The sequence below is a fragment of the Antechinus flavipes genome, chromosome 1 (assembly GCF_016432865.1).
Source record: "Antechinus flavipes isolate AdamAnt ecotype Samford, QLD, Australia chromosome 1, AdamAnt_v2, whole genome shotgun sequence".
Classification (NCBI taxonomy): Eukaryota; Metazoa; Chordata; class Mammalia; order Dasyuromorphia; family Dasyuridae; genus Antechinus; species Antechinus flavipes.
In genome coordinates this window covers 553,618,301-553,690,389 of record NC_067398.1, presented here as the reverse complement: position 1 = coordinate 553,690,389, position 72,089 = coordinate 553,618,301, and the positions used below count along the sequence as shown (strand labels likewise).

General features: G+C 34.2%; 1 protein-coding gene across 1 annotated transcript; it reads left to right on the top strand.

Moving 5' to 3' along the window:
• The first annotated feature begins 44,927 nt into the window (after positions 1 to 44,927).
• Positions 44,928 to 70,563, top strand: SMIM13 (small integral membrane protein 13). The gene is made up of 2 exons (XM_051970688.1): positions 44,928 to 45,615; positions 65,652 to 70,563. The coding sequence occupies exons 1-2, from the start codon at positions 45,540 to 45,542 to the stop codon at positions 65,846 to 65,848; spliced, it is 273 nt and encodes a 90-aa protein (XP_051826648.1). The 5' UTR covers positions 44,928 to 45,539; the 3' UTR covers positions 65,849 to 70,563.
• Positions 70,564 to 72,089: the final 1,526 nt, after the last annotated feature.

Sequence of the window (72,089 nt, the reverse complement as noted above, 5' to 3'; positions counted from 1 at the left end):
CAAAACAAAAACTACATGAGTATATCAATAGATTCAAAAGGAGCTTTTTGAAAAAATACAATAGTCATTTATGTTTAAAAATGAGTAAACATTGAAATAAATTCATCTTTCCTTTAAATGGTAAATTATAACTATTAAAAACCAACAAGTAGCAATATCTATAAAGTAAAAACACTAAAGCTTTTTTCTGCAAGATTAGGGGCAAGGCAAAGATTCTTATTGTTCAACAATATTATTTAATATAATTTTAGAAATGATAGATATACAATAACAAAATAAAAAAGTAAATTGAAAAATGGAGTCTAAGAAGAAACAAAATATCAATATTAAAGATATGATGACTTACTTAGAGATGTAAAATTAGTTGAAATAAATAAAAACTTCAGTAAAGTAGCAGGATATAAAATAACCGATATAATTCACAAACTTTTCTGTACATTACTAATAAAATCCACCAGAAAAGACATCCCATTCAAAATACAGATTTCACATAATATCTGAAAGTCTATAAACTCAGGACTTATAAGAATATAAATTTTTAGATAATAAAATTGATGATATCCAGTTAATATTCAGAATTAGCGCCATTCCTATCAAAATGACAGGGTGGGTTATTTATAGATCCAGATAAAATAATAATGAAGTTCATCTGGAGGAATACAGTGTTAGGAATCTTAAGAGAAATAATGAGAAAAATGGGAAGTAGGTCTAACCAAACCCACATTATACCTAAATAGAGCTAAAACAATTTGTATTGGCCAAAAAATAGAAAAGCTAAACAATGTCTAAAGTTATCTTGCATAGACAAAGAAATCTGGACATTGGTCAGTGCTAAGATAGTATTACAAGTACAACAGATAAGGTAAACGATTCAAAAGCTATTGAACATAGCTGGGTAGTTTTTGATAAATCTAAGGGGAAAATAACGCTAAAGTGAGAATTTCCCTTTCAATCAAAACTATTGGGAAAACCAGAGAGCAATCTGGAAGAAAAGTAATAGCTAACATTTATATTGTGCTTACAATATGCTAGACACTATGCTAAGTATTTATTGTCATTTGACCCTCACAACTCTGGGTAGATAGGTGCTACTATTCCCATTTTACAGATAAAGAAACTGAGACATGCAGTCTTGCCCAGGGACACACAGCTAGTAGTGTCTGAGTGCTTGGTTTGAATTGAGGTCTTCCTAAGTCCAGGTCCAGCACTTTATCCACAGTGCCTCTGAGCTAGGACCAACATCCTCAATCATAAACTCCAATTTATGCTTAGGAATATAATAATAAACTCCATATGTATATCAAAGAACATATAATTAAAAGAGAGGATATGGCTGAGGGAAGATATCTTTATAACTATGGCTAGAGAGAGAATTATTATCTAAAAAAGGATAAGAGATAATCACAAAAGGTAAAATGGATAATTTTGATTACATAAAAATGAAAAGTTTCTCCATAAAGAAAATAAACATATTAAAAATCAGAAGGAAACCAAAAAATTGGGGTAATTAGCACAATAGATTTCTGTAATAAAGATCTAACTTATAAATTAAATTTAAAATGGATACAAATATATCAACATAAGAGCTATTCCCCAGTACATGTAGTCAAAGAATACAAACAAGGAATTCTCAAATAAAGAAATCCATCCACCAAATCACTAATAATGTGTTTTTCACCTGCTATTTAATTTAATATTAGGATTCAGGCCAGTTCCAATAGACTTGTGATGAAGACAGCCATCTGAATCCAAGAGGACTATGGGGACTCAATGTGAGTCATGACATAATGTTTTCACTTTTTTTGTTGTTTGCTTTTTTTTTCTTTCTCACTTTTTTTCCTTTTTGATCTGATTTTTCTTATGCAGTATGATAAATGTGTTAGTTTGGTTATTGATATAGTTGATTATGCTAATAGTTTTCTTAAAATTGAAACAGCCCTGCATTCCTGTTATAAATCCTACTTGGTCATAGTGTATTATCCTGGGGATGACTTTCTTTTTTTTTTTATAATTTTATTTTTTATTATAGCTTTTTATATACAAAACATATGCATAGGTAATTTTTCAACATTGACACTTGCAAAAACTTTTTCCAACTTTTCCCCTCCTTCCCTCCACCCCTTCCCCTAGGAGGCAGGTAGTCCCATACCTGTTAAACATGTTAAAGTATATGTTAAATACAATATATGTATACATATTTATACAGCTATCTTGTTGCACAGGAAAGATCAGATTTAGAAAGAGGATAAAAATAACCTGAGAAGAAAAAAAAATGCAAGCAAATAGTAACAGAAAAAGTGGAAATGTTACATTGTGGTCCATACTTGTTTCCCAGTGTTCTTTCTCTGGGTGTAGCTGGTTCTGTTCATTACAAATCAGAACTGATTTGTATCCTCTGATACAAACTGATTTTGGATCCTCTCACTGTTGAAGAGAGCCACATCCATCAGAATTGATTATCATGTAGTATGTTGTTGAAGTGTATAATAATCTCCTGGTTCTGCTCATTTCATTTAGCATCAGTTCATGTATGTCTTTTCAAGCCTTTCTGTATTAATTCTGCTGGTAATTTCTTATAGAACAATAATATTCTGTAACATGCATATACCACAATTTATTCAGCCATTCTCCAATTGATGGGCATCTACTCAGTTTCCAGTTTCTAGCCACTACAAAAAAGGCTGCCACAAACATTTTTGCATATAGGGTCCCTTTCCCTTCTTTAAGATCTCTTTAGGATATAAGCCCAGTAATAACATTGCTGGATCAAAGGTATGCACAGTTTGATAACTTTTGGGGCATAATTTCAGATTGCTCTCCAGAATGGTTGGATTCGTTCACAACTCCACTAACAATAACAATGTATCAGTGTCCCAGTTTTCCTGCATCCCCCTCCAACATTCATCATTACTTTTTCCTGTCATCTTAGCCAATCTGACAGGTGTGTAGTGGTATCTCAGAGTTGTCTTAATTTGCATTTCTCTGATCAATAGTGATTTAGAACACCCTTTCATATGAGTAAAAATAGTTTCAATTTTATCATCTGAAAATTGTCTGTTCATGTCCTTTGACCATTTATCAATTGGAGAATGGCTTGATTTCTTATAAATTAAAGTCAATTCTCTATATATTTTGGAAATAAAGCCTTTATCAGAACCTTTAACTGTAAAAATGTTTTCCCAGTTTATTGCTTCCCTTCTAATCTTGTTTGCATTAGTTTTGTTTTTACAAAGGCTTTTTTAATCTGATATAATCAAAATTTTCTATTTTGTGATCAATAATGATCTCTAGTTATTTGATCACAAATCCCTTCCTCCTCCACAGGTCTGAGAGGTAAATGATCCTATGTTCTTCTAATTTATTTATAATCTCATTCTTTATGCCTAGATCATGAACCCATTTTGACCTTATCTTGGTGTACGGTATTAAATATGGGTCAATGCCTAGTTTCTGCCATATTAATTTCCAATTTTCTGGGGATGACTTTCTGTAATCTCATTGCTAATACTAACAAAAATCATATGATTATCTCAATATATGCAGAAAAAGCATTTGATAAAATCCAACACCCATTCCTATTAAAAACACTAGAGAGCATAGGAGTAAATGGACTTTTCCTTAAAATGATGAGTAGCATCTATTTAAAACCATTAGCAAGCATCATATGTAATGGAGACAAACTAGAACCATTCCTAATAAGATCAGGAGTGAAACGAGGCTGCCCACTATCACCATTACTATTCAATATTGTATTCGAGATGTTAGCTTTGGCAATAGTAAAAGAAAAAGAGATTAAAGGAATTAGAATAGGTCATGAGGAAACCAAATTATCACTCTTTGCAAATGATATGATGGTATACTTAGAGAACCCTAGAGAATCAACTAAAAAACTACTAGAAATAATTTCACAATTTTAGCAAAGTTGTAGGCTACAAAATAAATCCACATAAATCATCAGCATTTTTATATATTACCAACAAACTCCAGCAGCAAGAGATACAAAAAGAAGTTCCATTCAAAATAACAGTCAATAGTATAAAAGATTTGGGATCTATCTGCCAAGGGAAAGTCAGGAACTATATGAACACAACTATAAAAAATTTTCCACACATAGAGTCATATCTAATCAGCTGGAGAAATATCAAGTGCTCATGGGTAGACTGATCAAATATAATAAAAATGACAATACTACCTAAATTAATCTACTTATTTAGTGCCCTATCAATCAAACTCCCAAGAAATTATTTTACAGATCTAGAAAAAAAATAGTAACAAAACTAATGCAGACAAGATCAGAAGAGAAGCAATAAATTGGGAAATCATTTTTACATTTAAGGTTTCTGATAAAGGCCTCATTTCTAAAATATATAGAGAATTAACTCAAATTTATAAAAAAAGTCAAGCCATTCTTCATCTGATAAATGGTCAAAGGATATGAACAGACAATTTTTAGATGAAGAAATTAAAACTATTTCTAATCATATCACTATTGATCAGAGAAATGCAAATGAATACAACTCTGAGATACCACTATACACCTCTCAAGTTGGCTAAAATGACAGGAAAAGACAAGGATTAATGTTAGAGGGAATGTGGGAAAACTGGGATACTAATACATTGTTAGTGAAGTTATGAAGTGATTCAACTATTCTGGAGAGCAATTTGGAACTATGTTCAAAAAGGTATCAAACTGTGCATACTCTTTGACCCAGCAGTGTTTCTTTTGGGCCTATATCCCTAAGAGATCTTAAAGTAAGGAAAGGGACCCACATGTGCAAAAATGTTTATGGCAGCCATTTTGGTAGTGGCAAGAAACTGGAAACTGAGTGGATGCTCATCAGTTGGATAATGGCTGATTAAGTTATGGTATAAGAATGTTATGGAATATTATTGTTTTATAAGAAATGATCAGGAGGATGATTTTAGAAAGGCCTTGAGAGACTTAAATGAACTGATGGTAAGTGAAATGACCAGAACCAGCAGATCATTAACACAGCAACATTAATATTATATGACAATTAATTCTGATGAACATGACTCAAACAATAAACTGATAGATGCCAATTCCAATGATCTTATGATGAAGAGAGTTATCTATATACAGAAAGAGGAAGGATTGTAGGAACTGAATGTGGATCACAACATAACATTCTCACTCTTTTTGTTATTGTTCATTTGCATTTTGTTTTCTTACTCATTTACTTTCTTTTTTTGAGCTGACTTTTTTGTGCAACAAGAGAATTATATAAATATGTTTATACACATTGGATTTAACATATATTTAACATGTTTAATATATATTGAATTACTTGCCAACCAGGGAAGGAGCTGAGGAAAAAGAGGAAAAAAATCTGAAACACAAGGATCAATGTTGTCAAATTATCCATGCATATGTTTTGAAATAAAAAGCTTCATTTAAAAAAACATGATAAATGTGAAAATATGTTTAGAAGAATTACACATGTTTAATTTATACTGAATTACTTGGTGTCTATGTGGAGGGGAGGGAGGGAGAAAAATTTGAAACAAAAGGTTTTGCATGAGTGTATGTTGAAAACTATCTTTGTATTGTATTTTGAAAATAAAAATCTATTGTTAAAAATAAATTAATATTGGGCAATTCGTATTATTTCTAGGAACAAATTAAGATATGCATCTATTACATTGAAGCATGAAAGCTAATAACAGTGATTTATAAATCTTCCTTCAGAATAAAGAAGCTTTGTTCCACAGAGTTTTATGATCTGAGATTTAAGCATGCCTTTAGATTCTAAATCCAATGTTTCATATTCATAAGCATAAATGTATGCTTATTTTTTATTTACAAGTTTGGATTATCCATGACTCTGTTCTCTTCTATTAGTGAAGACAATTAAAAATGAAATTATTTTAAGTGTTTGCCTCATTTAGATGTCAAAATTCCAAAAGGTGACAAATTTACATTTTCTACTACTATGCAACCAAGAATTGCCTATTTCAACTAAACCTCTGATAAGATTCTTTCTTTATCCTAAATTTCTGGGGTTTTTTATTTGACATTTATATTTTATAATTTTAGATATAGGGAACTTTATTTTTTACATCAGCTTTAGAAAAATTAAGAGAGACCTGTTTATTTTTTTTCTGCTGATACAGAGCTAAGGCTTCTGAATAATTTAATAGAGATCATACCCAAAAGATATTAGCCTATTTTAAACAGTTCATTCATAAAATTCAAAAGGCAGCCATGCCACTAAGAAAAAATTAGTGAATCCACGAAAGATTTTGAACATTAACATGAAATAGTATTCTAGGATTTTAACTCTGATTCTTTTACTCCAGTGACTAGTCTGGCTACAGAATAGCATTGCTCTGAAACAGATAAAATTGTGTGCAATGAGCAGGTGTCTATGTTTGCAAGGTTTAAGATTGTGTCACCCTTGTCTAGACAATTAGCTCTTAGAGAGTTGGAAGTGGGGGTAGGGAGAAGGAGATTAAGGCTAAAGCAGCTGAAGAATGATTTATTTGAAACAAAGGTCAATGGCAGTGGTGACTTATTTTTGTTATGATTGGCTATAAACCCTTGCACCACTTACTCCAGCCATTAAGAGTTTTGTCTCTTAATAAAAATTGTTATCATTATAAAAGCAAAAGAGTGTTTGAGCTGAAGTTCAACTAGAGATTTTATGAGTTAAACACAGTTTGTAGATAGAGGAAGATAGGTGTGGTAATTCTAATGAGAAGCATTTATAAGATTGGAGAAGGAAGGTAATGGAATGGGACAGTTTAAAAAATAGTTATAACTATTTGTTAAGAATTTTATTTCACACACTAGAACCTAATAAAATTTTTTGTCATATTGATATTGTCACTGTCATATATATATATTCGAGGATACATTGAATGAATGAGTGAAAAAACACTTATGAAAAAAGCACTATAGTATTATCAGACACCATGCAAAGTGCTGAGAAAACTAGGAAAATCTATATGAACTGATGCAGAGTAAAGAAAGCAGAATTGGGAGAAAAATTTATTCAATAAAAACATTACAAAGAACAACAATTTTGAAAGATTTGATGTTTTATCAATGCAATGAACAACTATAATTCTAGATCAATATTGAAATATGCTATCAGCTTCTTCACAGAGAAATGATGGATACAAGAAGCAAAATAATATATACCTTTTTGGACATATTCAGTGTGAGACTAAGTTTTATTAGCTTATTTTAGCAAAAGGCTTTCCTTTCCCTCTTTCTTTTTTCATACTTCCTCTTCCCATCCCTCAATGCCTAGATTCAAGTCCTTAATTTTTCCAGCTCTTTTATTCCAACTACTATTTCTGATCTCTCATTGCTCTTAGTCAGAACTCCTCAGATATGTAGCATTTGGTGTTCTCTGTTTTAGCTCTACAAATGTTTATGGCAGAGTAGAAGGTAGTAGGATAGCCCACCTTCCCCTGCAATTGCTCCAACAAGGATCTAAGAAGAATGACAGAATATCTAGTGATTGGGAATTAGGAGAAATTACAATGGATTATCTTTCCACTTTCAGACAAGTGACTAGAGTAGTAATGTGAAATAGAGGTGAGCCAGGATCAAAGAATCAGCTTTCAGGGCTCCAGAACCAGGCCAGCAGCACAAGGATGTCCGAGGCTGATCTTGAAATCAGCTCCAAAACAAGGCCATTAGTCCAGGTTCTTCCAGAGGGGCTAGATGATTGGATTAGAAAGTGATCACTCAGAGCATATTGTGAACTCAGTACTTGTCCAAGAACAACAGCAGTGGGATCTCTTAGGAATTAAAGCTTCAGTTCCCAGAGTTCCAGCTGGGTCAACAATTCCAGGTTGCCCAGAATAGGTCACAGACTCAATCTAAGGCTCAGAACTAGTCTTGGCCATCAGTATCTCTTATAATACAATCTCTTACAATGCTATTAGGTTCTTAATACAGGTTCTGATCTGTAGTATTCTCCTAATAAATTCTTGTTTCCTTTCTTTCAACACAGAGCAAATTATAGACTTAGTCTCAAGCAGAGAACTAGTTTGGGCAAGCAGTAACCGAGGGTTAACTCATCTCCCTTTACCCAAAACAGGATAAGGCTAGTAGCTATGTTTCTCTGAATCTGTGAGTCTTCCAGATGATAGAAGCTAGGATCAACTACTGTCTACCGAAATACTATCCAAGTTCAAGTCTGCAGCTGTGGTGCCTAGATACAAAATCAGAATCTATCTAGAAAGCCCAGATAGGCAGTGATCTAACCATGCCTTGGAACAGACTGAAAAGAGACTACTGAAAATATATACCTCTCTCTGAGAGTCTAAAAGTATACAGACTCACATCACAAGCTGTGCCTATGATCCTATAAAAATCTAACAATAGATATTCAAAAATAGTGGCAGGACCTTAGGATAGGCCAGTAACATACAAGGCCAATCTCTGAAGCTCATAGAGTCTGCTCTAACACAAAGTACCAAAGAAAAGACTGGAAGAATGAATAAACAAACAAACAAACAAGAAGGATAAATTGCTATCATATTGCCAGAGATAACTGAGAAGCAAACCTAGGGGAAAAAAAGTAACTTCAAAAATATCTAAGATAAAAATCTAAGAATGAACTAGCTTGATCACAAGATCAATTAGAATTCCTAGAAGAAATAAATTAAGAATTAAAATCTAAAAGGGTTAAGATATCTTACTTTGAAAAATGCTACCTTAAATCACTGAAGATAAAAAGGAAAAAAAACTTGATAATTTTTACCTTCACAGAGCTTAAAGTCTACTAGGAAAGAGTTTCTTACTCTAGAGTCCTCAGATCCCTTATTTCAAGGACTCCAAGAACTTAGATGGGGAAAAATATCATTTTCATTAAACTCTAACTGAAATTTAGCATTTGATCCTTTCAGACCTGCTATCCTTCTCTATCTCTTCTGCCCTTTGTAGCTATACACCTTAAAAAGTCCAACTATAATGCCTCCATTTCCTTTCCTCTTATACTCTTCTTAACCCTGGATTGCAAATCTGACTTCTGACTTTGTCATTCCACCAAAACTGTTCTGTCCAAAGTTGTTAATGATTCCTTAGTGGCCAATTCCAATGATCTTTTCTCAGTTCCTCATGCTCCTTGACTTCTCTGCACTTTGACATTCGATCTTGATCCTCTCTTCTATGTTTTCATAATACACATCTCATTTTGGGTTCTCTTTCTAAATGTCTGATTATTCCTTCTCTATCTCCTTTGCTGGATCCTTCGCTAGAGCATACCCTCTAGCTATAGATATCTTTTAGGATTCTATTTTCTTCTCCATCTATACTGCATTGTTTGGTAATATTATCACCTCCCACGTATTTAATTATCATTTCTATGCTGATGATTTCTTATGAACTACTTTTCTTGCCCCATGCTTTGTGCTCTAATCTCATATCTCCAATAGCCTTTCTAACATCTTGAATTGGATGCTTATAGACATCTTTAAGTCATTATGTCTGAAACAGAATTGATAATGTTACCCACTAAGGCTTTCCCCAACCCTCTTTTACTTTCTCTATTACTGTAGAGGACTTCACCATCTCCTGGTCCCTCAACTCACAACCTAGGAGTCATCCTGGATTCCTCACTATTCCTTCCCCCTCACCATTTCCAAACAGTTGCCAAGGCTTGTTGATTTCACCTTTGTAATATCTCTTCAATATGCCCTTTTTTTTCTCTTTTGACACTGCTACTATTCTAGTACAGGCCCTCATCATTTAACACATTGATCATTGCAGCTACCTCCTAATAGTTCAGTCTGCCTCAAGTCTCTCCCCAGTCCAATTCATCCTCCGTAATGTCACTAACATGTTTTTCCTAAAAAATAGGTCTAATCATGTTATCCCCTACTCAATAAACTCCAGTGGCTTCCTAATGCCTCTAGGAGCAAATTCCAAATGCTTTGTTTAGCATTCAAAGCCTTTCATAACCTAGTCCCTCCAATCTTTCCAGTTTTGTTATACCTTACTCCCCAACATGTAGTCTTCCATCCAGTGACACTGGCCTACTGGCTATTCCACAAACAAGACACTCCATTTCTAAACTCCAGGCATTGTCTCTAATTATCCCCTATGCTGGGAATGCTTTCCCTTCTCTGCTCTGACTATTGACATCCTGGCTTCCTTTAAGTCCCAACTAAAACCCTGCCTTTTATAGGAAGAGGCAGAACTGGAACTAAAACCCAGACCCATTTTTTATAACCATTCCCAAGTATCAAAAAAACAAATAAAGGAAGAAAGGAAGGAAAGAAGGAAAGAAGAAAGGAAGGAAGGAAGGAAGGAAGGAAGGAAGGAAGGAAGGAAGGAAGGAAGGAAGGAAGGAAGGAAGGAAGGAAGGAAGGAAGGAAGGAAGGAAAGAAGGAAGGAAGGAAGGAAGGAAGGAAGGAAGGGAAGGAAAGAACAAAAGAAAAAGAATCCAGTTTCAAATTATAAAATTTCAGATATCAATCAGGAGATGCTTGGGGAATAGGATAGGAAGGAGGAAAGACCATCCCTGGGAATCATGACCGTTCAGAGCATATAGTGAACTCAGTCCCTGACAGAGGATAACAGCAATGGGATCTCCTAGGAATTAAAGCCTTATTTCCCAGAGTTTCCAGTTGGGTCAACAATGCCAGGTTGTCCAGAGTAGGTCACAGATGCAGTTTAAGACCCAGAACTGGTCTTGGCCAGCAGCATCTCTCACAGTACCTGGTACAGAGTAGGAACTCAAACCCTTAATTCTAATGTCTTCTTTCTGTTAATCATTTCTTGTTTATCTTATATGTAGCTTATTTTTGTATTTATTGTATTTATTTGTATTTATTTTGAATTTAGTCTCTCTCATTAGATTGTAAACTCTGTGAAGGAAATAACTGCCTTTTGTCTCTTTTTTATATTCCCAGAGCTTAACTTGGTGCCTGGCACATAGGAGATGGTTAATAAATATTTATTGATTAATATCTTTCAATTATTTAACAGCATGATTCAGAGAAGGGATTCATAGGCTTTATCAGATTGCCAAAGGAGTCCAAGACCCAAAAAATATTAAGAACTCCAGGAATGGGGAACCTAAGTAACAGGTGCTCTACCTTGCAGCTCAAAACACAAACCTGTTATCCATTAACTATTCAATTCTACTTATTCAATTCTTATTACTGAGTGATTTTAGCTCTTCCCTTGAAATATACTTGTTATGAAGCTAGCTTTTTAGAATTAGATTGAACACAGCTTCATTTCTCTAATAATCAAATTGCCATTATTTTTACTTACCTTTGTCTTGGGTTATGTAGTTAATTTCAGTTTAACTGTTCCTTTGTGTGTGGGAGGGGGAGGAGAAAAGGGAAGGGGAGTTAAAAGCGGGGGAGGGGTGACCCCAACTTCCTGACTAGATAATAAAAATATACTAATTTATAACTGGAACTACAATAAGACTTACAACCCTGTGTGTAGATGAACTTGCTAGTGGGTGGGTGTGAATGTGAGAGTGAAATTTTCTCAATCTGTGATTTCTCTCATTGTTGACTAAAAAGACAGATGATGATATTCAATCATCAAGTGAAGTTTTATGTTCTAAAATGTTCATTCAATTGCTTGGTTAAAGACAAAAAAGCCTGTTCTTTTTTCAGGCATTCTCCCCACTACATTTATTTGTTAAGTCAATAATAACTCTTTTTTAAAGTCAATCTTATAAACTTATACCAATCTACAAAAGAATAGAAGTAAAGGGAATAAAAAATGAAATGATAAACATCTTGATTTTTCTTATTCCTTTATTGTATTTCTGGTTTTTTCTTCTACCAGGTAAGAGAAAGCTTCACAAAATAGGCTGGCCCAGTTCTTAGGGGGCTAAGCTATTTAGTAGGTTTTCCAAAACAGGTCACTACATGTTTTATCCTAAAATCCAAAACTTCATGTAAGCCCATAAGATAAATTCTCAATGTCTCTCCTGCTATCCTTTCATTCCCCTACATGCCTAATCAAAGAATCTGGGTTCAATTGATCTTAAATAAGCTCCTAACTACATGCTGTGATTTTAGGGCCTAGTGAAATCTTAAACTCTCACCATTTTCCCCTTTGTTGCACATTCATTCTTCTTTCCTCCTTCCTGTCCTATTCCTCAAGCATCTCCCGACTGATGTCTGAGATTCCACAATTTGAAATTGATTTGTTCTTTTTTTTCTTTCTCCTTCTTTCCCTCTTCCTTCCTTCCATTCTTTCTTTTTCTTTCTTTCTTTCATTCTCTCTTTTTCTTTCTTTCTTCCTTGCTTCATTCCTTCCTTATTTTCTTTTGATACTTGAGAATGATAAAAGTATTGGATCTGAATTCTAACTCCAGTTCTACCTTTAAGAATTATGACCTGGGGAAAAATACTGTACTTAAAAATGGCTAATATTTAAATGTTGCATTAAAAATGCTTTATATTTATTTTCCTCATTTGATCATTACAGCAATCTTATAAGATAGATTCTATGGGTGTTTACTCCATTTTAAAATTAAGTGAGGAAATTGAGACTCAGAAAAAGTAAGTATTCAGTTAGCAAGAATTAAAGGAAGAAATCCAATAATTTTTCCTCTATATCATATTGCATAATACTTTTCAAGACCTGTTTTCTCTTTTTAGAGAAATAAGGAATTTCAAATTGATCTTTTCTTTTTTATCTCTTAAATTCCAGATTTATATGAAACCCCTTTATGTGAAGAATCACATTAAAACCTTATCAATCATTTACCCTTAAGTGTAAAAGAATGAATATATATGATATTTTAGAGAAGATAGGTTTTAGAGATAGAAGAAGATTTTTTGGGAGCAAAAAAGAACATAGAGTTGAGGCAGTCAGAAAACTCTTTGAAAACAGCACTTTGTCTAACGTTAGCAGTGCTGTCAGGGACAGGGAAAAAAACCAAGAACTGCTACAAACATTTTTGTACATGTAGTGTACCATACCTAAGCAGGTCATTTCTCCGAGATCCTCCACAAGCATTTGAAGGAGTTGCATAGCAGCTTTTACTTATGCAGATGTTCCTTGTGGATTGGAATGAAATAAATTGGAGGCAAGAGAGAAGAGAAGAGAGGTCAGGGAACACAACTGCCTCTCAGTCTCGTCGTACCATTATCATCATTATCATCCTTTCACAGGAAGAGATCCATTCTACAGGTCTGAGTTAGACCTCCAGCAGCCACTGGCAGGTGGCTCCCATATCACAACATCTCCTTTATGATTTCCATGGGATATAGACTCAGTAGTGGTTGCTGAATCAAAAAGTATGTACAGTTTTATAGTGCTTTGGACATAGTTACAAATTGCTCTCCAGAATGAGGGGATCATTTCACAATTTTACCAAGAATGCATTAATTAGTGTCCCAAGTTTCCCACATTTCCTCCAACATTTATCATTATATTTTCCTATCATCTTAGCCAATCTGAGAGGTGTGAGGTAGTATATCAGAGTTTTTTAAATTTGCATTTCTCTAATTAATAGTGATCAGTATTTCCGCTAATCTACCACTCTATTTCTTAGCTATTACCACATGGCTTTGATGACTGTGGCTTTATAATAGAATTTTAGGTCTGGTATTGCTAGACCACCATCCTTTGCACTTTTTTCTTTAATTCCCTTGATATTCTTAGCCTTTTGTTCTTCCAAATGAATTTTGTTATTGTTTTTTCCAGCTCTATAAAATAATTTTTTGGCAGTTTTATTGGTATGACACTGAACAAGTAGACCAATTTAGATAGAATTGTTATTTTTATTATATTAGATTGGTCTACCCATGAACAATTAATATTTTTCCAAATGTTTAGATCAGACTTTGTGTAAGAAGTCTTTGTAATTGTATTCATATAGTTTGTGGGTCAAATAATGAATCATTAAAAATGGTTGAATGTATTTGAAATCATATTGTTAGAAATCATAATTATGTAAAATAAGAAGATTGGCTATTGCCAATCATTTTTTCATATGACTATAGATGGTTTAATTTTCTTATCTGAAAATTGTCTATTCATATCCTTTGATCATTTATAAATTGGGGAATGACTTGTATTTTTATAAATTTGACACAGTTCTTTATATTTTTTAGAAATAAAGCCTTTATAAAAAACACTGATTTTAAAATTTTTTTCTCCAGCTTTGTACTTCTCTTTTAATCTTGTTTGTGTTGGTTTTATTTGTGTAAAATCTTTTTAATTTAATGTGATAAAATTTAATGTGAAATTCAAAATGTTCTATATTCTTCTTTGGTCATAAATTCCTTCCTTCTCCAAAGATCTGCTAGGTAAATTATCCCTTGCTCTCTACCTTTTATGCCCAAATCATGTACCCATTTTGACCTTATTTGGTATGGGGTGTGAGATATAGGTCTATTTATTTCCAGTGTTCTCTGCAATTTTTTTTTTTTTTGGTCAAGTAGTGAGCTCATATTCCAGAACCTGGAGTTTGGAGGTTTATCAAATATTAGATTACTATAGGTCTTTTTTATTGTGTCATGTATATCTAATCTATTCCACCACTCTATTTCTTAGTCAGTAACCAATAGGTTTTAATGACTGCTGTTTAATAATAGAGGTTTAGATCTGTGTATTGCTACCATCCTTTTATTTTTTTTTCATTAATTCCCTTGATATTCTTAGTTTTTTGTTCTTCCAGATGAATTTTGTTATTATTTTTTCTAGATGTATAAAATAATTTTGAGAGATTTAGTATGGCACTGAGCAAGTAAACCAATTTAGGTAGAGTTGTCATTTTTATTATATTAGCTTAGCCTACTCATGAACAATTAATATTTTTCCAGTTGTTTAGATAAACTTTGTATGAGTTCTTTGTAATTGTGTTCATATAGTTTCTGGATCAAATAATGGGTCATTAAAAGTGTTTGAATTATTTGAAATCATACTGTTTGGAGTTATAATTATGTAAAATAAGAAGATTGATTCCTGTCCAATGGAAATTTCAATGCAGATTCAAATAATATAGACATTTAATGGGATTCATCATTTCTACTAATCAGTACCTAATTGTACACAAAAATGAAATTGTACAAAAAAGAAATGAAATATCTTAAAGCAAAAATATGAAACATCCAGGCCATCAATGGCACTGGGGCCCTCCCTGGAATGAGAATGTATTTAGAAACTATTTAACAAAGTATAGAAAATATAATAAAACACATAATATTAATATATTGTTTTCTAAGTTAGCATGAGGGCAGCAGAGATCCTTATTTATAGATCATGACTTTTCTTCTATTTGAGTTTGGCATCACTGTCTTAAGGAATAGGTAGCAATTGGATATAGATAAGTGAAGCTTAGAAATAGCTGTGTGCCTAGTTCTATTGAGGAGACCACCATCCTTCCAGTCATTCAAATGTGAAATCTCAATCATCTTCAATACAACTCTTCTTCTTCCCTACAATGTCCAATTAGGTGCCAAGTTTTATTAATTCTATCTCCATAGCATCCACCCCCTGTTCTCCACTCATATGGGTCTACCAGTTAAGTTCAGGTTCAATTCTCTTCTTATTTGGACTACTGCAATAGACTCCTAATTAACAATAGCTAGGTGGAATGATATACTAGCCTGGGAGTCAGGAAGATCTGAATTCAAATCCAGCCTCAGATTCTTTCTAGCTGTGTGATACTTACCCTATAAATCATTTAATCTCTGTCTGCCTTAGTTTTTTTAATTTGTAAAATGAGGATGATAATAGTACTTAACCTCCCAGGGTTGTTGTGAGGATAAAATTAAATACTTGTAAAATGCTTTGAAAACTTTATCATACATAAATGTTAGCTATTATTAGTTTCCTTGCTTCAAGTTTCTCTGCTTTCTAACCTACCCTCCACACAATTATCATCAATATTTCTAGAGCACAAGTCTATATCTCTCCTTTACTCAAGAATCTTTAGGTTATTTAAGGGTACTAAATAAAGCATCTTAGATTATTTGAGTAATACTAAAAAAGTATTTTACTTTCATAATTAAGATTGTTAATTTGACCAATTCATTAAAAACATTTAAAAGGTAGCTTAATTTTTTCTCTTTGTATCCTCTGCTCAATGTAGTGCCTAGTACATAGTAGATACTTAATAAATGTCTTTGCCTAACTAATGGAAGACAGAAATTTAAATCTCTCTTTCCTAGGATGCAGCTTACCCCATTTATGATTGCCACTTTTCATCTCAAAGCATTGTGGCATTAAAAAAAAATTCTAGATAAAATATGAACTCTTCAGGTTGGTTTTTAATGCTATTTGTAGTCCAGTTCCTACACACACACACCCCTAATATTATTCTCCCTCAGACATTTTTTCTTCCAGCCAAACTGATTTCTGCTTATTCCTGAACTTGATTGTGACATCTCTCTCCTCTATTGCTTTGTGAAGGCTGTTCCATTCCCATCCTGCAATCCCTACCCTTTACCTCAAATGCACTTCGCTTTCCATATTCATTTGGTAGATACTCACTTTTGTTTCAAGGTTCAACTAAGGACCTTCCCATGGGAGGGAATTCATTCCCTTGTATCTTTTCCTTCCTTCCTCCAATTAGCCTGTATTTAATCATATGTGAATATGTTATCTCTCTCCTGTAGAAATGTAGAAACTGTTTTTCATTTTTGTTTTTATTCACAGGAATGATTTTTGTTCATCTTTCCTTTCATAGCTATTGTATTGTAGAATTGCAAGCTAGTTTTAATGTTAGCCTAAATGAAATATAATTGGGAAGACAAACAGCATTTGATAAATTTTTGTTGAATTGAAGAGACTCCAAGGTCTCTTTACTTATAGCATTGTTTCTCACCAGATAATCTGAGTCAGGCATCTCTGAAGTCTTCCATGGGGAAACACAGATAAAGATAATGAGGGAAAGAGATTAGGCTGAAGGTGTCTCAGCCATTTTGAAAATGCTTGTGCAAATTCCAACTGCATAGTCAAATGAAAAAGGCTTTTCCTAATCAGACCGAAATAAATTATAGCATGTTTATACATGTTGAACAGTCTTTCCAGGATGTTTGGAGAATGATGATATTCTATGTCATAATTCTCCCTAAATCAGCCTTCTCAGTTACTTCTCATAAGAATGTCAAATTACTCTGCTCATGTACTACATCTTCTCCCTAGTTATTTTATAACTAAGGTTTCAACTAAGATAGATATTGTTTGTAAGAATTCAAAGGTAAGTGGAATTTTCTTTTCATAGATGATAGGATTTCAGATTTGCTGGTTTTAGGATGTAGTTTACCTTCCTGTACATAGTACTTTTCATCTCAAAAAATCATAGCATTACAGATTTAATGAAACATTTAGTCCAAATTTCTTATTTCTCAGATAAGGAAAGTGAGGCCCAAGGAAGTTTTCTAGTCTGTTATAGATAATAAAGGGCAAAGTTGGGTCTAGAGTACAGCTTTCATAGACAAGTTGGGGTGACCTCTAATTTTGCATAGTTTCCATTTCCTTTGGTCTAATTCAATTCTGCTTTGCTCAATGAACACAGCAGCTTCTCTAATGAGGGCGCTCCATGCTGGGAGGTCCCGTACCAGTGTCTCCCATGTCATATAATCAATTCTAAAGTTCTTAAGAGAGACCTTGGGAGTGTTCTTGCATAGCTTTTTTTGACCACCTTGTGAGTGCTTGCCCTGTGTGAATTCTCCATAAAATAATTTTTTTTCAAGTGTACATTTGGCATTTGAACAATATGGTCAATTTCACAGAATTGTGCTCTGTGCATTAAAGTTTGAAATGTTTGGCAGTGTAGTTCAGGAGAGGACCTCAGAGTCTGGTACCTTATCCTGCCAGGTGATCTTCAGAATCTTCCTAAGACAATTCAAATGGAAGAGATTCTGTTTCCTGGCATGGCCTGGTATGCTGTCCAGGTTTCACAAACATATAACAATGAGATCAGCACAGCAGCTCTGTAAAACTTCAGTTTGGCAGTCAGTCTAATATCTCTCCCCTGAAGACTGGCATGTTCAAATATTCCCTCCCTTCTTCTACACAAACAGAGAGAAAGCAGTTAGCATTCCAATATCCACAGGAGCATTTACCTCAGACCTTTCATCCAGGGTGTTATGAAACCCCAGGATGTTTCATCCAGGGGCACTTAAACTAAATGGTAGAGGAGTAGGGAGGAAGTAAAAGGGCAGGGTAGGTAGGTGCCACTTGGAAAAATTGGGACATACAAGGGAGCCACCTAGTGGCAACAGTCTTTATGTAACCCTAGCTGAAATCAGCAACAAAATCCTATTATTTTCTTTGTATGTTGTGATAATTGTTTTCCAACAAAGTAATAAAAACAATTTATATGAAAATTATATGAAAAAATCATATGAAAATATGTTCTAAACAAATGTGAACTTTCACCCCATTTCCTCAAATCTTACTTATTTCATGCTTACCTCACTAGCTCTTTCTCTGATGTAACAATCTTTTCTTAATATATATGTATATATATATATGTGTATATATGTATATATTTGTGTGTATATATGTATATATATGTGTATGTATGTATATATATAATATATATTCTTAGATTTTATATATATAATCTGTTGCTAACTCTAACTTGGCCTCAGGACTGCAAATTCTGCTGTTCTTGGGGTCATCATTCTGAAAGCTCTCTGATTACATGTTGATCACAATCTTATCTTGTTCTTGGAAAGGTATAGTTCTCACTATAGGAGATAATTTATCACTTAAACTTTTAGCTGCATACTGAGATTTATTTGAAGCTGTTCTATTAGTAACTTGTGTGTGTACTCCTCTTTCTAGAATATAGACACTGAAATAGTTCCACATTTTCTTCTTAAATGTTTTCCTAAATTAGAAAAACATGCTATTGTGCTTTTTATAAGTGAAAGAAAAAAATATCCCCAGGTCATTAAATTTTTAAAAATATAATTTGCTTTGTAGATTCATACCAAAAAAAAAAATGTAAATCTCAGCCTGGATTCATCTTTTCCACAAATGCTTTTTGTTCATCTTTTCTTTTATATCTATTGTATTGTAGAACTGCAAGCTAGTTTTAATGTTAGCCTAAATGAAGCTTTTCTTCTGATTAAAGTGGGAATTTTTTTTTTTAATGAGGTATCTTCAAGAGAGACAGAAAACTGTTGCTGGAATAAAGAAAACTTGGGTTCAAATATGGCCTCTGAAACATTGACAATGTTACTCTTCAGTGCCTCTGGGAGCATTCAAAGATTATGAGAAAAGATTGATTTATATCCACAGAAGGAATTTCCCCATTGGGAATTCCTTGTATTATGGAAAACTGAAGTCTAGTTCCATATCAGGGAGTCCATAAGCAAGAGTAAATTCTTTGGGATTAACTTCTCTTTTTGACTTTGTATTCTCAGTCAGGTCAGAAAAGACTCAGTTGGAAGATGAACTGTTAGTTTCTTTTCTTTTCTTTTTTTTTGCTGAGGCAATTGGGGTTAAGTGATTTGCCCAGGGTCACCCAGCTAGGAAGTATAGAGGGCCAGAACTCTGAAAAGGTATACTTAAATCTAGGTCAGCAAGGTACATATAGTTAAGTATATACTTAATACTTAGTATGGTTGCCCATTTGTATTTAATATTTATATTATTTATTGTAAATCCATAAGGCTGCACTAACTGACTGAAAGAGACCCTCTATGTAGACAGAAAAAAGGGTTTGTAAAACCAAACACTAATACAATTTGTCTCATCACAAACCATAGGCTGATTATATCTTATCTCCTCTTTGACATATTCTGCAAAAGAAGATATCATGTTTAGGCTTATTTATTTTAAATTTCCCATGCTTCTGGCAACTTTTATTATTCCAATTTCTGTAGACTAGCTTTTCTGTGCAGGAGAGTTATATCTTTAGTTCAATCAACTTTGCCCAGTCTTCATGTTAGCCCCCTTTGCTGGAGTACATGTTGTACATGGACATATATCTCATAAGTCTTTTTTCCAGGCTGACTTTAAAAATATAGGCACTTAAGAGATCTTTGTTTAAAAGTTCAGCTTTAGGTCACTTTTTCAACTAGTAATGGGATGAAGAGAAGTTCTAAAGTGCTGCATTTGTAATCCAAGGACTTGAGTTTGAATTCCAATTCTGTTATTTACTACCCATATCACCTTAAATCCTCAGTTTGCTTATTTGTAAAATAATGGGGTTGAACTAGATGATTCCTAACATCCTTTCTAGCTCTAAAGCTATGAGCCTATGCTTCCTCTTAGAGAAATGTGATTTACTAAGAAAATAAGCCAAAATGATAAAACTTTTACTTCTATAATATCTTAGGATTTACAATGCATTCCTCTTCCAATAACTGGGGGAATCACGATACGATATTCAAATGGAACACCATTATTTGTTAGTAACTTTGTCAAAAGAAAAACTGAAAATGAATGAGAAATTTAATGTCTTTTTCATGTTAAACCCTCTCCAAGTTTCATTCACAGTCCAGCAATCTACCTCCCAGCATTTAGTATAATTAGGCAAAAAAACTAAAATAGAACCTGATTGTAAACTACAAAATTGCTTAGGCCTACTTGAGCATTTGCATGCTAAGCTCAAGCTTCAAACCAACCTTACCCAACAAGAGATGGCCATCTTAGAATATCTATAGACCTCTATGGCTCTATATGATATGATATGGCTCTGCCTATGCCATTCATAATAGCCAATCTGCTAATGGATGAAGCTCAATTCAGGAAATGAACAGCAACATTTCAAAGAAAAAGCTGATCTTTTTATTTTATTTTATTTTTTTTATTGTATTTTTTTATTATAGCTTTTTATTTACAAGTTATATGCATGGGTAATTTTACAGCATTGACAATTGCCAAACCTTTTGTTCCAATTTTTCCCCTCCTTCTCCTCCTCCCCTCCCCCAGATGGCAGGCTGACCAATACATGTTTAAAATATGTTAAAGTATAAAATACAATATGAGTGTACATGTCCTAACAGTTATTTTGCTGTACAAAAAGAATCGAACTTTGAAATAGTGTACTATTAGCCTGTGAAGGAAATCAAAAATGCAGGCGGGCAAAAATATAGGGATTGGGAATTCTATGTAGTGGTTCGTAATCATCTCCCAGAGTTCTTTCGCTGGGTGTAGCTGGTTCAATTCATTACTGCTCTATTGGAACTGATTTGATCCATCTCATTGTTGAAGAGGGTCACGTCCATCAGAATTGATCATCATATAGTATTGTTGTTGAAGTATATAATGATCTCCTAGTCCTGCTCAATTCACTCAGCATCAGTTCATGTAAGTCTCTCCAGGCCTTTCTGAAATCCTCCTGCTGGTCATTTCTTACCGAATAATAATAATATTCCATAATATTCATATGCCACAGTTTATTCAGCCATTCTCCAATTGATGGGCATCCACTCAGTTTCCAGTTTCTAGCCACTACAAAGAGACCTGCCACAAACATTCTTGCACATACAGGTCCCTTTCCCTTCTTTAAGATCTCTTTGGGGTATAAGCCCAGTAGAAACACTGCTGGATCAAAGGGTATGCACAGTTTGATAACTTTTTGAAATAATTCCAAATTGCTCTCCAGAATGGCTGAATGTATTCACAATTCCACCAACAATGTATTAGTGTCCCTGTTTTCCCACATCCCCTCCAACATTCCGCATTATCTTTTCCTGTCATTCTAACCCATCTAATAGGTGTGTAGTGGTATCTCAGGGTTGTCTTAATTTGCATTTCTCTGATTAATAATGACTTGGAGCATCTTTTCATATGTCTCTAAATAGTTTCAATTTCTTCGCCTGAGAATTGTCTGTTCATATCCTTTGACCATTTAAGCTGATCCTTTTATACAGGTACTCTTCAAATAGATGTGATATTCTAGTTGGATTTCTTAATTTATTTTTTTCCTTCCTCCTCAAAAAACTAAATACAAAAAAAACTTGGGAAAATGATGTAATTGTCAAACCTTAGTTTTCTCATTTATAAGATAGGCATGTTAGTATCTGTTTAGTAAAGATTAAAAGAGGGTCAGGTATGGTGCTTTGAGTCTATAATCCATAGTACTGGGAATCTGAGGCAATGAATTGCTTGATCTAGGGAATTCTGAGCTACAGTAGAATAAAGACAATTAGGTATCTGCATTAAATCCAGCATCATTATGGTATGTCCTGAGAATGATATGCTACCAGACTTTTGAAAAAGATACAAAACAGCCCAGATTGAAAACAAAGCAGATCAAAATTTCAGCAAAGAGCAAACAATATTATTTTTATTGTGTACAATTTTCTCTTGCTTATACTCCTTTCGCTTTGCATCAGTTTATGTAAATCTTTCTAGGTTTCTCTGAAAACATCCTGCTGGTCATTTCTTAAAGCACAATAGCATTCTGTCATAACTATACACCACAACTTTTTCATCTGTTCTCCAATTGATAGATATCCCATCAATTTTCATTCAGTTCTGTGATTGGTTACTGTACTTCCAGTTTAGGTCAGATAAATAGATTGACTCTCTCCCTGAGTAAATGAGAATACATGTGCAAGTGATTCAGAAAATGACAAAAATTACTGCACAAATTCCAAGTGATATCATTAATATTATTTTAATAAAAATATTTGAGGAAGCATGAAAATGAATTTGAAAGGTAATGTGAACTCTCTTAAAACCACAAAAATTGTTCCTTTTTAGAGTTCTCTTGGTTCTATCATTTGGCTTTTTTTATTGGGTCTTATTTCCACAGAAGCTGCATATAGAAGTATTGGATATATATGTTTATGCACACATATATGGATAGAAATATATAAGACATGGAGGTTCTTAGGAGACTGTCAAAATTAAAACAAATGTTCATTAAGACATTGGAAGAAAAAAAAAGGCATTGGAATCAGGGAATTTTAAAGCCAAAAGAATCCTTCAAGACAAAAGATTAATCTTCATTTATAGCTTGGAAAAATGAGTCATAGATTTGTCAAGGTCATCTAATAAATTAGTACCATAATGAGAACTCAAATCTTTGAATTTACTATTTGAATTATAATGCTTTAATATGTTATCATGCCAAAACATTTGTATTTTAAAAGGGAACTCCTTTTTTAAATGTTAAATTTGTGTTTTATTTTTTCCCAGTTACAAGCAAAGATTTTTTTTAAACATTTGTCTTTTTTTTTTTTTTTTGAGTTAGATAGAATTTCCTTCCTCTCTCACTTCACTATTCTTTGAGAAGGCAAGCAATTTGATATAGATGATACATATGTAATCATGCAGAACATTATCCATGTTGCAAAAGAAAATGCAGACCAAACAACCCCCCCAAAAAAAACCAAACTCTCCCCCCTCCAACAACCCAAGAATAAGCAAAGTTAAAAAAAAAAAAAAGTAACCTTCAATCTGTACACCATCAGTTTTTTCTTTGGATGTGAATAGCATTTTTTTCATCATAAATTCTTTCAAATTTCTAACATTGAATTTCTGAAAATAACTAAGTCATTCACATTTGATCATTGTATAGCATTGTTTTTACTGTGTGCAATCTTCTCCTGATTCTGCTCACTTCACATTTTATTAGTTCATTTAAGGCTTCCCAGGTTTTCTGAAAGCATCCTGCTAATCATTTTTTATAACACCATAATAATTCATTACAATCATATACTACAACTTGTTCAGTCATTTCCCAAATGATAGTATACTCTCAATTTCTAATTCTTTGCCACCATGAAAGAGCTGCTAAAAATATTCTTGTGCAGATAAATTCTGTTCCTTTTTCTCTGATCTCTTTGGCATAAAGAACTAATAGTTGTATGGTGGTTCTAGTAGTGGTTATTCATTCTCAAAGAGAATCATGACATCAGGGAGGTGATATTATGACAGGCAAGTTAATTGGATTTAAGCTGGATTTGGGGGAGGAGGAACTGTACAAAGTCACTGGTCTCACTTTCTCCTCTGTAGTCATTTGAGTTCATTGGCAAGATAGATTAGGAAAACTGGAGATGGCCCTGGGTGCAGTGGAAGACCTTGGCCTTGTTAAACTAAAGTCTTCAACAGGTCTCAGTTTGACTGAAGCCATACCCAAACTAGTAGTGGCATTATTGGGTAAAAAGGAAATTTTTTAAACCTTCAAGATTCTAAGTAGTGAATCTTTAATGGTAGAATTTTAGTAACCCAAAGGATTGTGGGAAGAAAGTTAATTTAGAAAATATACTTTCTTGCTGGCTTCAAATAATTTTTATAGGAAAATTACTTTTTCATAAGAATGATCATGACCTCATTTTCTTTTCTTTTGATAATTAAGATTGCTGTGAGTTTCATTTCCACTTTATATTCAGTCTTGAGTTAAACTTTCTTGAATGTTGTCTGTAGCTTCCAGGAGTAAGGAGGGCAACTTGAAATGCTCGAGATCAGGAATGTGTTCCTTTTCCACTGACATCCAGTTTCAGTGTTGTGTGTTACAAAAGAATGAACTCTATGTTTAGAGTCACAGGATTTGGGTTCAAATTTTGGCTCAATCACTCACTACCTGTATGACCTAGATAACTAGTATTTATATAGCACTTTACATTTGTAAAGTACTTTACAAATATTATCTCATCTGATCTTCCCAACAACCTCATTTTATTATTTTTTTATTAAAACTTTTTATTTTCAAGACATATGCATGGAAAATTTGACATTGACCCTTGCAAAACCTTGTGTCCAAATTTTCCCCTCCTTCCCTCCACCCCTCCCCTAGATTGCAAGTAATCCACATGTTAAACATGTTAAAATATTTTAAATCCAACATATGTATACATATTTATACAATTATCTTGCTGCACAAGAAAAATTAAATCTAAAAGAAAAAATATGAGAAAGAAAACAAAATGTAAGCAAATAACAACATAAAGAATGGAAATGCTATGTTGTGGTCCACACTCAATTCCCACAGTCCTCTTCTCTGAGTGTAGATGGCTCTTTCTTCATCACAAGATCATTGAAAGTGGCCTCAATCATCTCGTTGTTGGAAAGAGCCACATACATCAGAATTGATTTTTGTATAATATCATTGTTGCCATGTACAATGATCTCCTGGTTCTGCTCATTTCATTTAACATCACTTCATGTCTCTCCAGGCCTCTCTAAAATCATCCTGCTGGTTTCCATAACATTCATATACCATAACTTATTCAGCCATTCACCAATTGATGGGCATCCACTCAGTTTCCAGTTTCTAGCCACTACAAAAAGGGCTCTCACAAACATTTTTGCACATGAGGGTCCTTTTCCCTCCTTTAAGATTTCTTTGGAATATAAAGCAATCTCATTTTAAAGAGGAAGAAATTGAAATAGATAGAAATAACTTGTCCAAGGCCCCATAGCTAATGTGTCTGAGATAGAATCTAAACTGAGATCTTCCTGATTTTAAGTCCAGTATTTTATTCACCATGTCACACAATTGCCTACAGAATGAATATCTCTACCTTACATTGAATTTTTCCTCTACCACAACAAAGTAAACTTCTTTTTGTTAACTGTTAGACCATGAGTGTCTCATTTCATTCCAGTTCTGAAATTGAGATACCCAAGGAGCCTTTTCAGATCTGAACCAGCCTGATTGGCCTATATCACAAAATATTTCTCAAATCTTCCTCTTTGTAGTAATCAGACCCTGAACCTCTGCCCACGAATCATTGTATAGGTCTGGGGTTCAGAGTTTTGCAGTTTTTTTTTAATATACTCTTCAAGTTATAATTCTGGAGAGCTATATGGAACCATACCCAAAGGGCTATGAAACTGTGCATACCCTCTGATCCAGCAGTGTCTCTACTGGATCTGTATCCCAAGAAGATCTTAAAGGAGGGAAAGGGTCCCACATGTGCAAAAATGTTTGTGAAAGCCATTTTTGTAGTAGCAGGGAACTGAAGACTGAGTGGATACCTATCAGTTAAAAAATGGCTGAAAAAGTTGTGGTACATGAATGTTATGGAATATTATTATTCTATAAGGAAACAACCAGCAGGATGATTTGAGAGAAGCCTGGAGAGATTTACAGGAACTGATGCTGATGAGGTTTGAATGCCCTCATTTCCTGGTAGTTATGAGGTTTGTAGCAAGAAGAGATGTGTTAAATATCCCCTTTAATCGGATGCAAGTTTAAAAGTGAAAGAATTCACTTATTCCCAAATTATTAGTGGCAAAATGAAAGTTTATAGTTGGACAGAAATCAGTTTGCTAAGGGACTGACTTCTATAGTGGCAAAGATCTATTAGGGAAATGGAATTTGGTACTGAGAATGTTTTCTCAGCAGGCAGAAGGGTCCTAGTAGCTAAGCAAGCTACCTTAGGCCCTCTGCAAGGAGCTAGTCCAGATACTGCCCTTTTTAAGGAGTCTTGGGGCTTCAGGAACTGAGGTTCCCAGGCATAGATTTTTATCAATTTTCAGCTCGGATCCCCTATTGGAATTAACAACACTTCAAAGGAGTGCTTTTTGACTAGGATTTCTAATTGAATCAAAGGCTCTGGCATCCTAGAAAGATAACTTATCTGAGGAGATATGCCTTCTCTAGGCCAGGCTGAGATTCCAAAGGGATCACAGATCAAAAGGAAATAGTTTCTTAAAGGGAACACAATTTCAGTAAAGGGAACAGTTTTCCTCCCACTAATGCTAAGTGAAATGAGCAGAACCAGGAGATCATTGTACACAGAAATAGTAAGATTATACGATGATGAATTCTTATGAATTCAAAAGAGCCATCTCTTTTGAACAGTGAGGTGATTCAAGCCAATTTCAATGGCCTTGTGATGGAGAGAGTCATCTGCACTCAGAGAGAGAACTGTGGGGACTGAGTAAATCACAACATAGTATTTTCACTTGTTTTGTTGTTTGCTTGCTTTTTTTTTTCTTAATTTTTTCTTTTGTGATCTGATTTTTCTTTTGCAACATGATAATTGTGAAAATGTGTGTAGAAGTATTGCACATGTTTATTGGATTACTTAATGTTTAGAGGAAAGGATGGGGGGAATGAAGGGAAAAAGTTGGGGAAAAAAGGGTTTTTCAAGGGTGAAAGCTGAAAATTATGCATATGTTTTGAAAATAAAAAACTAATAAAAAAATAAACTCTAAGGCTATTCAGTTAGTCTACAAATGAATGACTGGGAGAAAAATAGGAAAGGAATCAATACCCTAGGGAGCAAATTTATTGTTGTTGCAGGCCTTTTTATATGTAAATGAACCACTTAAATGCATCATAAACTTAAATTTAGAAAGATTTGTTCACCACAGAAAGTTTCCCAACAAGTGCAAATGTGTCCTGAGAGGGGCATAAAAAGATCCCCTCACTTCTGAAAAATGGCCTTCCTTTTTACAAGGTATAAATGGAAGTCTAATTAAAATCCATCCTGAAATCTTACCGTCTTGGTAATTTACTTCTTAAGCTTGTTGATTTGAAAAGACTACACTCTTACAAATGCACTTTTACATGTATTATCTTCACATCAGACTTGAGCATATTTTTGTTTATTTTGGCTTCCTCCTGTGTAGGACTGATGCTAGATCCACTTTCCCAAATTAATTAGTCAAGAGATGTCTTCAGTTACAAAGAGAAAGCATTTATTTAGTCCCTATAGGGAGAGGTTCAAATATATCTGGGAAGCATCTCAGCTCCCAACATAGTACATATTGACCTTGACCTGACTAGCCAGAAACAGGAAGGCTGGTTAAATAGCAAAAGGCCCAAGTCTTTTCATTGGATCCACTAAAAGGAAGTAACCATCATTGATCAATGATCACCAATGTTTTTTGCTTCCTGGAGTTCATGTCACTTCCTGTCACCAACCTAGGCTCTTGGCCTTTAGATACCTATAGGCCTAGGGATCATGTGACCTCCTGCAACCTGAGCCCAAGACCTGATCTTCAGGCTCTGAGTAATTAGGCCTAGTCTCATAGACTTCTAGAGAAAGTTTCACCTGTCTATCTCACTCAAGACTCATTATCTCATATTCTCACTCAAGAATCATTGTCAGTAATATTCTGGTCAAGGAGAACCAAATTCTGGGAGCTTGCCTTCCTACCTATGGGCCATAGATTTAGCATATCTATGATTGAAAGCTGGATAAATGTATCTCCTTTCTCCTATTTCTCTGCTAATTTCTTTTTTGCTCACTTTGTAATGGCATTACTTACAATAAACTTTTCCCCTTGACTAGGAGATGGGTTCAAGCCTGCAAATTCTTTTGAGACACCTTGCAGCACCAATCGGTGACCCCAAACTTTTGGGGTCCCCTTTCTCAACCTCAACAGTTATGACATTAATAGAAATTCTTCAGAGACAGCTCAGAAAAAGTACGTAGAGCTATGCTTTGGGAATGACATGTCTCAAAACAACTTTAAAAATAATGATTTAGGGGTGGATATATATTCAGATTTGATTTTTTATCTATGTCATCTGATAGTATATGGACCATCATTAATATGTATCTGAATTGGTTATATGAATGTTTAAAAAGTTATTAAAATATTTAAAATAGTTCTTAAACTATTTTCATTATTTTAACTCAAATATATCTTACAAACTATTTTTTAAAGCTTTAACTAAAAAAAAACTTAAAACAATCTCAATTTAAAAAATTATTCATCTTTGAAATGTGGTGTTCTCACATGTGAAAATAACTACTTATTTACTCTCAGTATATGTATATATAAAAACCTATATATACATATATGTTAGACTCATATGTATATAATAATTATATATTTTGCACACATGTATACATGTCTCTTGATAATAGCAAATGGTAAATAAATATGAACACACATACATATATACATTTTAGTTTTTGCAAATTTAAAGTATTCCCCTTCAACTAATTCTTTGCTGCTGTTAAAAAATCTCTACTCTTGTTACTCTACTCTTGTTACAGCTGAAGCAGGTGTTGTGGAAAACTTAAAGCTTGGTCAGACACTGAAGATGCCAAGGTCATCCAATTTATTTGGCCACCACTAGTTGTTCTGATTTTTGTCTTGACAGTAGACTTTGATGACTCTGGAAAAAAGACCAAGGCTGATGACTTTGTGCAATTATACCTCACTTATCCACAATTCACTGGCATGTCAAGACCACACCCAGACATATCATCAGTCCACGTCCAAATGAAGAATGAACAATCTTGAATATAGTAGTAACTTTTCATAGATATTTGTTAACTGATTGATTTCCATTTTGTATCCCACAGCATTTGCTCCAAACTTATTGCTTGATATTCCCTTTTTCCATCCCTACCCTTGACACTTAGAGCATAGAACCTAGGCTCTGATTTTACTGACAAGACTGAAATCATTGGACCATGAAGTTCTTTGCCCCCCTCCATTCTCATAACATTTGAACACCACCTGCAGTCAGTATCTCTATAGTTGTTTCTTCCAACACTTCCCAGAAAACTTTGTTTTCTGTCTTTTTTCCTTCTTGCTGTCTGGATCCCCTAGCAGTTTAGTGTTTTATGTCATTTACCAACAGGCTACAACATTCTGAGAAAATTCAATCTTTTCCTATTGTCACTGCTACATGTAAGATTTTGAATGAACAAGTTTTACTTTGGATGTATAGCTGGAACTTTGGAGGATCAAATAAACTAGCAAAGACATCCCACTAATTAGTTTAAAAAATTTTTTTTTATATCAGCAAATTTCTAAATAGTAAACAAGTAAATATTTATTCAGGATCTACTCTAAGCCAGGCACTGAGATAAAAATACAATAAATGAAATTAATTTTAATCACAAAGAGCTTACATTCTTATGAGAGAGGCAAGTTGCTTACATATATGTTCTAAATACTAATAATTATGAATGGAATAAACTGAGTGAAGATCTCTCATGGGAATGTAGTCTTGAACTATGCCCTAATTGTGATTTGAGACTTTGCAGTAACAAGTTGAGCTATAGCCAAAAAGCTGCATGCTTTTGATTGCCTTGGATGAACATTTTCCTCCTGTTTCCCTTAACTCTTAAATAGCATTTAAGTACTTGATTGGTAAAGAGTTTGTTATTTACTAGTATCTTTTCTTTCTGGGATGGATTTCTGTGTTTATAGTATAAGTATGAACTCTCCCAGATAATGGGAGAAAAGGTGGAGGAGGAGAGGGGGAGGAGCAGGAATTATGAGTTTATGATCTTTTTAATCTTGTGTTATGCACTTTGTTCTTTGCACTCCTCTACTGACACCTTGTCTCTTGGGAGTTGCACTTTCTATAAAGATGATCATAAATCCTTTTTTTGTTTGTTACCTTGAGAGTCTCTGATTCTAATTTGGGTAAGAGTCACTGTCCCACACACTAAAAATCTCATGTCTCTATTATGCTTTAAGTAATAAAACATTTTGCTCACAAAAAAAGTCCAGTGAGATAGTTAGTACAGTTACAATTAAAAGCCTTAGAAAGGGAAGAAACAAGACAATTTAATTTAGGTTTTTTTTTTTTTTAATAAAGCTTTTTCTTTTCAAAACACATGCATAGATAGTTTTCAACATTCACCCTTGCAAAACTTTGTGTTCCAATATTTTTCTCCTCTTCTCCTTCCCCCTTACAAGTAATCTAATATATGTTAAATATGTGTAGTTCTTTTATACACATTTTCACAGTTATATACTGCAAAAGAAAAATCAGATCAAAAAGAAAAAAAATGAGAAAGAAAACAAAATGCAAGCAAACAACAAAAAAAAGTGAAAATATTGTTGTGATCCACACTCAGTCCCCACAGTCCTCTCACTGGATGCAAATGGCCCTCTCTACCACAAAATCATTGGAACTGGCCTGAAAAATCTCACTGTTTAAAAGAGCCATGTCCATCAGAATTGATCAGTATATAATCTTGCTTTGCCATGTACAATGTTCTCTTGGTTCTACTCACTTCACTTAGCCTGAGTTTATGTAAATCTCTCAGGCCTTTCTGAAAACATCCTGCTGATCAGGAAATAAGAATTTATTAAGAGTTTACTATGTTTTAGTAACTGTGCTAGGGGGCTGGTAATACACATATATATATAACAAATCCCTTCCCTTAAAGACTTTTATATTCTAATGTAGGAAGATAACACACAAATAGTGTAATGTCTGGACTAACTCTCTGGAGGTTCTCTGGATGGGCCTTGGTCTTTAGGTGAAGTGATGAAGGCAGGAGAGCCACCACAAGGCTGGTCAAAGATTAAGTTCAGAGTCCGGGAGTCTGGAGTCTGGAGTCTGGAGTCTGGAGTCTTCTCTGTGTCTGTGTCCAAGACTCTAGTTCCCAGTCCTCTCAGCTCTTAAATACCTCAGTACCATTATATCACTACAACACACTGAGCATGTGCCAACTGTAGAACCATTACATCACTATATCACATTGAGTATATGCCAACTAGAGTAATTACATCATTACATCACACTGAGTAAATATTTAACTAGGGAACCATTATCCCATCAATTACACTGAGTAAAACACCCTGCTTTTTAATTATCTTTAAGTATTCCTTTCAAGAGTTGAGAAAGGATAGGAAGAAAGGAAAAAAAAAGGTTAATCACAAGATCAGGCTCAGGGCTATGAAGAGAAGGCCATCCTGGGCTTATCACAAAATGGAAGCCCTAAGAATATCACCAATGAGAAAAAGAGGCAGATTTTACAGAAATCTATTTGAAGCATCCTTTGGATGTGTTAGAGGAAGCTCCAGGTGCTGAGGGGATGAGACCATAACAGAGACATGGTTTTAGAGCCTACAAGCTAGGAGTAAGGCTGAGAAGGGGACCAGTTACTATCAACTATGTGTCAAATTTCATACCCACCCTCTCTGACTCTAATAAACTAATCATGAACCATAAAAAGGGCACATGCTATCATTATTCTTTTTCCAGAACTACATCAATATATACATTACCATCCAGCCACACTGATATACATTACAATTATAATGTATAATAGCCTATGCATAAAATAAAAATACATTCAAATTTAGAAATCTGATATAGGCCATAGACACAGCAAGATAAATATTGATACCTAATATAAATGCATCGTTATATACCCAAAGCAACAATTAAATAGATAAGAACCTACACAAGTTGGAAGTGAGTGGAAGAGATTTATAAGCCTATTGAAATAGAGTGGGAGAAAGTGAGGAATGATCATAGGTAAGTATACAGAGATATGAGTTAAAAGGGAGAAGGCAGGAGGTCACAAGAATGGTCAGTAAAATGACAACAGTGTATGAGTTTTAATCTATAAAAATGACAATGGCACACGTTACTGTGGCTTTCTCCAAAGATAATATGTTGCTCAATAGATATATGACAATTCACTTGTGTGATTCTAATAGTAAGAAAAAACAACTTGTGTAACAGAGGATAACAGGTAAAACTGGAAAGAAATTCATTAGCATGTATGTGACAAGATGATTCTTATTCTGACTATTCCAGATATTTTTCTTCTTTTTGCTAAGTCTTGGTCAACTCTAAGTTGGTGGATTCTTTTCCAGCTGGTAAAATGAAGATTTTATGAAAGTTGTATTTTGGGATGTTGGTTATCTCTTGGACCTTTTTTCCCCCCCTGGAGTTCTTCTAACATTTGTACTTAATAATAGCATTTGGGAGACATAAGGTAAACACAGAATATAATGAAACTAATTTTAAAAATTGGTGATGGCCACTCAAAATTCAATGTTTTCTTTAGTCTTTAAAAAGATTAGCTAAGTTTTATCATGAGAGTTTTTTGGATACAGAACATATGGTCTGTAGAAAGGACTGTTGCTTTTTTAAAAGTTGATGTTTGCTATGCAACATAATTAGGCATGATGAAAAAGAAATTAGAACCAAGATTCTAGTTACAGAAGAAGACTGTAAAATCTTTGTTTTGGGAATGCTTTTGATTCAAATAGATTTAAATTATTATTGGGAGTAGATTAGTTATATCTTTATTTAGAGCAAGGCTTCTTAAACTTTTTCCACTTTCAACTTCTTTTTCCCTGAGAAATTTTTATGTGATCCCAAATATACAGGTATATAAAACAGGAATACAAATCAAATATTTACTGATAATAAATCATAATTTTGTGACCCCCACATTCCGTTATGAGATTTCATATGGGGTCTGTACGAAATAAACTATCTTACCAAGAACTCCACTGACTCACTGATGAAGGAAAGATTTATTTTACATTCTGGCAAGAATGGATGGCTAGGTAAGTAGACACAGCTTTGAAACTCCAAAGGCAGGATTTTATTTCCTATTCTGAAGCACAAGTCTCTCCCTTTCTTCCTATTAATTGGATATTACAGAAGTTACAAGACATGAATCTCCACCCCCTCATTACTTAGCCAGTCCCTACCCCCAAGGAGCTTACATTCCAGAAGGGGGAAGATAAGGAGGGCTAAGGGCAAAGAACAAAAGATTCTTTTCAAATCTCAGACTACCCCTGATTACAAAAATCAGTCTTTGCCCCAAAGGAGTTTATATTCATTTGGGGGAAGATAACCTTCATCTTTGATTATTTTTTGATGTCCTTGTGGGTTTCAGTTTTCTAATTTAAATTTCATTTCTCCAATTTAATTTTCATAGCTGTGGAAACCAAACTGTCCATCCATTTTTTACAGGTCATACCCACAGTTTAAGAAACTGGGGGAAGAAGAGGATTGTACTAAAAGATATCTGGAGATACTTTCTACTTAATTATCTTAAATAATCTGTAAAAGTTTATAAGATGCCTCGAGGAGCACAACTCCTACTGAAAAGACTTCTCTTTGAATGAAATGGGAAACTGAGCACTTCTCAGAATAATAACTGTGGGAAATTCAAGACTCAACACCAAGGGTCTGTTAATCATTAAGACTCGGGGAAGAAGAACAAAAGACTTCTCTTCTAGCAGAAATATCTGCGATCACCTCCTGAACCTTTACTTAACTGCTTAGAGAAAAACATGACTAATTATTTAATGGCCTGGAAATATTCAAGTCTCCAAACTAGCTATCTCTATTTGTTGATTGAGGAAGCCTGAAGTAAACTAAGTCTCCTTGTTAATTCTAGCTTAATGAATTACTTACCTCTAAATAAATCTCCTTATTGGGGAGGAGTATATGGTTTCTCATAAAATTATTAACTAAGGTAGATTGAACCTATAACCAAAACTTAGTTTATGAAGATCTGATGGATTTGGAAAAAGAAATGCTTTGTACGCACCTTATAATAGAATGCTCATACTAGTTCAAGTAAGCATTTTGTAAACCTTTTAAGGCTGATGATCACTATAAACCCATAAACTTAGGCAAACACACTTGCAAGAATTTGCAAACCTTGTGAAACTGACCACCATAAATTTAGGTAAACATATCTGCAATAAGTTAATTACAACAGTTTGGCTAGAATTTAACAAACCTGTGCTATTTCTAAGAAAGTTTTGCAAGGGTCAATGTTGAAAAATTACCCATGCATATGTTTAATAAATAAAAATCTTTAATTAAAAAAAAATTAAAGAAAAAAACTATCCAAGAAAAACAAGATTATGAAAAAACCTGGTAAGGGGAGTGGAATCATGGATTCTTGTGGGTTATGACTATATAATCGCCCTTAATTTCTGTGACCTCAGCCTCTTCTCTCTGGAGAAGTGAGTAAACATCCGCTTCTCTAGAGATTCTAATAAAGCTTCTGTTCTTCATTTTGAGATATTTCTATACACCAAGATAAGGTCAAAATGGGTTCATGACCTAGGCATAAAGAATGAGATTATAAATAAATTGGAAGAGCATAGGATAGTTTACCTCTCAGACCTGTGGAAGAGGGAGGAATTTATGACCAAAGAAGAACTAGAGATCACTATTGACCACAAAATAGAAAATTTTGATTATATCAAATTGAAAAGTTTTTGTACAAACAAAACAAATGCAGAAAAGATTAGAAGGGAAACAATAAACTGGGAAAACATTTTTACAATCAAAGGTTCTGATAAAGGCCTCATTTCCAAAATATATAGAGAATTGACTCTATAAGAAGTCAAACCATTCTTCAATTGATAAATGGTCAAAGGATATGAACAGACAATTCTCAGACGAAGAAATTGAAACTATTTAGAGACATATGAAAATATGCTCCAAATCATTATTAATCAGAGAAATGAAAATTAAGGCAACTCTGAGATACCACTACACACCTGTCAGATTGGCAAGAGTGACAGGGAAAGATAATGCGGAATGTTGGAGGGGATGTGGGAAAACAGGGACACTGATACATTATTGGTGGAATTGTGAACATATCCAGCCATTCTGAAGAGCAATTTGGAACTATGCTCAAAAAGCTATCAAACTGTGCATACCCTTTGATCCAGCAGTGTTTCTACTGGGCTTATACCCCAAAGAGATACTAAAGAAGGGAAAGGGACCTGTATGTGCCAAAATGTTTGTGGCAGCCCTATTTGTAGTGGCTAAAAGCTGGAAAATGAATGGATGCCCATCAATTGGAGAATGGTTGAGTAAATTGTGGTATATGAATGTTATGGAATATTACTATTCTGTAAGGAATGACCAGCGGGATGAATACAGAGAGGACTGGCAAGACTTATATGAACTGATGCTAAGTGAAATGAGCAGAACCAGGAGATCATTATATATCTCAACAATGATACTGTTTGAGGATGTATTCTGATGGAAGTGGTTCTCTTCGATAAAGAGAGCTAATTCAGTTTCAATTGATCAAAGATGGACAGAAGCAGCTACACCCAAAGAAAGAACACTGGGAAATGAATATAAACTGCTTTCATTTTTGTTTTTCTTCCCGGGTTATTTACACCTTCTGAATTCAATTCTTCCTGTGCAACAAGAAAACTATTTGGTTCTGCACACACACATATATTGTATCTAGGATATACTGTAACCTATTCAACATGTAAAGGACTGCTTGCCATCTGGGGGAGGGGGTGGAGGGAGGGGAAAAATCGGAACAGAAGTGAATGCAAGGGATAATGCTGTAAAAAATTACCCTGGCATGGGTTCTATCAATAAAAAGTTATTTAAAAAAATAAAATAAAAACAAAAAAAGAACAAACAAAAAAAAAAAAGAGATATTTCTGAGTATTTTAAGTTTGTACTTGCCATACCACACATTTGTGGTACTAAATATGGACTACAACAGCATTTTCACACTTTCTGTTGATGTTTGATTGCATATTGTTTTCCTTAGTTTTTTTTCTTTCTAGATCTGATTTTTCTTGTATAAATATGTGTTTATATTTATTTTAACATATTTTAACATATATTTTAACATATTTAACATGTATTGGACTAGGGAAGAGGTTTGGAGGAAGGAGGAAAAAAATTTGGAACAGAAAGTTTTGCCAAGTATCAATGCTGAAAAATTACCTATGCCTATGTTTTGTAAATAAAAAGCTTTAATAAAAAAAATTCAATAAAAACTATCCAAAAAAACCAAGATTTTGAAAAAAAAATTAACCAACTAGAAAAGGAGATGCAGTCTTAAAGATGAAAATAACTCTTTTCTGGGTAAAGGGAAGCCAGTGAAACTATGAGAGACCAAGAAATAACAAAACAGATTATAAAGAATGAAAAAATAAAATAGAATGTTAAATATCTTATAAGAAAAATGACAGATCTGAAGAATAGATCAAGAAGAGAAATATATAAGAATAATTGCACTACTTGAAAGTTGTGACCAAAAAAAGGACCTTGACACAATAATTCAAGAAATAATCCAAGAAAATTGTCCTGAAGTGATAGAATGTAGAATTAGAAAAAATTCAATAATCACCACTTCAATGAGATTCTTTGTAGAACAAAACAGAAATGTTATTGCCAAATTTTGAAACCCCCAGGACAAAAAGAACATTTTGCAAGAAACAACAACAACCAAAAAATTCAAATATGCTAGAGCTACAATTAGAATTATACAGGACTTATCAACAGCCACAATAAAAGACTGCAGGTTCTGGAATCATATTTACTGACAATTAAAAGAACTAAGCCTTTGGCCAAAAATATAACAGCAAAATTATCTATAATATTGAATGAGAAAAAATGGACATTCAATGAACTTGCAGATTTTCAAGATTTTCTATCACCTAAACCTGAACTTAATAGAAAATTTAACATATGAGAGTCAATATCAAAGAGCAATTCCAAGGAATTCAACATAGATAAATTGTTTTTTTTACATGGAAAGTCATATGTTTAAAATTGACATCAACAATACGACGACTCAAGAAAGATTAGGGCAGAATTAAGGTAAAAATTGTAATTATGTCATACAAATGAGGTGCAGAGGAAAAATATTCACATAGGCATTAGAGGTGGGAGCAAAGCTCCTAGTTCTGAAAACCTACTCATATTGGAAATGGCTTAAATAGGCAACACTTCATATACCATGAAGAGTATAGCACCCTCTAACATCTATAAAGAAATAAGTAGGGAGGGATGGGTAGATGAGAAAGCAAAAGATGAGAGAAAGATGACAAGGGAGGGATCCACGGGTGGGGAGAGATTAAGTAATAGTAAGCTAACTTAGTAGCAGAATTAAAGCAAAGGGTCAGCAGGGATCAGAAAGATATGTATATGAATATATATGTATTTATATATGTATATATAAATATATCCTTTCTTAACTATAGCCTGCTTAGAGGTGGAGAAGGGATAAAAGAGGGAAAAAAGAATAAAGTTTAAAAAGGTGCACAAAAAATGTTTGTTGCAGCCCTTTTTAAAGTGGCAAGAAACTGGAAACTGAATGGATGCCCATCAATTGGAGAATGGCTAAATAAGCTATGATATATGAATATTATGGAATATTATTGTTCGGTAAAAAATGACCAGCAGGATGAGGCTTGAAGAGACTTACATGAACTAATACTAAGTTAAATGAACAGAAGCAGGAGATCATTGTAGAAGTTCCAAATTGTTCAGGGATGAAGAGAGCCATCTGTACCCAGACAGAGGACCATAGGAACTGAATGTGGTACATAACATAGCATTTTCACCCTTTTTGCTGTTGTTCACTTGAATTTTATTTTGCTTCTCTTTTTTTTCCCCTTGTGTGTCACAACAACTGTATAAATATGTATATCTATATATTGGATTTAACATATTTCTACTATATTTGACATATATTGGACTACTTGCCATATAGGGGAGGGCGTGGGGAAAGGGAGGGGAAAATTGGAACACCGGGCTTTGAAAGGGCTAATGTTGAGGAATTGTCCATTGTTTTGAAAAATAAAAAGCTTTAATTAAAAAAAAAAAAAAAAAAAAGGTGCACAGTGGAGAACAAAAGAACAATTTACAAGGAAGAAAAGATGGGCATTCATGAATATAATTGCTTCCACTAATATATATACTTTCTTGAAGTGGTAGTTCTTATATATTTTAAATCCTCTCTGATTTTCTGCTGGTTGCATGACGATGTTCTCTTTTGCTTTGTTTTATTTTATTTTGTATCCCTTTTGTTTTGTTTTTTTCCTTACTCTGTTTCTTTAAATAAAATAAATTTGGGAAAAAATAGTATTTTCTGTTTCCAGATACATGCAAAAATAGTTTTCAACATTCATTTTTGCAAAATTGTTGTCCCCAAGACAACAAGCAATCTGATATAGGTTAAATATATACAAGTTTTCTAAACATATTTCCATATTTATCAAGCTGAGCAAAAAAAAAAAAAATCAGATCAAAAGGAGAAAAAATACAAAAAAGGAAAAAAATAAAGCAAATAAAAACAAAAAAAAAAAAAAGTGGGTTGAGCTCTGAACATCAGATTTGATCCCTGACACTTAATTAGTCCAAGTAGAAAGCTCTGTTAGTTCAGAGTCACATAACACAGACCCCCTTTGAGCTGGGATTCCTACTCTGGTTATTCCTTTGCAAGCTTTATATTAGGTTAAAAGCTTGAATTGACTCCCTGCTCTGCAGCTAGGGTTGGAGTCATAGAAATGTTTGCATCTGAAGTTGTTCCTCTCAACTTATGGTCTATTCCTCTCAGTTTATAGTCCTTACCCTGGAAGAACACTCCTGAGATCAGATTCCTTTATTTGATTACCCTGGGTCTGTGACCCCAAACCAGACAAAGTTCTTGGTTGGCCTCTGTTCACATGAAGTGCCCCTATATGGATCTGGAATCTCCTCTTGCCCAGGTGCAGAGTCATAGGATGTAAAGAGTGTTCCCAATAGCATGCTTCTGAAATGCATTTTAATTTGATCCTAATAAAACTATAACAACTCCCCTGACATACTTCTCTTGCCTCAATTCAGTTAAATCAAATACAAAATCTTAGACTTTCAAAGTAAAGCAGAAATTTATAGCATTTGATACTTTAGAAAAAAGCTTATTGCTTAGCATGCCATTTTAAACAACTTGGTTTGTAAGATTATGTTAACTAAAAGTGTTTTTTCTCCTATTTCTGGCAATCCAATAGGTAAGTTTACCCCTGTTCTGATTCATATGGACATAAGGAATCTTAGTCCTTAAACTCATGGGATCATAGGATTATCACTATAATGATCTCAGAGATCATTTAGTCCAATTCCCTCATTTTCAGAAGAGGAAATGAAGGGTTAGGAAGGATAAACTACTTGCCCAAGATCACACCAGTTTAATTTGAATCTCAGTTTTCTATTAATTCAATAAACATTTATTAAGTATCTACTATATGCCAGGCATTGTGTTAGCTAGGGAAGCAAAAATAAACAAATATTTCCTACCCTCCAGGAGTTTACAATCTAAAGAGAGTGTGTGTGACATGCAAACAAATATTTACAAACCAAGCTATATACAGGATAACAGAAATAACAGAGGGAAGACCCTGGAATTAAAGGGTTTAGCTAAGTTCTCCTGTAGGAAGTGGAATTTTAGCTGGGATTTGAAGCCAGAGAGATCATTAATCAGGAGGGGGAACATTCCAGTTATAGAAGACAGCCAGAGAGAATGACTGGAGCTGAGAGGTGGAGTGTGCAACAAGGAGGAGGCTAGTGTCACTGGATCAAAGACTTTCTCAGAAATTTCGTAAGAGATAGGATTCTACCACCAGAGGTAAGATTTGAATCCAAGTTTTCTAATACACATTTAAAGGAAAAGGTAAGACTTTCCCAGAAATTTCATCAGTGAAAATGGAGAATTGGCAAAGCCTAATCTTTCCCATTGGAATCTGAGAAGTGCTGCTGGGATGTACCAATCCAGTGGCATAGATTTCACCCTTATTAAAGCAGAAGGGAAATATGACACTATTCAGAGCTTTGTTTTTATTAACTGCATTTTTTTCCTCTTGGTTACCTTCATTTTGCTGAGGGGAGTGATATATCATGCTATAGACAAAACTGAATGAGCTGTGAAAAGAAATAGAATGTTTAAATTTCAATTTTGTCTATTTACTGTTTACCTTACCTTATGTAATTCTATACTATTTTCCAGAAAATTCCAAAATTTTTGAATACTTATTCTTAAAAAATATTTATAAAACCTTCATTAAATTGGTTATAATTATGATAGATGATTAATTGGGTTTTTATTTTATTGGGCCCATTATATTCCAATCAGTATTAATCAGATTGAAATAATTCCATAGGAGTAAATTCTGTATATTAGGCTCCAGAGTTGGGAAGTGCAGATTATAAATTCACTTGCTTAATCACAGGAAACTAGAGGACCTCCACCCTTGTTTTTCCTGGTTATGGTGACCAAGCCCAGCATGGCAGAGGTGACTCATTTACATGGGAAGTCCCCCAGCTATTTTTGTTGACCCTCCATTCTTTATCATTCCTCTGTTGCCCAGCATGGGAGAGATGTCCATGAACACTTGACCAATAAATAACCCTACTTGCCATCGTTTGGTCTTCTTTTCTATCAATCCATGGATATGCTCATCAGGACCTCCTGAAAAAGCAGGATAGATCTGTCAAAGTCTGCTCATTAGCCCATTTGTCAACAAATGAAATTCTGTATTTTGTGCAGATCCTTCTGGAAGAAAGAGTAAGGTCTATCAACCAAGGAAATTCTGAAATTTTAGTTTGCTTTATCTGCATTGCCTGGGTATCAAATCCTATAAAACTAAGTCCCTAGAAGAAGGGGTATCTCATATCATGAGGAAGATGTGAAGTCTACTTCATTAGAGGGGCCGTGAACCCTTTAATAAGGTATCATTAGCTTAAAGCTTTGCCTCAGTTTTTTTTTTTTTTAAATTGTAGATTGGATAATTTTGGGCCCAACATAATATAGGGTATATTACAAAGTTTTATGAAAAACTCATTAGAAACATCACAAATTTATCTATCATAATACAAACTATAGCCTTATCATTTAAGAAGGAAATAATTTTCACAAGGGCTTGTGTAAAACATAAGGTAACAGAAATATTTTTTATTTTTGTAATTTTTAAAATTATAACTTTTTATTTAAAATCTCTCTCTATATATAGATATAATTTTCAACATTCACTCCCTGCAAAACTTTGTGTTGCAAATTTTTTCCCCTCCCTTCTCTCCACACCTCTTCCCCAGATTGGAAGTAATCCAATACATGTGCAATTCTTCTATACATATTTTCACAATTATCATGCTGCACAAGAAAAATAAGATTAAAAAGGAAAAAAAAAGGAGAAAGAAAACAAAATGCAAACAAACAATAACAAAAAAGTGAAAATCCTATATTGTGATCCATACTCCGTCCCCACAGTCCTCTCTCTGGGTGCAGATGGCTCTCTTTATCAAAAGAGTATTGGAACTGGTCTGAATCACCTCACGTAACTGAAATATTCTAAGTTATTTTTGGTAGGTGGAATGGTGGTTATGACCTGTGGTTTCTGAGATGTCAGATGCTGAAACTGCTGTAACTTAATTAAGACTAATTACTTTTCCATGGTCATAAAAGGAAGGATATGAACCCATCTTAATTTCAAGGCAAGCCTTCCATACTGTCTCTCCTTTTTAAAATTCTAAACTTAAGACTTTATAGTTTACCAAGCTGCTCAGAATTCTTCCACATATCAGCTATATGGGTTTAGTAGTCAGAACACAAACCATTATTCCAGGATCTACCGGAAGGAATGAAATTGGTGAATGAAAGTGAGAAGAAACAAATTTCTTAGAAAAAGGCTAAAAGGAAAAACATCTTTGATCTTTCCCACTTCTTTGCCCTTTATCCAATAAATTACCATGGTCTATAAACCTTTCTTGTAATGTTTCTTGACACATTTCTGGACTTCTTTCCATTTCTAATGCTATACTCTAAGTCAAAGGAAAATGTAAACAAAAATTAGAAAGGATGAAAAAAAAAAAAAAAAAACATAGATGGACCGTGAATATGGCTTTAATTCTCTGAGAAAGTGCCAGTGGGTACATACACTCTCCTTATTTAGAGAATAAAGGTCAAGCATGGTTTTAGTTTTCCCAAGGGTTGTGGGAAGAATGGTGATAACATGGGTGAAAGTAGATTAAATTTTGCTCTGGATGAATTGTGTTTGTGTGAGTAAAGTATCTAAAAGAAGTGATCACTAGCCAATAGGAAATATAGGATTGAACTGCAATTTGAAGGGCTGGATTTTAAATACAGTAATAAGCAGCACAGAGGTGTTATAACAATGGCTCTTTGAGGAAGAGAGGATAGAAAGAAAAAAGTTAAGTAAGAAGCAAGAATAGCAATTGGGAGGAAAAGAAAACCAGGACAAAGGAGGCAAAGGAGATAATTTCAAGAAAGGGGCAGGGTGAGCTAGAGTAGGGAAGAGCAGAAAATCATCAATGGAAGATGAAATCAAAATCCTTACAAAAGGCTTACCCATTCTGATTAATCTTCCAGACTGACGAAATTAAAATTTAGAAAGGATAAATTAAACCCAGGGTTAGATAGCCAATACTTTGAGTATTAATTGATGATATCTGCCCCTAGATCTTCCTCCCTCTCAGATTAGCACTTTATTTTACGATGCTATAATTTCTCAAAAAGGAAGTAAAACCCCAGATATTCCAGGCACTGTTCACATACAATAGGGGTTCTTTAAGTACACTAGTGTGCCAGTCTTTTTCTTAAAAATCATGACAACAAGCTTCATTTTCATTCAGCAAGTCATTTAACTGGTTTATTTCAGAGTCTTCATTATACATAGCAGGACTTCTTAAAATTTTTCCACTAGGGAACTCTTGTTGCCCCCCAAATTTTTATGTGACCCAGGCATAAAAATATATAAAATAGGTATATAAATCAAACATTTACTGATAATAAAAAAATATTTTAAAGCAATTGCTTGGTACACAGAATTTTTATCATTAAAGAAGAAAGCAAATTTGCATGATAATGAGATGGATGTGCTTGTTTATTTTTACATAAAGAATTAAATCTTGGTGGAATGTTTGATATTTTACTATTGCCAAAATTTTCGAGGCCCCCACTTCAGTTATGCTACCCATACAGATTTGGGATCCATGGTTTAAGAAGCTTTGGTACATAGAACCATGATAGTTTCTGCTAAGGATAAATAGTACTTACCTTCACTGAAGCTTACAATCTGGTTGGAAAAATGAGACAAAAAATAAGAATAAAAGATGTGAAAAGATGTTTGAATGCCTTGAAGCTGTACAGATCCTGGATTTTAATGGTATAGATGCTTCCTACAAAACAAGTTACACAAAAATTTTATGCTTTCTTATCCCTTTCCTTTCTCATTCTTTGCTAGGCAGGGTCAACAGTGTGAGTCATAATGAAGCAAGAAATTCCAAGTAAATTGAGAGGATAGCCTGGAAAATCAGTTGACTGGAGGGAGAATAGGGTTAAAGAAATTACAAAATTATGCCCAAGAACCCATTCTACTTGCCTAGCCCTTCCTTTCTCTTTCTCTTCATTCATTCATTCTCTCTCTCATTCATTCATATCATCCAAGATAAATTGGACCATTAAAGCCTATCTTTGTTTTTCTTCTGTATGCTTGAAATGCACTCTCCATCATCTCTCTCATAATCCTCATCATCCTAAGAGAAAGGTCAAATACCAAATGTCTGTTCCTGACATCACATAACACTTCTTTTAATGTAGTGGTAGAAGAGGGATGGGGGAACCCTCTTCGAGTATTTAAATAGTTGTTACATAAAAGAAAATTTCTTCTGTTTCACTCTAGAAGAAAAAAATTATCAGGAAGTAAAATTGCAGATGTCAATTTAGATTTGGTATCCAGAAGGGGGAAAAAACCAAACCAAAACAAACTCCAGTAATCCGAACTATCTACAAGTGGAACAGGGTGTCTTGGGAGGTAGAGAACGTACTAAAGGTCTTAAAATGCAAATTGAATGACCCTTTGACATATAGGGGACTCTTACTCAGGGACAGGTTGGATTAGTTTTTAGAAGCTGTTACTCAACTCGAGATTGTTTTTTGTTTTGTTTTGTTTTGTTCTGTTTTAAAATTCTGGTCGGTGTTCCAGAAAAGCGCTGAGCCGCCGGCAGGACATAGGACAGCTCACAAGAGGTGAATTTAGGACACACAACAAATACTTCTGTCCTTAATTCACCCACACGGGAACCGACTACCGAAATATACCAACTACATTCCACCTGTTCGCAGGGGAGGAGGGGACATTCCCTGCTATTAACAAATTTCCCAGCTGGCAGAGACGTGAGTGCAAATCCTGTCTTCACAGCTAAGAACTTAACGTCCGTCCCAGGCAGTAGCTGGAGTAGTTGGGGAGTCGTTTTTTTCTCCCCAGTCACGAAGCATAGTGTTGGGAATTGGGTGAATTAATCAGATTTAAAAGAGCTAGTCTACGTCTCGCTAATGGCCAACAAGTAGGGCACTAGACCATGTACCGCTCTAGCCTTCAGAAAACACTGGGAATTCCAGGGAGAGAGCAAGAGCAGTAGACGTAGGACACTAAAACGCAGATAAACGAGGCGGGGGAGGAGAAGGATGAGCCATGAACCTCATGGTGCCCTATGGGAGTTGTAGTCTCCTACATGTCTCGGCTACCTTTCTGCTTCAGTAGAGAACTTCATCTCCCAGATGCCAGTGCAACGTGGAAGGGGGTAAGGGAAGCGCTCTGACGCTGTCCCGAGCCGCCGCGAGGGGGAGCGGAGTTGAAAAGCTACGGCAGCCCCCAGAGGATCAAGAGCTGCCCGAGCAGCTGCTGGGTGGCGGGTAACGGCCGCTGTCTCCTTCTTTGTTTTGGGTCCTTTTCCATCCCTTATCTTCGCACGCTGATCGCTACCCGCAGTGCTTAACCCGGCAGCCATGGAAGAGCGTCAGGCCGATGACCCCCTGCGGCGCGGGGTCCCGGACTCGCCGAAGCGATGAGGGTGTAGGGGGCGCTAAAGCTACCTTCCGCTCACCCTCCTGCCCTGCTCCTCCGCCCTCCCTACTTTGCTGTGGACCACCCCTGCCCACCCCAGCCTGCAGACTCGATTATTCTTTAACTTCCCTCTCCCCTCCTCCAGCCCCGCCTCGGAGCAGTAGCTGCCCGCCCCATAGGGGGCGCTGCTGAGGAAGCTGTTGGTCCTCATGCCATCCCGCGGCTCCATGCGGAGGAGGAATAGGAGCCCCTGAGAAAGACGAAGAGACTAGGGGCACGGGCTCGTCCTCCGCCCGCCCCCGCCTCCAGCTGTGCGTTTTCCGTCCTCCCTCTAACCCCCTGACTCTCCAAAATGTGGCAGAGCGTGGGGTTGACCCTGCTGGTGATCGTAGCTACGCTGCTCTGCGTTCTGCTCTTCATGCTGTGCGGTGAGTGCGACGCGCGGCCCGCGGGGGAGGGGGGAGGGGGACTGCCGAGGGCCTGGGCTTCTAGCCTCCCTCACCCCCGCGTTATCACCACCTCCTGCCCGCGAGCTGCTCTGGTACTTTGGGCATGTTAGTTTTGACTCGGCAATAATTAAGCGCTTCATGCGTGCCAGGTACTGAGCTGAACGCCAGGGTCGATGCAAAGAAAGACGAAAATGTGGTCTCTGCCCTCGAGGAGCCCCCAGTCTAATCAGGGAGTGGGGGGATGTGAAGGGCAACATGCAAATATATTTAGACCGACAAAGTGGCATGGCATGGTTTAGCGTCCAGGCAGAGTGTACGATGCGGGGGACCTCTCATTCGCTCTCCCTCCCCTTCTTGAGTTGGGCGGGGGGCTGCAGGAGCCTCGGATGTTGTGAATTTAGGGATACCGAGACTAGATGTGACTGGACTTCACTTGGCTTTAGAGCTTGAAGGGGAGCCTTGCGGCAGGTCAGCTGGGCCAGCGCTCTCCCTTTTCTGCGAGAGCTGTCACCGAAAAGACAGCCTATATTGCCTTCAACTTGTTAGAGCCCTCTGTTCCATTCACTTCTCTTCTCGCTCTCCTACTTTTTCTCATTCTCCAGGCCATTGATGCCCCTCCCCCACCTTAAGAGTCTCCTGCCCCTTTTTGGGTATCCGATCTGGCTCTTTTTTTTTGGTTCCCCTAAGCATCTCCGCCAGAATCCCCTGTTGTCTTCAGATTTGCTCTGACTCCTTTATTTCCCCCAGTTTCCCCTAGCCCCCAAATTCCTTTTACTTATTTTGCAGTTTGTATTTCATAGCTTATGGGCAGAAACTGTTTTGTCTTTGTAGCCTCAGCATCTTGGTAGACTGTCTGGTACACGGTAGATACCTAATTAATTAGATGAGTGCAAGTTGATTTAGAAATGAGGAAACTGAGGCCCTTAGAGAACTTACCCAGTTACACAAGCCATAAATCGCCAGACCCAGCTCCTCTAGCTAGATATCTAATTTGGGGAGGTGCCGAGTGTTCACTCAACCGTATTCTAATCTAGATTATTTAAAATGTCTCATTGATGCTTTAAAAAATTTTAAACACCAGTTGTTCCTTCTCCCATTTTCTAATTAGAACCATTCATTCTTTTTTTTGACAAATTAGAACAGTCAACCGAAGAAATTAATACTTTGGTCATGTCTAGTTTTGTTTTTTTTTTTAAACCTTTGTCTTATTTGAAGGTGAAGTGATTTGTTTCCTCATTTCTTTTATAGGTAGCTAATAAGTGTTTTGTTTGTTTGTTTGTTTGTTTTTTGTGGCAGCATTGTAATGTGGATGACCTTTATTTTCCCGTGATAAGTATTAGTAACAGGAGTTATACTTTTAAAATCTGTTAACTTCAGTTTGAATTGTAAATAGTATTCCAAACAAATCTTAAATGTTTTGCAAAGATGATTTAAAATGTAGCTTGTGTTAAATTTCATTGTAAAGGGCTTTAAATATGAAGGTGAGAAAAATCCAGCTTAAGTCTGGTGATAATGCTGATGTTTGTGCTGATGTTTTTCTTCAGAAACCTGGATAAATTTTGTTCTTGGTTAAATATTAGCACAATTTTAGATTCTTTTTGACCAGTGCTATACCTAATATTAACAAAGTGACTTTGGTGTCCTAGAAGAGTTCCTGAAGGACAGTGAAAATGAGGAAATAGATTGTAAAACATGGTCTCTAATGATCTCTTATAAATGAATATTTGCAAAACAATGGAGCATAAATTTAAAGTTTATGTAATAATTGCATTATCTAGAATAAAATTCATGGTTAAAATTTAATTTAAAACTGGAACTAATGATGTTACCAGAATATCTTTGTATTGCACTTAACTTTTTAGAATTGATACTGTTTTTTTCTGGCAGCCCTGCCTCAATCAATCAAGTCTGTTGCTGCCATTTTTCCAATTGCAAGTACTTACATCATGTCTTTGTATCATATTCTTGCAATTTTTCAGACCTTTTCATTATAGTTTTATTTGTTAAGGTGATCTATGATCAGTGATTTTTGATGTTACTATTTTAATTGTTTTGGGAGAGCTAAAAACTGCAGGCATATAAAATGGCAACCATAAATGTGTGTTCTGTGATTGCTCCACATGCCAAACATTCCTATTGCTCTCTTAAGAGTTTTTCTATTCCCTGAAATTAGGCCAATGAATAATCCTACAGGTATACCTGTAGGAAGTTGAATAGCTCCATTCCTTATCTCACTACCTTTTTTATTTTAAAAAGTTCAAGTTTGGAGCTGTGCCCTTAAAAAAAAATGTTGTGTAAGATAAATGAACAAAACCACAAGAAAGGACAAAGTTGAAATTTCTGAATTCACAGACTTTTTGATATTTGAAAAATAAATTTTTCAATAGGCATACTTCAAAGATGGGATATTGCAGGGTCAGTACCAGACCACCATAATACAGCAAATGTTATAATAAATCAATTCACACTTTTTTTTGGTTTCCCAGTACATATAGGAATTATGTTACATTATATTGTTGTAGTCTATTAAGTGTGTATTTGCAACAGTATTATGTCTAAAAAAAGTACCTATCCTAAGTAAGAAATACTTAATTTCTCTGAAAATACTAACCATTATCTGAGCCTTCAGGGAGTCATAAATCCTTGCTATTAAAGGATCTTGCCTTAGTGTTGATGGCTGTTGACTGATCATTACTGAAGGTTGGGGTGGTTTGTGGCAATATTTTATAAATAAGACAAGAATGAAGTTTACTACATCCTTTCATTAGAAAACTTAGAGGTCATCGTAGAGTTATTAATTGGTCTAGTTTCAATATTGTTGTGTCTCACAGGTGTGTGGTTTGTGGCTTCCCAAACATTTACAGTAGTTAACATCAAAGATCACTGATCTCACATCACCATAACATTAATAATGAAAACATTTGAAATATTATGAGAATTTCCAAAATGTGACACAGTACACAATATGAGCCATATCTATAAAGTGCAATAGAAAGAAATATGTTTGTAGTAAACTGAGAATGCTTATCAAGTTTTATTTAGGTTCTTATTTTCTTTCTTGATCACAGTACTTCTAGTTCTGCTTTTGTCGGATGATTCTGTTTCTTAGTTTCCTTTCAAAGATTAATCAGCGTTCTCTTTCCTATGCCTTGTCCTGGGCCTTTTTATCTCTGAGATATAGGGGGTTCTTAACGTTTTTGTGTGTCATGGAACTTTTGGCAAGCCCATGGACCTCTTCTTAGTATTAATATTTTAAATCAATAAAATAAAATATGTAGGATTACAGAAGAAACCAATTGTATTGAAATATAGTTATCAAAATAGTAAATTCACAGCCTTCAGGTTATTAGTCTCTGCTCTGTAATCTCATCACCTGGATTGAATTCAATGATTACCTCAGAAAAAGTTAACTATATTTCTTTTCTGAACTCTATTCACAAACTGTCCATTGGACCTCTCCAGCTGCATAATTCATAAAGTTATACTCATCATGTCTAAAGCAGATTCATTCTCTACCCCATAAACTTCTGCCTTCCTAGAATGCAGCTATTTTTCCATTCACCAGATTAGATCTAGAAATCATCTTGTCATTTTGTCCTCCTCAATATCACTTATATCAGTTCATGTCCCTCATGGTTATCATTGTCATTCATATCTTAAGCACCACTTTTTTGGACTATTGGACTAATTTCTTCCTAATTAATTTTTTTGTCTACCTTATCTCCTGTTAGGTCCCTCCTGCACACAGCTGTCAAGTTGATATTCGGAAAGCATAAGTCTAATTTTGTTATCTCCCCTGCTTCTAAGAAGAAAATAGAGACTTCTTGATTTGATTTTTCAAACCTGTCACACTTGGGCTTTTAGTTCGTTGTTCTAAGCTCTTTATACATTCTCAGATTCTAGCCAAACTTACCTACTGCTATTGTGTGTGATACCTGAGTTCCATCATCTGTCTGAGAGAACTTTTGGACTCAACACAAGTGCTATCCCATATAGAAAACTTCTATTTTGATTCTTTTGGTGCTGGTTTTACTTTCCCCTCCCTATTACTTTTTATATATCTTATATTATATTTTTTAAATACATATTGTACTCCTATTTTCTCTATCCATATAAACTACTGAGATCAGGGATTATTTTTTCCTCATATTTAGCACATAGTAATCATCTAATAAATGCTTCATCAATTGAGAGTAAAAATTTGCTTTCCTATATAGTTTGTTCAGTCATTTTTCAGTCATGTCCAACTCTTCATGACTCCATTTGGGGTTTTCTTAGCAAAGATATTAGAGTGGTTTGCCATTTCCTTCTCCAGCTCATTTTTACAGATGAGGAAACTGAGGCAAATAGGCTTAAATGATTTGCCCAGAGTTACACAGTTTTTTGAGGCCAGATTTGAATTCAGGAAATGAGTCTTTTTGACTCCAGGCCCAGTACTCTTATCTGCTGCCTCACCTAGCTCCTTTTTTTTTTTTTTTTTCCCTAAATATTTTGCATTTAAAGGTCATACTACCTGAGAGTATGCTTGGCTCAAAATGCCAGTACAAGAACAATATTAGATTATCCCATAGTCACATGAAAATGGTTCTGAGACTTATTTAACAGAAATAGTTTTAATTGCTACTGGTTTTCTAGAGTCCAGGACAAGTTTTTTTTTGTGTGATTTAAATATATAATGTACAATGGTACATTTATTTTGTTCCTCAAATAGACCTTTCTTTTCGGAAATATTGCTACTTGAATTATATACTAAATAGCTTTTCTATTTTCAATTGAAAATCGTCTTCTTTATACCTTTCCTGTGTAAAGCTTTAGTATTTTGATTAGCACAAAACACTTTACCTGTTGAAACACTAAGTAATAACCTGTGCTTGGAGACTCACCCTTATCAATTGAAGCAATAAAGGAGTAAAACAGAGTGTAAAAGATTAGTGAATGCTATTTTCTTTTTACAGTATTCGATGATGAAAATGGTAATATAATAAGAATAATTGAAAGAGTAGATTGATACACAGAAAAAGGGTAACCTGAAGAGATATATAGCCATCTTTAATTACTGGACTCAAATTAGTCCCCATGTGAAATCCTTGCTGATTCTCATCAGGCAACCTTTTGATTTTAATTTAGTTTTAAATAGGTTCTCCTACTGGAGGTGGAATTCAGTTTATGAATTATTAAACTGGCCTTTAGTCATTTGGGCAATATGAGCCATTCCTACCCCTATTCCACCTCCCAAATAAACACATCCCATTCACACTCTGTATAAAGTAAACATTAGAAGGAAAGACTTCTCAATTTTATCATCAGATTCTGCCCAAGTTTCTGATATTTAGTGAACTCTTAAATAAAAATTAAAAATTGGATGAGAAAGTATAGAAAAACTTAGCAGCCTTGATGCTTTACCTCTTTAACTGCCGATTGCTGTAATAGATTGTGTTCTAGGACCTTTTCTTTGATATCTTTTTTCTTTATTTTAATGCTAAATAAAATTTATAGTTAGTACCCATCAATCATACTTTAAAGTGTTTGGATTTAGTGCATTATTAAGGCCATATTTAAGCTGTGTGTATGTGTGTGTATGTATATTTGAAGTAGTATGAAAGGTTTATGGAAAGAAGGTGTATATATTATTAGTGCCCAGCAATTAATGCCATTCTCTATGCCAGGTTCTGAGAAGATAGGTTAGATCTTGATTTGATTTCCATTTATGAGTGCGTGGGAGAGAGGCTCTAAAGAGTCATCTTTTTTTCTTTCCTGAATCAGCTTGTATTACTAACCAGTGTAAGATAATGTAGATTTAGGTCATTGTTTTATGTTGATTTGAAATACAGATTTTATGAAGGTTAGGAATTAATTTTGTATGTGGGCAGATATATTTCATTTCTGTTTTATGCATTTAATATGTTGTGATAGAACAATTTCTGTGTAAATTCAGTTCATGTGGAACATTACATTCTATACAATGTATTAATTATTTTTAGCTTTATATAAACCTATTCATTGAACAAGTATTTTAATGTGTATTTAGATTTGTACTTTTTCAAATTGTGATCTGTGAGGTCAAAATTATTTTTATAAAAATACTAAAATTTTTTTTACCTATCAAAATATTTAGCCCCTTTTCCCATTTGCATAAGGCCAGATTTGCTTCATATACCTCAGCCCAAACAATATGTTGAAATAGATTTAGTGTAGAAGCAGCTATGTGAACCTAATTATCTTCATTAAGCCAGACTTTAAAAGAGATTTGCAAAAATATGTAAATGTAATTTTTGTCACTAAATTTTTTTTGTTTGGAAAGTGAGTATTTTTCATAAAATGTTATTCATCTTAATAGGTAATGAGTTTCTTTTTAAATGAGTTAATACATTATAAAAAGTTACTAGTTTTAATTACTAGTATGGTAAATATCAATAGATTATAACCCACACAACACAAGAGGTTCAGTAGACTTGAAAGACAATCAACTCTTGTTACAAGAGAATTCAGCAGGTGTTATATCCAAATAGCAGCTGTGAGTGAAAGAGAGCTAACACATGAAGGTTAACTTATCAAAGTTAGAACTGATTGCAGTGATGGAGCATGCTGTGAAGCTAGCATATTTTTTGAAATAAAAGCTAATATAGTCAGCAAGCTTGTATGCCTCCCAAAAGGAGTTTGCTGAGCAGAAACAGTCGAAGGAAAAGCTTGGCAGCAGTGGAGTAGCAAAGGAGGGGGCAGCTTTTAGAGATTTGGTGTACAGCACATCACTTATTCATCTGGGCCAGAACACTGGAAAATATCAAGATTTGATGAAAATGATGAGGAAATTCAGAAGCTGTTAAATGAAAAACAAGAACTCTGTGGGTTTACCGTCAGGATAGTTCATCCATCTCTTAAGAAGGCGGCATTTAATACTCCATCAAAAGTAAAGTACATGTGAATTTTAGAGAGAGATGGATTCTTCCTTCAGTAGGAAGAGATTTTGAATGCCATTAGGCACCTTCTATATAGCCAAGCTCCCAATGTTCCTATTCTAGCTGAGATTTACAAAGCCGGGGTATATTGCTTATATAAAAGCTGACTGACATCAATTACATGGCAAGAGTAGGTTATCCCCCAGGAATTCAAGGATATCTTCATTGTCCATCTCTTAAAGGAAAAGGAAATAGATTGTTCTGTGACAATCATGAGATGGAGTGAAGCAGGTGAAAGGTCTCTTAGTCATTGCTGACAAGATTCTAGCTAGTCCCCTTAATTGGCTCATTCTTTACCTGCAAGAGTTAGTGTGGCTTCTCTAAAGGGGTTAGGAATGGTTCATATGATGTTTGCTGCTCAATAACTTCAGGAGAAATGATAGAAGCAGAATAGAGATCTATACTTAACATTTGTTGATCTGATTGACTGATACTGTCAGTTGTGAAAGTTTTGTGGAAGATCATGGCAAAAATTGGTTTCTTAGAGAAGTTCATCTTTATTGAATGCCAGTTTCATGATGGCATGTTCACATAGCTTCTAGATAATGGATAATGCTCTCTGTTTTCCTAGTTACCAGTGGAGGAAAGCAGAGCCGTAGGCTTGCTCATACCATGCTTTTTAGCGTAACATTTTTAAGTGATATTGTCAAGACACCTTTAACAAAAGCAAAAACAGCATCAAGATCAGCTATTATGATGACAAACTAATGCTGAATGCATGATTGAAAATAGGAGTGGGAACTACTTTGTTGAAGAATTTAAAGTACCTAGCTGCCCCATATAATACACATATCTATATATCTCCTCCATTCCTATAAACTCTGTATATTCACACTGATAAACACTAAGGAACAGAATATGTTTAGTACTAAACATTGGGGAAGAGGGTTAGATCAGGAATAGTCTTTGGGAAAGGATTTTAAAGGAAGCTAGAGATTCTGTAATTGGAAGTGAGGATGAAGCATGTCCTAAATGGGGGTACCATTTGTGAAAAAGCATAGTTGTGTAAATTGGAGAATTCTGTATAGAAAGTGAGCAGACAGGTTTCTCTAGAACAGAGTGCTTGATGGAGGTTAATGAAATAAAGGAAAGGTATCCAAATAAAGGAAAGCTAGAGTGTGTTCGGCTTTAAAAGCCAGGATAAGAATTTTGTATTTTAGTCAAAAAAGTTTAGTAAATAAAGACTTAGACTTAAAGGAAGCCACTCAAGATTTTTCGTTTAAAGTGAAAGTGTGATTTGCTCAGTTTTATTTTACAACTTCCTATTTGGGAGCTATGTGGAAGATGATTTATTCAGGGTAAATCTGAGAAATAGAATAGTTAGAACTCTTAGAATAATGGTGAACAGGACCTTAAATAATTGGAACAGTTGGCTTTGTGAATGAGAAAAGAGGTGAAGAGGTATTATGAAGATAGAATTAATAAGACTTGGCAACTGATAACCTCTTCCCTTCTTTTGCATCTCTTGAGTACTACAATAATCTCAATGTGAGCAGGTGACTGACTTGGTAGGATGGTGTTTTCAACATAAATTGGAAAATTTGGACTTCTTTTGGGTGGACCTAAGATGGCAGAGTAGAGGAAGTACTACAGCTAAACTCTCCCAATATTGCCCAAACAACTTTAAAATTAACATCTCAAGTAGAATAATAGAGCAGCAGAGCCACCCAAAAAAAAAAAAAAAAATGGGATTGAGACATTTTTCCATTCCAAGATTATTTAGGAAGTTGGAAAAAGAGTTCTTCATAAAAATTCACTATGTATTAGGGCAGAAAAAAAATCATAGCCAAATGCAGAAAACAAACATTAAATGTACCCTTTCTATGCCATAATGATATAAAAATTACATTTAATAAAGTGCTGCAGAAGCAAAAGCTATTTGGAAACTAATCTAATCTTAAAGAAGAGTAAAAGAACCAAATCATAGAAACAGTCAATACTTTAATTAAAGAGAATAACAATGAGACAGCATTCTAAAATTTGTGGGATGCAAACAAAGCAGTTCTTAGGAGGAAATTTTTATTTCTAAGTGTGTGCATTAATAAAAGAGAGAGAGAGTAGATTAATAAATTGGATGTGTAGATTTAAAAAAAGATAGAAAAAGAACAAATCAAAATTGCCCAATTAAATACCAACATTCATAAAATTGAAAGAAAAAAACATTGAACTAAAAAATAAAACTAGAAGCTAGTTTTATGAAAAAAATTTATAAAACAAACTATTTTAACTAAAAAAAAACAAATTACTAATATAAAAAATAAAAAAAGATTGCACCACCAATGAAGATGAAATTAAATCAATTATCAGGAGCTATTTTGCCTAATTATATACCAGTAAAAATTACAGTCTAAGTGAAATGAATGAATATTAACAAAAACATAAGTTGCCTAGATTAACAGAGGAAATATTATACTTAAATGATTCCATTTTAGGAAACAATTATAAAAGCCATAAGTGAAATCTCTAAAAATAATCCTCAGAATCAGATGGATTTACAAGTGACTTTTCTCAAATATTTAAGGGATAATTTACTGTAATACTATATAAACTTTTTGGAAAAATCAGTAAATGACACAAATATGATTTTTATACCCAAATCTAGGAGACTAAGAATGGAGAGAAAATTATAGTTCAATTTCCCTAATGAATATTGATGCAAAAATTTTAAGTAAAATACTAGTGAGGAGATAATAGCAATATATACAAAGATCATATACTATAACCAAAAGGGATTGAGTTAATTGAAGGATAAAAATATGCAATGAAGAAATGAAACAATCATTCTTCATAAATGATGTGATAGTCTATTTATCAAACCTTAGAGAATCAACTTAAAAACTAGTTGAAACCATTAACAATTTAGCAAAGTTGCAGAATATAAAATAAAACCACTTAAATTATTATATATATGATATATGTATGTCATATATATAATATTAACAGCTAAATCCAGCAGCAAGAAATTCCATTTAAAATAACTGCAAATATAAAATATTTGGGAGTTTATCTGCCAAGACAAACCCAGGAATTATAGAACACAATTACAAAACATTTCACATGAATAAAGATGGATGTAAACAATTGGAGAAATATAAATTATTCAGGGTAGACTGGACCAATACATTAAAAATTATATTTCTGCCAAAGCTAGTTTACTTCAATGCCAAAGCAATAAAACTATCAAAGAATTATTATATAGAGCTAGAAAAAGTAATTCATTTGGAAGAAGAAAAGGTGAAGATTATGAATTATTTCATTGATTCAATGAAAAAAAATGTAAAGGAATATGATTTTAATATCCAAATCTGGGAGATCAAAAATAGAGAGAAAATTATAGTTCAATTTTCCTAATGAATATTGATGCAAAAATTTTAAATTAAATTCAGTTAAAGTTAATTTAATTTAAATTAAAATTTCAATCTAGTACTAGATTTCAAACTATATTATAAAGTGGTAATCATCAAAATAGTCTGGTACTGACTAAAAGTACAGTGGTGGATCATTGGAATTTATTAGATTCACATTACACAATAGTAAATGGCTGTAGTAATCGTATTTGATAAATCTGAAGATCTAGCCTTTTGGGGCAAGAACTTAATTTTTTGACAAGAAATGCTGGGAAAACTAGAAAACAGTTTAGCAGAAATATCAGATCAGCATCTGACATCATATACTAAAATAAGGTCAAAATGGATAAATGATTTAGACAAAAAAGGTGATTGCATAAGTGCATTAGGGGAGCTTTGAAAAAATGTACTTGTCAAATCTATGGACACGAGAAAAGTTTATGACCAAATAAAATAGAATTACAGGAAGTAAATATATATATTGATTATATAAAATTAAATATAAAACTTTTTGCACAAACAAAACAAATGCAGCCATAATTAGAAAAAAAGCAGAAAACTGGGCAAGGAAGAACATTTCTGATAAAGCCCTCATATCTCAAATATTTAGGGAACTGAGCCAAATTTATAAAAAATAAGTCACTTCTCAAGGTATTTAATATTCTGGGGTATTTTTAAAAATCATTTTATTCCTTATATTCTACATATACTTATGGGTGTATTTTTTGTGTTCCTCATTGGATACAAGTCCCTTGAGAATAGATTGTTTCATTCTTGTATCTCTAGTGCCCAACATCATGCCTGACACATAATAGATTTTTAAATAAATGGTTGTTGATCTGAAGGATTGAAAAAAAAAAAACTCAAAAAAATTGTCTATAGCTTAGTTTATCTGAAAAGTAACTTAACCAGAGTAGCTCAGTCCCTAAGAATTTTGTTTCGTAATCATGATTTGTGTCATTTTTTTGTGAAGAGACAACTCAAAGAAATTAATCAAATCTTAATAATATTGCTCTATAGTTTGTGCGACCAAAGCACAGGACTAGGTATAGTAAGTTGGTATTTTCATCTTTTATTTGCTACAATATGAGAGCCCAAAGAAGTTTTTTCATTCTGTTAAAAAGTTTAAAATATAGCCAACCTGATAGGTGTTTTTGAATCCTTTTCTTAAGACCGTTTCTCTATAGGGGATTAAACTAAATTCCAGGCAGAGATGTTTTTATATTACCTTAATGGGAATGGAATGAAAAGGTCTCAAATTTGACTTATTAAAAGGTACAGTGGTGTAAAATTGAGATCAAACGATAGAGATTGTGTAGCCAAGATGATATAGTGAAATATTGCAGAGTAATGGGCTCCACTTTACAAACTTCTATAAACAGATGAAGAAAATGCACTATTTTGTGTCTTTGAAGAGGAAGTGCAGTAAAAATTGCAGAATTTTGTGGTGGTCTACAATATTGTAGATTGCAGAAAATTTTTTTTGCCATGACCATGGAAATTGTTTTGGTTGATTAAAATGTAATGGATTTTGTTTTTAGAATGGGAGGGTAAAAAAGATCTGATTAAATATTTTTGAAAAATAGATCAAATTATAAAGACTTTTCAGTGAGAAGCTTTTTAATGGCTTCTGTCATAAAGCAAATGATCCCTTTGTTTCAATAATTTAGGCTCCTTTATTTTATTCTATTGAAGTCTTATTCTCATTTATTAAACTCTAACCCACCTGAAAATAAGACCAATTAGCTATTTAATCTTGTTTTGTACTTTAGTGAAAAATTGAGGCCATTAGAACTGAGTTCTTTTTCCATTCTCTTCATCTCAAGAGTTTTTAACATGGTCATTCTGTCTTTTCTCTAGTGTCTATCAGAAAAGTAATCTTTCTTATCAGGGCCATCATCCCTACATGTACACTTGATCCCTTTCTCTACCATTTTCTCTACCAGATTGCATCCACAATCCTCTTCCCTGCACTGAAATTCTCAACTTCCCCCGTTTACTGGCTCTTATACACACAAATCATCTACTTCAGAGTCTTTCTTTTTACATCTTCTGCATGATTCCTTTCCTGATCTCTTCCAACTACTAGAGCCCTCCTTTCAAAACTGCCTGGCATTTAAGTATTTTGTGTATACATGTTTATTCCCTTTATACTGACACTGAACATACTTATATTTGTATTTGTTTTCTCCTTTAAATGTAAACTCTTTGCAGTTAGGTATTGATTCATTCATTACAAATAACCACAGAGTACAATGCTTGGCCTATTGAAGATGCTTAATGAATAATTGTTGACTGATTAATCATCTTAGTTTTAAACTCAAATTTGTTCAGACTGTTAACTAATTTAAAACAAATGCCCCAAACAGACTTTTGAAATCTGTATCTTATCATTATTATTGATAGCTACTTATCTTGTAACCATCAATATCTCCACTAAAATTCTACTCTGTTGATTCATTACATTGTAAGCACTTTCTAGCTAGTCTAGCAGTCTAGAAAAGATTTCAATATAGATCTGACTTCTGGGAGCCAAAGATAAAAGCTAATTACTAGATTTGCTACAAAGTGATAACATTTTTGCCCACAGGAAAAATTGAGTGAAGACTATTGAAGTTCCAAGTAACAGAAGGAAGCTACCCCACATTAATACTACTACACAAAAATCACAGATCCTTAAAATCCTTAAAATACCTCATTAAAATTCATTTGTGTCATCAAAGTGAGAAACTTGTGTTCTGGGTGGGGGGGAAGGAAATGAAAGGAATTTAGTTCATGGTTAAAAGTTACAGAATTCCTACATTGTGATTAGCTTTGTGGTCCTAAAAATTTTGGAATTCTCACAATTTATAGACAAAATCTATTGTGAAGATAGACATTTACATATATAATTTATTATTTAGACTTAGAAAACTATCACCATTTTATAGCTGTGGCTATTTTGAATATGAATATGAAAAATATTTTGAATATGAAAAATTTTGAACTGAAAGGAATGTTGGAATCTTGGGATCATCTATCTGATCCCCTCATTTTATGAATGAGGAAACAGATATCAACAGAAGTAATTGTCTGAAGTTAATCAATTAATTAACAAATATTTATTAAATGCCTACTTTGAACCAAGCTCTGATCTTAAGCACTGTGGATACAAGTGTAAAGAATGGAACAGTCTTTTGAATAAGTTTACATTCTAATGATGGCAATAAGAAATACATAAAATTAGTAAACCCACACATAAAAAGTAATTAAATACTAGGTAGTTAGAAAGGGAGGGCACTGGTATGGATAATCAGGAAAGGTTTCCTGCTTTGAAGTACAGAATAATGCTGAGGTTACAAATCTTAGATATACCAGTTTGGAAGAGGATTTTGGAGGTAGCTAGGGACAGGAGGATTTCACAATTAATTGGATATGGAAGTGAGGGAGAAAAATGAATTGAGTTGGCAATGCTGGTAGACTTGAAAAAATGGGTTGTGGTTTGCCTTGACAGAAATAGGGAAGTTTATAAGAGGGGAGAAGGTGATGAGTTCAGTTTTGGAAATGTTGACTTCGATATGTCTCTAAGACATTAATTTTGAAATATTCAGTAGGCAATTGTTTGATGCAAGACTGAAGTGTACAGAAGAGATGGGCTGGAGTAAAAACCTGGAAGTTATCTGCATACATATATTTAAATTGGTGGATACTAATAAAATTACCAAGAAGGTCAGTATAGGGGGAGAAAAGAACCTTGAGGAATACCCACAGTTATAATTGTGAAGTTGCTAAGGAGCTAACAAAGGACATTGAAAAGGAAGCAGACCAGAAAATCATCATAAAAATCCAGGCAGAGAGTGGGTAGCAGTGTCAAATGTAGCAGATAGATCAAGAAAAGTGAGAATTGAGGTGACCATCAGATTCGGCAATTAAAAGGTCACTGGTAACTAGATAGAGCAGTTTCAGTGAATCGATTGATGAGGTAGGGGAGCTGGATTAAAAAGTGAGTGAGAGAAGTGACTGTACAATAGTTTTTTTTTTTTTTAGAAGTTTGGCTGATTAAAAGAAATATTATCTAAATTTGAGAGGGAAGTATGATATAGTCTAGTAAAGGTTTTAAGAATAGGAGAGATTTTGGTATTGCAAGAAGGGCCACCTCTTTGCCGGATATTGGGGAAAGGTGGATACAATGGTAGATGTTAAGACATTTTCAGGAAGAGAATGCGAAAAGAAGCAGCTTGATTTGATTTCAGTTTTCTAAACAAAGGGTCAAGATTCCCAGATTAATGGGGAGTAGGGAGCAGAGGGGAATATTTAAAATGGTTGAGGAAGAAAGAGAAAGTTGGAAGTTGTTTAGTTCACACAGAACATTCACAAATAACTTCATAGGCTAGTGTAAAATACTGTCATGGGAAAAAGTATAGACTTAGACTCAGGGTACCTGGATTTTTCAGTTTTTGAGACTCATTGAAGCACTTAATTGTGCAACCTCTCAGTGTCTGCATCTTTTGTGAAATGAAAATACTTGAACTGTCCCCTTCAAGTACTATGGAAATGTGAAATTATTTTTAACCTTTAGCAAAGCATCATAGTGGGGAAAATGGAGATATGAAAATAAATGTGACATAGACCGTTTTCTTAAATTTTGCAGTCAGAGTGGAAACCTAAATTAAATCACAAATGTTGAAGAATGTGATAAATACACATTAAGTACACTTGGAGAAGAATCTTATAGGATAAAGAAGGGTGTTACCTTTCTACATACACACACACATTCATATTCTCTCTCTCTCTCTCTCTCTCTCTCTCTCTCTCTCTCTCTCCACCCCTTTGCCTTCTAGATCATGCTGTCCTGAACTCTCTAGCATTTTGGTCTTTCTGGAAGTGGAAGGAAGGATGTGAGGAGGATTGAACAAATGGCAGGCTAGAAAATGGAGGATTTCATAGCATACTTTCTTATGATTTTTGTAATACCCCATATAATGTTGTAAGATAGATGCTCTTTCTTTCAGCTATCTAGGACAACATCACTAAGGATTCTTAACCAAATAATTCCTATATTTTCCACCCAGAACCTTTCTTTTTTTATTTCATCATACCCTTAATAAACTCATCATCTAGAAAGATTTCATCAGCCTTGGGATTCACACCTTATCAATAATCTCTGTCTCTGAGATCCCTCTGATTGGAAGGAGAGCTCCTCTCAAAAACTCCATTATTAGGAGAGTGTCTGGGCCAGCCATCTCTATTTTCTATTCAGCTGCACTCCTTTGGACCTATCCATCATTTTCCTGTGCTGGATACCTTTCTATCCCCTCCTTCTTTCCCCTAGTTTTTTAGCTTCTTTTTGTTTGTTATCCTTTAGATTGAAAGCTTTTTGAGCACAGGGAATGTCTTTCTTTCTCATAAGTACATTCTCAGTGCTTAACATAGTCCTTAGCATATAGTAGGCACTTAACAAATGTTTATTCCAACTGAACTGCTTTAGGATTTTGTTTCTAGGCCAGGACTTAACACAGGCCAGTGATCCTTGATATCTATGGATTGAAGACAGATGATAAAATAAATTAGAAAAGAGTAAAAGATTACTATAGACAAAGTAATCTGAGAAATTTGAATAGTAAATAGTTCTCTTAAGCCATTGGTCCGTAGAACTTTTAGCACAGTAAGATGCTATTGCTAGGCATTCCCTCCTAGATTTGATATAACTTTTGTGTATGAGTTCTCAAAAATATGAAGTGGTGGTGAGGTGAAGTGCCTTTAGTGTTTTGAAAGGTTTTTGTGTTTCTTTATGAACCACTAGTCTAAGCCAGGTGATTCAGGATAGAGTCACAAAAACTTGAGTTTAGATATGGTTTTAGACATTTATTAGTTGTATGATCCTATGATCTTTAATCTCTGCCTCAATTTCCTTATTTGTAACATTTTCCTAATACCTCTTTTCTCTCAGGATTGTTATGAGGATAAATGAAATAATATTTCCAAGTTCTTTGCAAATTGTAAAGCATTGTGTATATAAATGCTTGCTGCTATTATGTAGTAGCCTTTGGTTAAGACATTTCCCTCCTTATAAGAAATTCAGTTCTTTTACTTTGACATTTTTGTCCGTTCTGATTTCTGCTTGGTCTTTGACTCTTCCATAACACTCTTGTACTCCTCTTGCACAAGATTCTCTCAATTTTCAGTATCGACTGACTTTTTCTGGTTTAGAAGCATAAACTTCTTTTGCATCTTCAGATTCTGAGTTTTCTTTAAAAGGATAAGGAACGTGCAAGGGATAATGTTGTAAAAAAAATTACCCTGGCATGGATTCTGTCAGTATAAAGTTATTATTAAATAAAATAAAATAGAATATTAAAAAAAAAAAAAGGATAAGGAACACTTCTTTTGTAGCCAGAAGGAAATTCCAGAGTAACCAAGAAAGCATAGATGATAAATGGTGCATGGGCTGACTATGGTCTTCCTATTCTCAGCACAGAAAATCTGCATCATATCTTGTCTTCCAACATGGAAAACCTACCTCGGGGAATCCGATTTCCTTTTTGTGCCACTACTTTGAGAGAGAAGAAAATTGAAGAACTCACCAGAGAGCTTTCTTTCCAGGAAAAATGATAGTTGTTGATCTAAAGTTATAAATTAAGGTTTTTGTTCCATGGGCTCTGTACCTTTTAAATTTGTAAAGAATAACTAGAGACTGCTTTTTTCTTGTAAACTCTTTCAGACTTTCTCAAATTTATCTTATTTGAAATTGATTTGTACTTGCTGGAACCTATTTAAAAGGCTAAATATTGGATGAATTAAATTTTAGGTAGCATAGTCCACTCCTTTGTGACTATTAGTGTAGCAGGGAAAATAAACAGAGAACTAAGGCTGTGATTTTAGATGAGTAATCTAGATTGAGGTCTTGGTTCAACGGGGAGTAAATTGGTAAGACATTTTTCAGTCAAGAATTTATTAAAACACTAACATTTTGCATAGTTATCCATTGCCCTTTGCATTTGTGAGATGATAAATTACTTGATGAATGTTTCCCTAACAAAAATGTTTGTTGTGGAACAACATCCCAGTAACTTTTAATGGTCCCTAAATAAATCTTCTCTAAAACCTTATCTTGGCTTGGTGCCTTTGCGCTATGCTTTTGCAACATAAATTCTGGTGGGTCTTACAGGCTGGAATGGGATTTGTCAGAACAACTGATGGACAAATTAGCTGTGGTCAGAAAGGTTCACCACCGTCATGTGGGAATTTTTACTTAGAAGTATAAAGAATTGTGATCTGAATCAGTAGAACCATGGAACTTTGATATGTGGAAGAATTATATAATTAACTAAATTAGAGTGTAGGATGTAGGATAAAAAGAGCCTCAGAAGCAGAGTATACGTTATTTCCTGCTTCTTAATTAGTTGGATATAGTCTGGTTTTGAGGGAATGTTGAATTTGGAATCTTTTAATACTTAATGGCTTTATGGGGAGAAATTGGTGGCACAAAGACCATTTAATGTAAGATATTGTAGTAGTCCAGGTATGAGATGAGATTCTGTATCCAGAATGGTGGCAGTGTCAGAGAAGTGAAAGGAGTATATTTGAGGAATATTACAGAGGTAAAATCAATAGAGGTTAGTAATAGATTGGATGTGGGGGGGGGGGAGGTGTGAGGTTAAGTAAGGGAGAGTGAGGAGTTACAACCTAGGTCTCACATCTGGATAACTGAGAGGATGGCAGTATACGTGACAGTTTGGAATCATGGAGGATTTGGAAAGATGAAACCAGTTTTGGCCATATTTGAGTTTAGATATCTATTGGACTTCAGTTTGAAATGTCCAATAGGCAGTTGATGATGCAAGACCAACATTTATTAGGAGAGTGATTAGGGTTAGATAAAATCTGAATCATTAGCATAGAATATAGTTTAGGGTAGAGGGGTAAAACTATTGAGTTGATGCACTGAGGTCGGGACTGCTGAGCGCTTGAAACTAACTACTGATTGGACCATACTCTATGGGCATATGGTTGGAAAATGGTCCTTTCCACTATCCGTATTGGCTCAATGATTGGTATATAAAGGGTTGTAGGAAGTACTAGGGGGTGGAGTAAGACTAGTGAGGGACACACTCTTGGTGGTAGAGGAGTGGGGAAGGCGGTTGTGAAGATTCTACTTCCATCCTGTTCAATCCTGCATCTGGGGACCAAGAATAAAGATTAAGGACTTTTGCTTATCCTGACTTCGGCTGATTCTGGGGTGTCCTGGGTGCTAGTGCGGTCGTCACAGTTTAGTTAATATTAATAATGAAAACTTGAAGATAATTTTGAGTATCATATAACGTTGAGGCCTAATATTTCAATATAACACTAGCATCAAGGTATTCATACTAATCCTTTGTTTGGAACATAATTATTATATGTGTGAAGGACCTGATATTAGAAGTATGACCATATCAGAAATTGCCATTTATATGAGCACTCTTGCAGGTGTGTTTAATGAATATATGAGGAAAATCCAGGTGCTACTCAGATTTCTTACAAAAGTACCAATTATTGAACTATACAATAGTTCAGGCCTTTTGTATCAAATTGGGTAGTTTCAAGTAAACAAGATCAGAGAAATAATAACAGGAAGAAAAACTTTTGGAAGCTTTTGTTTACTGTTAGTTTCAGAGCATCCAAAAGGACTTAAAAAATTTTGGCATATTCTATATTGTCTGATTTAAAAAAACAAACTACTAGCTATCAAATTTAGAATAATATAATAAAACCATTAAAATATGAAAATAGATTAGACAATAAAAATTAAAAATAAGTCCTCCTCACAATAATAGTAATACAGTATTCAATGTTATGCAACGCTACATAACTTCAGTAAAACTTTGGTCTTTATATGATATTTTCAAAATAATCTAGGAAATTGCTGTATGAAGTATCCTAGCTTTGTTAATATGTCCTGTATAATATTTTCTTACGGTGGAAACTCTTAAATATTTGTAAATTTAACCAGGGGTGGGGTAAGGATAGGAAATGATTTATACTGGGCTGAATTATATTGCTTTGAATCTTTTCAAATTCAAAATTAGTTTAGAAGTTTAGTATAAGGACTTTCAAAAATATTTTCATATTGAATCTTGGGGGCTGTGAAGTTGGAAATCTTTTCCTAGCACTATGCCTCCCTCTCTGCTTCCTTCTCTCCCTGCCTTCCTGCTCCCTTCCCTACCTGCCTTCCCTTCCTTCCTTCCTTCTTTCCTGGATTTTTTTGGGGGGATTGGGATTAAGTTACTTGCCCAGAGTCACACAGCTATTTATTTATATTTGGGGGTGGGGTGTTGGGGTCAAGTGACTTGCCCAAGGTACAAGGCTTTTTTTTTGGGGGGGGGTGGGGTGGGGGGGGGAGGATTGGGGTTAAGTGACTTACCCAGGGGTCATACAGCTAGTAATTTTATTCATTTATAATTTTTTTGGGAGGGTTGGGATTAAGTCACTTGCCCAGGGTCACACAGCTAGTAAATGTTACTGTGTCACCTAGCTGCCCACTTAGCATCATGTTGTTTTTTTTGTTTTTTTAATTGGGACTAATTTGTGCTCTTTTAGTTATTTTAATCTTCCATTGTTTTTAGGTAAAAGAAACTAGTTTGTAAATTTGAAATTAAAAGGAAATCTTAACTCAAAATTTCAGAAATCATTCTATTCTAAATTGATGGTATTTCATGCAATAATTTTTTTAAAAAATGTTTATTTTTTGCAGGTTGGTATGTCGTTTGGCATCTGTTTTTGTCCAAATTCAAGTTCCTCAGAGAACTAATAGGAGACACAGGATCCCAACAGGGAGATAATGAGCCTTCAGAGTCGGAAGCAGAGCCGGAGACTCCACCCACTCCCCAGAGGATCAGATCCAAAACTGTTTGGCATCGGAGGCCACCTGTAGAAGAAACTTCGACCTAACATAGCAGCACCTGGGCATTTCTCTTTAAGAAATGATGAAAGGTGGTTGCTTCTATGTGACTGAATGGTTTTAGGATTTATTGAGATTCTGATTAAAGAACTTGTATTCTTGGATTTTCAAAACTACTTTAGGCAATTAGAAGAGGTTTGCATGAAAGCCATATAGAAATAAAGGGAATAAAAACCAAACTAGACCATTGCAAGTTTTTCCATCTTAAAAAAGTAGCCATGTGTACCACTTCCTGTTTCTTTGATTTATTTCCTTCTACTAGTCTGACTATGATAAATGTAAAAGGCATCAAGTAGTTTTCTTTATAGTACAAAAATTATTTATTAGCAAACTTAATTTGAAACTTTATTGATTATTCTTTTAAAAATATATTTTTTTTCTATGTGATTTATTAAAAAACCCTTGATCACCTACCTGGAAATTATTTCTTAGATTACAGCTTTTATATGGAAGAACTTCATGCTAAATTCATTAGTTGTGGAGATAGTAGTCCTTAAAATACAGTGAGATGATTGCAAAGGTCTTTTTTTTTTTTTTTTTTTTTTTTTTTTTTTTTTTTTTGGAGAGAAAAGAAGGTTAGATAATGGTAGAAAGAATTAAAACTTGCATACATAAACAATGATTGTTACTAGGCTTCCATGTTTATCTTAGAAGAACTTTAGACATGGTATTTGCCACAGATAAAAAGGTTTATGGGTTAATTATCTTCACTGTTTATTTTCCTCAATTGTCACTTGCCTCGTTCAAGTATTAATAACATATCCACCCCACTATATAATGTCTTTTTTATATTACATGTTTGGTACCAAATATTTTTTTTCTTTTTCCTCTCAAACTAGTTATTTTCAATTTTTACAAAACTTCACCCTGCTTTAATCTTTTATAGTTTTGTGGAATTATTTGGGTAGTTCATGTTTCATGATGATGATATACTTCTTTAATGGTGCAGTTAATGATTCCTGAATATTGTATACAAGTTTTGTCAGTGTAATTAATTACATTTTTTTTATTGTGGCTATTCAGGAATTCTGAAAGAAGATCGATCCAAAGACTATTATCCCAAATCTTGGGGGAAAGATAACCTTGGAATTTATATTTTGGGACAATCTGCCTTGTTTAGATAATCCCTTGGTTGATGTCTTACTTTTTGTGTTACTAGTGTCAAAACACTCTTTCTGAACAGGTAAACATACAAATCATTAATCCTACATTTGAGGGGTGACTTGTGTAAAGCACAAGGGAAGCAGTAAAATAATCACCCTAATAAAACCTTTAATTCTGAGAAAAAAATGATTAAATTGAAAATTTTATAATTAAATTCTAATAACTAAATTCTTCATTGACTATACTTAGCTGAGAAACACTAAATAGCTAGTAAGCTTCCTTTCCTGCTAGTATTATTGTAGAATGAATGTCTTGACTCTTCCTTGAAAATAATAAAACTATCACTCCAAAGTAATTGCTTCCACATCAAGTATTTTTGTGGGGAGAGAGGGAAAGAGAAGAATGGTAAGGGAGGATACTATGTTCAGACACTTATGTTATAATTATGTTTAGTTTTTTCAGGGTTATACTTTTTAGGAGATTTTGTACTTAACCTTTTTTATATTAGGTTAGAAGGAGGGAATTCACAAAAGCATTGATATTCCAACCCTTGCCCTCCTCATTGTCATAAAAATTGAATTGGCCTTGCTATTCCTAAAGCTACCTGTTCTACTTTTGGGCCAGCTTTGTTATTAGGAGGCTTATCCTTCAGTTATCCAGTATTTAGTTTGTCAGTATAATTTTGTGGAAAGGGAATCACTGATGTAGGTAATATAAAATTCCTCTAGCTATAAGCTGATGTTGATTGGTTTGTTATTTCAAGATGTTAAGATACTCACATTTCTGAGGTCACAGTGTAACTTAATTGTGTTTTCCTAGCTTTTTTTCCCACATGATGAGTGAACCTTCCCCCCCACCCCCCCAGAACTATCCATTTTTAAAGGAAGTATCACACTTCTATATTAGAACATAAAACAGCTTTTAAGCATTCAGAACACATTTTAAGCCTTTTTCTTAAATGAAATGGAAAGAGAAATGGATAGCAAATCTTATATGCTTAGTGTGGAGTATTATACTTTCTAATTCTGTTGGCAATTCTTTTTTTTATCTGAATAATTCACTCCTACTGTATTTTAAGAAATCTTTTAAGAAGTACAGTAGGAATAGCCCATAATCATTTTCAAGTTTCAAAAGTTTTGTTGCTGTAAAATATGTAAATCAGAATATAATATTTCTTCATTAATTGAATTCTTGTATGTTTAGCATGATGGTGACTTTGAACCAAAAATTCAATTTCATAAGAAAACAGACGCTGATTCTAGAACTAATTTTTTTTTTTTTTTAAATCAAGTGTATAGTACTATGGAGAGTAATTCTGTAGTTAAGAACTCAAAGCTTTGTCTTTCCTTGACTCTATCCCCAAATATTCCTCTTCCTTCTACCTAAAAGGGATATGTGTAACTTTGTAGATTAGGTAGTTATTTGAATAAAGATTAGCCAAATCAGTTGCAATGCTGTGAACTAGATGCCAATAACACTAATCCTTTGAATAACACTGTTAAATGATGCTCTTGATCTTTATAGTAAGCTAATGTTAGTACTCATAGAATTTGAAATTTTTCTAATGAACTTAATAATGAAGATATAAATGCATTACAGGAATATGAGAGAGAACCAGTTCAGAGACTTTTTGGCCAGTGTCCTGTGACACTTAACTGTATCAGACTGCTCTGTAAGTTCACAAAAACACGTCAAGGTTCTATTATAGTACAAGTGTAGAACTTCATGAAGTCTAGAGTTCTGAAGAACATATTATGCTTTTAGAATATCTTGACATTTTTACCAAAATACATTTTGTAAAATGTAAAACATAGCTCATCTTTTTATTTTTAACAAAAAAAAAAAAATCTTAAATACAGATCACCTAAATCAGTGGTATAATCTTTAAAAAATGGCATTTGTCTTAAAAAAAAAAAAAGTATGCCTTAGTGTTATACCCCATTTAGTGAATGTAATTTTAGGTTTTTGTTTGACAGACTTCAAATATTTCCTTATTTGAAGTTGCCTCAATAACGTGAACAGCAATCACAATACATACTGTATAAAGCAGTTATTGGAATAGGTTTTTGCTATGAAGTCTAAATTAAACACTGGGTATTATCTGCTTTCAATGATTAGATAAATTATGGTTTCAAACCTAGAAAGCATAAAGAGTTTTGTTCTCTTTTAAAACTATTAGTAGAGGGTTTAAATAAAAATATGTTAACAAGTACTTGCTGACTTTTATTTTATGGTGAATGTTTAACATATCCAAAAGCTTAATGCTATGCAGCTCATTCACCAAATACTGCTGCTGTGGCTACTTAAACAGTAAATACTGTGTGATGTGCTGCAAAACATTGTCAACCTGCTGCTTGATGTTAGGTTTACATTGAATTAGATTTGTGTTTTATTATAGTACCTTTTTGTACAAAGATATATCACATCTTTTGGAAGTTATGAGGAATGTGTATAAATGGTTATTTTGCCTCTTCAGTGTTCAAAGTGATAACTGTTAGATATTGTACCTGATGCTTTTGTGGTTTGTCTTTATCATGTTTCTTTCAACTGTTTCATTTTAAACTGACTTTACATAAAATAAATAAAAATGGAAAGTAACTAAATAATGTAGATGTCTAAAATCCTTAAGGTACAATGAATAAATGGTGGGTTTATTCATTGGTCCTAGAATAATTTGAAATCTTGGTTCTTAGTCCTAGAATTATCTGAAAATTGCTTTTAGTGTAATCACTTTATTAGATAGTGCTGGTGGTTTAGCTAACCTAGCCTTGATAGTTCTTGGTAAACCAAAAAACAAACAAACAAAAAAACAATCCCAGGGTAGTCCAGGCTGAAGACTATTACTACATCAATCAACTATAGGACTTTATATAATTTGTTGAAATAATACTTTATTATTTACTGCATTTCTATTAATGAAATTGGCAGCTACTGTCAGATAAGAGATAGCATCTTAGATATAAACAAGAGACTATAACCATATAACTGAAGGGACTCAAGTTTATAGTTATTTATATGGCACATCATTTTATTCATTGAAGTTCACTTATGTTTTCTCATTCATCACAGTTGCCTTATGTGGTAAGTAGGACAGATATTATCCCTACTTTATTGGTAAGAACTTTTGGGATTTTATTTTCAAATGACTTGGCCAAAGTTAGGTGCAATATACCATATTGGAAATGGATGTTAAAGATAAATGAATCCAGGTTTTAAAATAGGGGACCATATAAAAAAAATCTCAAGTATATGGTCCACAATATTGACTTCAATCTCTCATTGATACAAGCTATCAAACATGACACAGGACAATAATGGTAGTAGTGATGGATAGTTTAAGACCTGATGGTCTCCAAGTTATCTGATCTGTGCTCACTAATTAGGCAAAAATATTTCAGTAAAACTCTTAGGCTTTTTGCATCTTATCAGTCAGAATCTATGCTAACACCCAAGTCATTTTACATTTGAGAAAAGTGAAGGATTAGATGGCTTGTCCATGTTCACAAAACTATTCGCATACAAAATTAAGAAGCAATTCACAATGTATTTACTGTGATTTTTAATATTGTGTATCTTAATAAAATAGGACTCTTGTTGAGAATATCTGTGCATGTGCTTCTTTTTGACACAGAGGACCCTAGATTTTCAAAAGCTATACCACCAGTACACACTCTCTAGCAGATGCTACCATTTTGAAAAGGTTTCAAACCTATGCCCAATCAAAGATTATAATCCATGGATTAACCTGATCTTGTGTGGAGAGACTGATCAGTAAGATAACTGGGAGATGAATTCAAAGCAACCCAAGAAACAAAGATAATTGCGTACATATATTTTATATATATATATTTGATTTAATGTTTGCAAAGTCCTTTACCTACATTACCTTTTTTTTTTTTTTTTTGGCTGAGGCAATATCGGGTTAAGTGACTTGCCCAGAGTCACATAGCTAAGACACTTTAGTCTTTTAAGTGTCTGAGGTCAGATTTGAACTCAGGTCCTGACTTCAGGGCTGGTTCTTTATCTATTGCCCCACCTACATTATCTTTTGATCCTCACATCAATACTGAGATTCCAAATGACCTTCACTCTAAAAGTTCCATTTTTGTAATAATGGTGGAAAGTAGCAGATGTACTAAAAGTTAGTTTTTATATCTATGAATATTAACATAGTTATACATCCTCTAATTTTGAGTTACTGAAGGTCAAATCACCCATTACTAGAAAAACTGAATCATGGTGATATTGGTACTTTATATATGAAACCAAACCATAGAAGGAAATTGCTATTAAATGAAAGGATGGTTCGCAGATTTCTTTAAGAGACAAGAGAATCCATAGTTGGTTTCGTCATTTGCCCAAAGGCAACAAGCAATATTTCATAAGACTAAAATTTAAAAAATTGAAATGCATAATTATTAAAAATTTTGAATTCTACTAGATACATTATTCAGATATGTGAATGAGTATAAGAAAAGAAAAAAAAAAAACTAAAGTGCTATGGAGCATATAGAGATGAGACAAGGATGGCTTATGTCCCTTCAAAAGCTTTCAGAGAGTTTAGAATATTTTTTAATAGGGAAAATAAGATGTATAGGAAAAGCTATAGCAGATTAAAATTTGAAAGTTTTTGGTAGTGGGTTTGTAGTGCATATGAAGAGGAAACTGGGAAGACTTCATGGAGTTGATAGCATCTTTGCAAAGCCAGAAAGAACTTAGATATATACACAGATCCCTTAATCCCCTCACTCTCCTTAATAAGGTATTTTGGAAAGTTGAATTCTTTAATGAAAATGTCAATTCAATTCTGGTTTGACTATCTTCCTCATGTCCCTCTGTAATGCCAGAGAAACTGAGCAAGAGATTAGAGAACAATTTAATAGTTTATTAAATGGAGAGATTTTCTGGGACTGAATGATCCTTGTTTGGTCCCAGGGCTGAATGAGACTATCGTCTCCAAGAATCCAGCCCTGAGTATCAGGACAACAAGATTTTTTATAGGATAACAATGACATAATGGGATGGTACCTGGATGGGGATAACCTAATGGCGGGAGGCACCTAGGATGCTATAAATGCAGGGCGGTACAGGAGAGGTTACTGATATTCTAATGATGTCTAAAATGGA

What these genes read in the sequence shown, in the direction of transcription:
- SMIM13 (XM_051970688.1), top strand. Translation starts at nt 45,540, where the DNA reads ATGTGGCAGAGCGTGGGGTTGACCCTGCTGGTGATCGTAGCTACGCTG. An exon ending in TCTGCTCTTCATGCTGTGCG is followed by an intron (nt 45,616 to 65,651) that starts GTGAGTGCGACG and finishes TATTTTTTGCAG; the next exon opens with GTTGGTATGTCGTTTGGCAT.